This window comes from Phacochoerus africanus, chromosome 2 (genome assembly GCF_016906955.1).
Source record: "Phacochoerus africanus isolate WHEZ1 chromosome 2, ROS_Pafr_v1, whole genome shotgun sequence".
Lineage (NCBI taxonomy): Eukaryota > Metazoa > Chordata > Mammalia > Artiodactyla > Suidae > Phacochoerus > Phacochoerus africanus.
In genome coordinates this window covers 266,553,767-266,625,855 of record NC_062545.1, presented here as the reverse complement: position 1 = coordinate 266,625,855, position 72,089 = coordinate 266,553,767, and the positions used below count along the sequence as shown (strand labels likewise).

At 38.3% G+C, this 72,089-nt stretch overlaps 1 protein-coding gene and 5 pseudogenes across 1 annotated transcript in view; 5 read left to right on the top strand and 1 right to left on the bottom strand.

Annotated features, from left to right (window-relative positions):
• Positions 1–4,615, top strand: part of LOC125121395 (olfactory receptor 1J4-like) — a 10,125-nt gene extending 5,510 nt beyond the window's left edge. Inside the window, exon 2 of the mRNA XM_047769622.1 lies at positions 3,673–4,615. Coding sequence (XP_047625578.1) covers positions 3,673–4,615 — 943 coding nt within the window. The remainder of the gene's footprint in view (positions 1–3,672) is intronic.
• Positions 4,616–11,659: 7,044 nt separating this feature from the next.
• LOC125120937 (PWWP domain-containing protein 2A-like) lies at positions 11,660–14,972 on the bottom strand (annotated as a pseudogene).
• A 106-nt stretch (positions 14,973–15,078) lies between these two features.
• Positions 15,079–18,041, top strand: LOC125120936 (olfactory receptor 1J4-like; annotated as a pseudogene).
• Positions 18,042–18,145: 104 nt separating this feature from the next.
• Positions 18,146–18,723, top strand: LOC125120935 (olfactory receptor 1J4-like; annotated as a pseudogene).
• A 9,481-nt stretch (positions 18,724–28,204) lies between these two features.
• Positions 28,205–29,112, top strand: LOC125120934 (olfactory receptor 1J4-like; annotated as a pseudogene).
• A 6,738-nt stretch (positions 29,113–35,850) lies between these two features.
• On the top strand, positions 35,851–46,700 carry LOC125120933 (olfactory receptor 1J4-like; annotated as a pseudogene).
• Positions 46,701–72,089: the final 25,389 nt, after the last annotated feature.

Genomic DNA, 72,089 nt, shown 5'->3' with positions numbered 1-72,089 from the left:
TCCTCCAAAATCTAAATATAGAACTACCATATGACCCAGGAGTCCTATTTTGGGGCATCTATCCAGACAAAATTTTCCTTGAAAAAGACACACACACACATGTATGATCATTTCAGCACTATTCACAATAACCATGACATGGGAACAACATAAATGTCCATTGACTGATGAATGGATTAAGAAGATGGGTGTATATATGCAGTGAAATACTACTCAGCCATAAAGAAGAACAAAATAATGCCATTTGCAGCAACATGGATGGAACTAGAGAGTCAGACAGTGAGGTAAGTCAGAATGGGAATGACAGATACCATATGATATCACCTTTATCTAGAATATAGTATACAGCACAAATGAACCTTTCCTCAGGGGATAAAATCATGGACTTGGAGAACAGACTTTGGTTGCCAAGGGGGAGGTCTAAGGAGTGTGTTGGACTGGGAATCTGGGTTTAATATATGTAAACTATTGCTTTTGAATGATAAGCAATGAGATCCTGCTGTATAGTAACAGGGAACTATATCTAGTCATTTATGAGGGAGCATGATAATGTGAGAAAAAATAAGGCATATATGTATGTGTGTGTGAGACTAGCTCACTTTGCTGTACAGTAGAAAATTGACAAAACACTGTAAACAACTACAATGGAAAAAATAAATATCATTAAAAAAGAATCATAGAGCAAACAAAAATCTCAAAAAAATAAAATTTAATAATGAATGTGTTCATTCAACAAATGACCTCCTAAAATCAAAAAATAAAGTAGACTCATTTATGGATATTTTATGTGCTCAATGTATTCATATGCATACAAGTAGAAATTCAAATAGTAGAGTAAATTCTCATGGAAAAATAAAGCTATAAAATAGATACAAAAACAAATGGATTTAGGAGGGGGAGGGAGTGGGGTGGATTGGGAGCTTGTGGTTAATAGATGCACACTATTGCCTTTGGAATGGATTAGCAATGAGATACTTCTGTGTAGCCCTGAGAACTATGCCTGGTCACTTGAGATGGAGCATGATCATGTGAGAGAATAGAATGTGTATAGAATAGTATGTGTAACTGGGTCACCATACTGTACAGTAGAAAAGTAATTATATTGGGAAAAGAACAATTAAAAATAAATAAATCTGAAATTTTCTAAATAAAAACCATTGTGGAAAGATAAAAAATGAATACTAGAAGGCTGAAGTACTTTGACTTTACCCTTTGTTTTCCTGTTTGTTTTATTTGATTTCCATCATGAAGCAGAATTAATTTTAAAAGCAGCAAATAGAATAGGAATCTCCCCTGGGGGGAAAAATCCCTCTTCACATCCCTGGCTATGACCTGTCAGGGGAAACATGAACCTGGTAGGAAGGGCCAGGAAGGGGGTCTCCCCACATCACCTTCTGGGCTCCCATGCACAGGCACCTCCCTGAGGTTCCTCCTAAGGACAGTGTTGCCTCACAGTCTGCCCTGAGAACCATCTGCCTGAGAATCACCTGGCCCCAGATATCATGAATATGCATCACTGCATGTGGAGCTGGAATCTGCATCGTTAACAAGCTCCCTAGGCGATTCTACAGAACATCCAAGTTTAGGGACCACTGCCCTAGGGCATCTGTCCTGGAGGCAGGAGGAGGTAAACTGAGCAATTAACATAGGTTTAATGCATGTCTCTTTACCAAGAGCTTGGTGCCCTGTCCCCTTGGGTCCTTTCCCTGGTGACTAGAGCATAGTCTTCACCTCTCCATTTCTGAAGGGGGTGAATTAACTGAGGAGTAAGCTCCTGGATCATGACTTTTCTCTCTGATGCTGGTCAGAGGTTCAGGACTACAGAAGTTGTGGATGCATCTGGTCTCAGGGCATCCTACAGAAAAGGTGAGAAGCCAGTCCATACTCCTGTCATCTAGATCAACCAAGCATAAATTTCAGAGCAGATCAATACATCTTTCAGCAGGAGCAGGGGTGGTGATGGTGGTATGTGTGTGTGTACACAGGTGATTAGCACTTATCTGTGCCTTCCTTAAACCACCTCTGATTACTAGTTCTTAAAGATGTATAAAGAAGACATTCTTGGCTTCTCTCTGAACTTTCTTGATAACAGCTTTTTTCTTCTCATATTGTGCATGTTGATGAGGTCATGAGGGGTTGGTTTCTGTGTGTGTATGTGTGTTTGTATGTGTGTGTATGTGTGTATATATATAATTTTATTTATGTTTGAGTATAGTTTATTTACATTTTTTCATTTTAGGCTGTACAGAAAAATTACACAGTCATTTTTTATACACACACACACATATACATAGAAATATACATACATTATTTTTCTCATATTATATATATTTATTTATATTTATACAAACATCCTTTTTTCATATACATAATTTTTCTCATATTATATATATATATTTATATTTATACAAACATCCTTTTTTCATATACATACATTATTTTTCTCATATTATATATATATATTTATATTTATACAAACATCCTTTTTTCATATACATACATTATTTTTCTCATATTATATATATATATTTATATTTATACAAACATCCTTTTTTATACTATTTTTTTTAAACATGTTTTTTGTTTGTTTGGTTTTTTTTTTGTCTTTTTTTTTTTTTGCTATTTCTTGGGCCGCTCCCGCGGCATATGGAGATTTCCAGGCTAGGGGTTGAATCGGAGCCATAGCCACCGGCCTACGCCAGAGCCACAGCAATGCTGGATCCGAGCCGCATCTGCAACCTACACCACAGCTCATGGCAACGCCAGATCGTTAACCCACTGAGCAAGGGCAGGGACCAAACCCGCGACCTCATGGTTCCTAGTCGGATTCGTTAACCACTGTGCCACGATGGGAACTCCTATTTTTTCATATTTTATATATATATATATATATATATATATATATATATATATATATATATATTTATACAAACATCCTTTTTTTCATACTATCTTACATCATGTTTTATCCTATGAGATTGGTTATAGATGTTGTTGAATCAGAGAGGTAACAGAATGATGAACATGAGTACTAGTAAAAATGTATATAACTGGCAGTAATATTGTTAGTTTTCCAAACAGTGATATTGCAAGACTGAGCTCCAGGACACTTGGATTCCAAGCAATAGGTATGCTTCTCTTTCTTTGACATTTATATATAATGGATAATTTCACTATTTATTTTTGATCCACTTTGCTTTGACAATGTGTTGTTGAAACTTCCTCTAAATAAAACTTATTAATTGGTTTTATATTTCAGAAGTTCAATATTTTATAACTTGAAGGTCAAGATTATGTATGTTTGTAAATGTAGAGACAAAAACCGTAAATTATACAGATTTAATTTTACATCCATCTCCTAGGTCGTTTTTGTGCAAACAATTATACATAGCTGCAAATGATGATTAAGAGGTTGACTCTCTCCTAAATGAAGAAAATATTCCACTGAGCCAGGTTCTCTTCTGTATACAACTGTCTTGTCTGATAGTAAGATCTCTCAATTCACAAGATGATTCCATCCACTTTAAAGGATTTTTGTAGGGTTTTGGCAATGCAGACAGACCTTAGCATATTCAGCAGTAGAAAAGCATCCTGTTATCTGCTGCTGGAAATCATAATGTGATGGTTTCTGCTTCTCTTACTCTCCATTCATGCCAGCAGACAGGAGAGGAGCATGAGGAGAGAGAACCAGAGCAGCATGTCCGAGTTCCTCCTCCTGGGGCTCCCCATCCAGCCAGAGCAGCAGGGCATCTTCTTTGCCCTGTTCCTGGGCATGTATCTGACCACAGTGCTGGGAAACCTACTCATCATCCTGCTCATCAGACTGGACCCTCGCCTCCACACCCCCATGTACTTCTTCCTCAGCCACCTGGCCTTCTCTGACATTTCCTTTTCATCTGTCACTGTCCCTAAGATGCTGATGAACATGCAGACTCAGGATCAATCCATCTCCTATGCAGGGTGCATAGCACAGATGTATTTTTTCATATTTTTTACTGTTCTGGATGATTTCCTTCTGACCTCAATGGCCTATGACAGGTATGTGGCCATCTGTCACCCTCTGCATTATACCACCATCATGAGAGAGGGACTGTGTACCTTACTGGTAACTGTATCTTGGATTCTCTCCAGTGCCAATGCTCTGTGTCACACACTTCTTCTGACCCAGCTGTCTTTTTGTGCTGACAACACCATTCCTCATTTCTTCTGTGACTTTGGTGTCCTGCTCAAGCTCTCCTGCTCAGACACATCTCTCAATGAGCTGGTCATTTTCACAGTAGGACTGGCAGTCATCACCTTCCCACTAACATGCATCTTGGTCTCTTATGGCCACATTGGGGCCACCATCCTCAAGATTCCATCCACCAAGGGCATCTGCAAAGCCTTGTCCACGTGTGGCTCCCACCTGTCTGTGGTTTCTCTGTATTATGGGACAATTATTGGGCTGTATTTTGTACCCTCATCCAGCACCTCCAGTCCCAAGGACACAATTTCCTCTGTGATGTACACAGTGGTCACCCCATTGCTGAACCCCTTCATTTACAGTCTGAGGAACAGGGACATGAAGGGGGCCCTGGAGAAACTCTTCCACAAGGCCGCAGTCTTGTCTCAGTGATGTTTGCTCGTCTTTATAACAGACACACATAGTCACATAACTTCATATCCTTCAAGTCTAATCTTGAGTCCAGCCTGTAATGAATACTCAGTAAATATTTGGTAACTCGAATTGCAGTTACACTTATTCTGTATCTTCCTAGCAACTCATTAGTATAAATTGTGAATTTTCAATTTATATGGATTATTGCTTATTTACAATATTAAGCAATTACATAGCTAAGAGATCTTAAGTCAGTTCTTTTATTTACCAGGAATTTATTGTTCTCCACATATCTTTATTGAGGTTAAATTGATATATAAATTGTGTATATAGTTAAAGTGTTCAGATTGATATTTTGATGTGTATACATTGTGAAATAACCACCACAATCAAGTTATTTTCCATACTCATTATCTCCACACATTTAGCATTTTAATTTATTTGTGTGTGCAGTGAGAGGACTTATGATCCACTTCACTTGTAATTACTGTGTATACAATACAGTCTGGTTTGCTCTAGTCATTATGCTGTACATTCTAGCTCAGGAGAACTTATTCCTCTTGCACAAATGGAACTTTGTCCATTATGCTGGTGACAGAATCAAACTCTAAACAAGACAGATACTGCATGATATAATTTTATGTGGATACTAAAAAAGTCAAATTCATAGAGCAGAGGATAGGATGGTGGTAGCTAGGGCCTGGGGAGGAGGACATGAGGGTCCTTATGATTTGGTGGAAGCTCCAGGCTGACCAGGCTCCCATGGCATAGAAAGGTGACAGAGCTGGGACTTGGTAAAGTATGGCCTTTTGTTTCCTTACTTAACATTCAGCATTCTTTGCATGCTTTGGTTTGTCGGTGGTGGTGATGATGGTAAGTCAGGAGAAGAAACTGTAGAGCAACCTTCATTGCTCCAGGAAACAATCCATAGTTATGAGTTCAGTTCCTCCACTTAGGGACTCAAGGATTCTTCTGGATTTTAGAAATAATGATCACTCTAAGACACTACTTTTCCCTATGCTCAGGAGATCACTCTCAGATTAGTTTTTTCTGAAGTGTCTGATGGCATGTGTGTGTTTGAAAAATATTCTAACTCATTCCAGACTGGGAATGAGAGGACAAAGAAATCACATGTGTTCTGGAGTCTTCCACTTCCCCCAGTGAATCTGGTGTTTGTCTCATTCAGTGTCTTCATTATGAATCTTCATTATGAAAATCATTTCTACTCACCTTTCACACAAGTTTTATGTTATGAGACTAAGTTTTAATCTCTTTTCTTCTACGCCCAGTGATGGATGACATAGTTCTTCTTCAGACTGTACTTAGTTAAAGATGAATATGATAAAAACTGCTTCTGAGGCTCAACACCAAATAGCTGTCAGAGAATAATATTCAGGAAAACAGATCTCAATTGTAGGCTATACCTGCCAGAGTGTGTGGCCTGGGGCAATTCCCTCCATTCCTCTCAATATCCATTTCATCTTCTGTGGAAATTGAAAACATTGCAAAACATTTAAACTATGTTTGATTTGAAACAAATGCAATATGAAATTTGGCTTAACATGACCACGGGCCAAGCATAATGAACATTAGCTTTCCCTCAACAAAAGTGACGTATCAGTATCACCTTTGTCCCATGCATATGTACATATTTATATCTCTGCATCCAAGCCTTTATTGGAAGAAATTTTTTTTTTACTTCTTTTGCTTAATTACCTAGGAGTGGAATTGCTGGGTCAAGTGTATATTAAATTATATGAGAAACTGACCAACACATTCTCATCAAGGTTCAACATTATGCATTATGGCCAACCATATATGAGTGAGAGTTCCATTTGCTAATAGCATCCTCACTGCCTCTGGTATTGCCAGTCATCTGATATCAGCCATTCTAGTGGGTTTGCTGTGGCGTCTCACTGTTGTTTTCTTTTCCATTTATCTAATGACTAATGATGTTGAATGTCTCTATACAGACTGATCTGCTATCTTCTTTAGCGAAATATGTTTTCAAATCTTTTACCTCTAGTTTTAAAAAAGAATTGGCTTGCTTGTCTTTTATATGTGTTCTGGATCCACATCTTTATGAGAAATATGTTGTATAAATATTTCCTCCCAGTCTGAAGCTAGTTTTTTTTTATTCTATTAAGAGTTTCTTTTGAAGATTAGGTGCATCTTATTTTTATAAAGTCCAAATTATTATTTTTTTCTAGGTCGTGACTTTTGTGTCCTATTCAGTAAATTTTGATAGCCCATATTTTCCAATTTTGTGTCCAATGTTCTCTTCAATGTAGTTTTCTCATTACAGTTCTTATCCATCTGACGCATTTTTAGTTATATGTTTTTCATGTGGTGCAACACAGGACTGTTCATTTAAGACATATTGATATTGAATCATGCTGGCCCTGTTTATTGAAACAATATCCTTTCCATATTCAAATGCCTTGGTGCATTTGTAAAATATTATTTGACCTTATATATATTGTTCTATTTCAAACTTATTCACTCTATTCAAATTATTAATCAATCTATATTCCTATCCTCATGCAATTATTATTTCCATTGCTATGCATTAAGAAACACTTTTGAAATTAGGTCAAGTAACTCTGGTGGTTTGTTTCTCATTTCTAAGTTATTTTGTCTATTTTTATTCCCTTTCAGTTCAATATAAAATTAAGACTTAACTTCTAAAGTAGGCTCTGTTATTTTGATTTTGATTACATTGAGTCTATAGGCTAATTGCGGGGTGAACCCCCTCTATAATTTCATTGAGTTATCCAATTTATGTGCAAAATATATCTCTTTTATTTATGTCCTCTTTAATTTCACCCATGAATGTTTTGTAGTTTTTAACAATGTGTATTGCACACATTTTGATAAATTCATCCATGTGTATTTTTTGGTTTTTCTACTTCTATAATGGTATATAGAAATTCTCCATTTGCAATGCTACTGCTGGGACAGAGACATACAATGAATTTTTTGGTTTAATTCATTAATTGTTTCATGCTACATTGTTAAACACATGCAATTCAAATAGATCTAGAGGGAGATTTTTTGTTTGTTTTCTTTCACTATTTTTCTAACTTTGCTTAGATTGATTTGGTTTGTATCAGTCTTTTTTTTTATTTTATTGGCCTCACTAATGCCATATGGAGGTTTCTTAGCTATGGGTCAAATCAGAGCCATAGTTTCATGTCTATACCACAGACACAACAGCAAAGGATCTGAGTTGCATATGTGACCTATATCACAGCTTAGGGCAATGTGGGATTCTTACACATTGAGCGAGGCCAGGCATCAATCCCAAATCCTCATGGATTCCTTCCAGATAAGCCACAATGGGAACTATCAGTATTATTCATTTTCTCTATTATCTTCTTAGGTAAATATCTTTTTTTTTGAACCTAAGGTTTTCTCCTCAGTCTTCTCAAATTTTGATATTGTCTGAGTGAGTGTGTGTGTGTCTCCTATGCTAAACACAATAAGTTTACAAATTTTTACATAAATATAAGACTCAACAGCATCAAACTAGCATTTGGACTGACATTTAAGGATGTGCTGATGGTCCCCTTCTAGTCTGTTTGGAATGTGAAGATGGGAATCAATATTTTTTGTTGTTGCTGAAGTCTATTTATTTATTTGTTTTTAATTTGTATAATGATTTTCATTTTTTTCCACTATCACTGGTTTATAGTGTTCTGTCAATTTTCTACTGTACAGCATGGTGACCCAGTTACACATACATGTATACATATCTTTTTCTCACATTATCATGCTCCATCACAAATGACTAGACATGTTCATTGTAGCACTAGTCAAAATAGCCAAGACGTCAGTCGCATTTCTATATACCAGCAATGAAATATTAGAAAAGGAATACAAAAATACAATATGTTTTAAAATTGCACCTCACAAAATCAAATACCTCGGAATACACCTGACCAAAGAGGTAAAGGACCTATATGCCAAGAACTATAAAACTTGAATCAAAGAAGATGTAAAGAAATGGAAAAATATTCCATGTTCCTGGATTGGAAAAATCAATATTGTAAAAATAGCCATACTACCCAAAGCAATCTACAGATTCAATGCAATCCCTATCCAATTACCCATGACATTTTTCACAGGACTAGAACAAACAATCCAAAATTTTATATGGAACCACAAAAGACCCAGAATCACCAAAGAAATTCTGAGAAACAAAAACCAAGCAGGAGGCATAACTCTCCCAGACTTCAAGAAATACTACAAAGCCACACTCATCAAAACAGTGTGATACAGACAAACAGACCAATGGCACAGAATAGAGAACCCGGAAATGAACCCTGACACCTATGGTCAATTCATCTTTGACAAGGGAGGCAGGAACATAAAGTGGGACAAAGAAAGGCTATTCAGCAAGCATTGCTGGGAAACCTGGACAGCTGCATGCAAAGCAATGAAACTAGAACACATCCTCACACCATGCACAAAAATAAACTCAAAATGGCTAAAAGACTTAAATATATGACAGGACACCATCAAACTCCTAGAAGAAAACATAGGCAAAACACTCGGACATCAACATCATGAATATTTTCTCAGCTCACTCTCCCAAGGCAATCGAAATTAGAGCAAAAATAAACCCATGGGACCTAATCAAACTGAAAAGCTTTTGCACAGCAAAGGAAACCCAAAAGAAAACAAAAAGACAACTTACAGAATGGCAGAAAATAGTTTCAAATGATGCAACCGACAAGGACTTAATCTCTAGAATATATAAGTAACTTATACAACCCAACAGCAAAAAAGCCAATCAACCAATGGAAAAATGGGCAAAAGACCTGAATAGACGTTTCTCCAAAGAGGATATACAGATGGCCAACAAACACATGAAAAAATGCTCAACATCGCTGGTTATAAGAGAAATGCAAATCAAAACGACCATGAGATACCACCTCACACCAGTCAGAATGGCCATGATTCATAAGTCCACAAATAACAAGTGCTGGAGGGGCTGTGGAGAAAAGGGAACCCTCCTGCACTGCTGGTGGGAGTAAACTGGTACAGCCACTATGGAGAACCGTTTGGAGATACCTTAGAAATCTATACATAGAACTTCCATATGACCCCACAATCCCACTCTTGGGCATATATATTCAGACAAAACTCCCCTTAAAAGAGAGACATGCACCCTCATGTTCATTGCAGCACTATTCACAATAGCCAGGACATATAAACAACCCAAATGTCCATCAACAGAGGATTGGATTAGGAAGAAGTGGTATATATAAACAGTGGAATACTACTTAGCCATAAAAAAAGAATGGCATAATACCATTTGCAGCAACATGGATGGATCTAGAGAATCTCATCCTGAGTGAAATGAGCCATAAAGGCAAAGACAAATACCATAGGATATCACTTATAACTGGAATCTAATATCCAGCACAAATGAACATCTCCTCAGAAAAGAAAATCATGGACATGGAAAACAGACTTGTGGCTGCCTGATGGGAGGGGTAGGCAGTGGGAGGGATCGGGAGCTTGGGCTTATCAGACACAACTTAGAATAGATTTACAAGGAGATCCTGCTGAGTAGCATTGAGAACTTTGTCTAGATACTCATGTTGCAACAGAACAAAGGGTGGGGGAAAAATGTAAATGTAATGTATACATGTAAGGATAACTTGATCCCCTTGCTGTACAGTGGGAAAATAAAATAAAAAAAATAGCCAAGACATGAAAACAACCCAAATGTCCCTGGAGAGATGATTTAATTAGGAAGATAGTGGTATATATACACAATGGAATACTACTCAGCCATAAAAAAGACAAAATAATGCTATTGCAGCAACATGGGTGGAAATAGAGACTCTCATACTGAGTGAATCTGAAAGAGAAACAAATACCATATGATATCACTTATATCTGCAATCTAATATACAGCACAAATGAACCTTTCTGTAGAAACAAAAGTCATGGACTTGGTGAATAGACTTGTGGTTGCCAAGGCAGAGGTGGAGGGATTGGAATGGATTGGGAGCCTGGGGTTAATAGATGAAAACTATTGTATTGGAATGGATTAGCAATGAGATCCTGCTGTGTAGCAGTGGGAACTATGTTTTTTTTTTTACATTTCAGATCATTGCACAATTTACATTTTCTGACCTGCAAACAGATACCTCAAACAGAAGTTTTTTTTTTTTTTAATTATCAAACTAGGTACATCCAAAAATGCAATAGTTACACATGACAATTAATTCACAAAGTGTAATTTACCAGGACGTATCCTAAGAATTTAGAAACAGTCTGTCAGTCAGGAGAAATCTGACCAAATTTAGCAATCAACTATTTACACGTTCAAAGACAAACCTATCTAAACTCCCAAATCAGAAGTTTGAAAGTTTTTAAGTCTCCATTAAACAAGAGAGTGACAATTCAAACCTAGCCAGCCTTGACAGTCTTAATTACCCTATACCGGGCTACTTCCCCAGTCTGGAACTCTACAGCAAGCATCTCAGTTTGTCAAACTACTAAGTATCAAACTCTTGTGCCATTATGCACATAGAAGGGCAAAGTGTGCATTAATTAAAAAGCAAGTAGTCATTAAACATCCAAACTATTCCCCCAGCTCACCAGCCCTTAGTATGATCCCAAATATGCAACCTGTGTCACACAGTGACAGGCTATATTTTGTATGTGTATGTATCTATGTATATATATACACACACACACACATATATGTACATGTGCGTGTACATATACACACACACAGTACTAGGTACAAATGGCAATTAACAGTCCCTGAAGAAATTCATTTTCAGTTGAGGCTATGGCTCCTGTGCCTTGGGATGATTTTATACTTCAAAACTGAAAAACACTGCTATAATCTAACTTCCTTAACACAAAATTTGATTCCTTGTTCAGTTTCAGCTTCTCGGTCTAAAACTGGCTATAAGGTTAAGTACAAAAAAGCAGCCAAATGAGTGAAATTTCTCTCTCCAGTTTGGCCAAGGTATTTTGTAGACTAGAAAATCTATAGTGCCTTCCAAAGGTTCTTGCCTACCTTACTGTCCATGTTCACGTTTCAAACTGTGTCAACAGAGCCCGCACTTCAGGGATAAGCTGCTTGGCAGCCATAGTTGCCTCTGTGATAGCCTCATGATACAGGCCCTTTCTCTTCTTATTAAAGTGTGACTGGAAGATTTCTAAAAAGGGGGAGAGTTGTGAAAGAGCCAGGAAAGATGTTGTTGGAGACCCAAATCATGAAATACAGGCCTCCTGTCAGACTAAAATGCTGTCATCTTTCCAGCTCACAGTTATAGAAAGAATATGGGCTGGCTGCCAGGGGAAGCCATATATCTTGACCTAAACAATGTCCCCTACACATATGTTCCTGCCATCTGGTGTGATGCACTTAGAGACATTTTTGGAAAAGACTTTCATTTTCAAGGAATTACTGAGCTTTTTCTCTTCCTTTGAAGAGGAGGAAGTGGAGGATGTAGAAGGTGAATGCATACACCCTGGAGGAAAATCAAAGCATTCAGAAGAACTACACTCAGAGTTGGAGGATTTCAAATCATCTGTGGTATCAATGCTAAACACTGAAGCATTGGAAGCATCAGATTTCTTTTGATTTAGGGTCATGTAAACAGAGATATTGCTTTTGCTGCCCTTTTTGCCCAGTGTCTGTGGTTCATCCTGCTCACCAGGCACAGGCACTTCAGTTGTGTCCTGAACCTCACTGTTGGCCTCTTCAGGGCCTTTGGAAGGACTCTGATTTTCTGAAGTGACCTCACCTGCTGAGGAGGTAGAGGTGCAGCAGGACTGAAGCTAAGGTACCATCTTGCCACTCCACATTTCCTCCAGTCCTGTCTTCAGAGAAGAGTCATTTTCTTCATTCCTATACCTCTGTGGTTTTAAACGAACTGGGGTGGAAAGGAACCTGACCTAGGATTATGATATGGATGTGTGAAATGGACTTTTGAATGCACACTTCTGGAAAGAGAGGTGTCACTTTGCTTCTTCTGTGCCTTTTCTTTGGCAGTTTTCAAAACTTCCCGAGCTTTTGCATGATCCATGTTCTTACTCTGGAGCACTTTTTTAGTACTTAACTGAGTTTTGATGTATTTGCCTGAGCAGAAACTTTGACTACTCTGCCTCTACTGTGAGCAATATTTGAAACCTTAACATTTTTTCTTTTATGGCTTTCATTTTGGTTTTTCCCATTCACTTTATGGTCAGTTTTTGGTTTTTTTTTGTTCACAGTAGTTACACTTTCATTTCTCTGTTTTTTATCTTCATATTTAGAAGAGTCACTTGCACTACTACCTTTTCTAATTCCTTTTTTTCAGCAACAACACTGTTTTTACATTTGTCACATAAGACTTGCCTGGGTCGTAGTTTAATAGCATTCATTATTGAAGTAGGTTCTTCCCTGTACATTTTCCATTTGGGTCACTTAATTTTCTGAGGAGGTGGCTGAGGTATTGATTGGTTATATGTGTTCCTGATAAACAAAGGGAGAGGATAAGGTGCTCCCTCATGGAAAAGAGGCACTGGTTTGGAAGTCTACAAGGCTTTCCGCCAAGCTCAACTTGGGAGGTGGGACAGGAGAAGGGACATCAGGGACAGCACCATTCACTTTACGCTTCACTTCTGTCCCTGCTTGGAATGTATTAATTTGGAGCTGCATGGCCTCAGGTTTATCCTTATATCCCCTTTTGGGATATATTGTCACAGGGACCCAGTGGGACCCAAACTGTTCCACCAGAATGGCTGTATATCTTTCCCACCAAAAGTACAGCTATTGCACCATACAGTTCATGGTGTCTTTTAGACAGATCCATGAGGACCTGGGAGAAGAGCTTCTCCCAGAGGTGGAACGACAGGACGAGGGCGTCTTCAAGGATGTGGTCCAGCGTGGCACGCACCTCCAAGCCGGGGGTCAATTGCGACACTGGTGGAGTCCCCGCCTGCCGGCAGGAGGGCCAGGGCTGCTGGCTGGGGCAGCGGTAGTTCCTGGAACTCTTCAGGAGCCGGGTGGCTGCTCGAACGGTGGTGCAGGGGAAGGTGGAAGGTCAGACCCTTCCTGAGGGGCGGCTGCCATGAGCTCCACCACTCCGTCAGGCATTTCCTCTGCCTCCAGCTCCAGCCTCACCGCCTCTGGGCTACTGGCGAGCTCCGGCGGCGGCGGTGGCGGAGGTGGCGCTTCATCTGCCTAAGGAGAAGAGTGCTGCCCCGTTGGCCTTGGCGTCAGGCACAGGTGCTTCACTACTGTGACTGGGAGGGGGTCAGTGCTGGTCTCGCTGCCTGGGATGGGCTCCATCTCCCGCTTGACCTCGCTGGCGCCCCCCCTCCCCTGGGAACGCTGCAGTTGCTGCCGCTTGTGCAGCCATGGCAGCATTTTCTTCCAGGCTTCTCCCTCCTCCAACTCTGGCTCAGTCAATTCTTATTACTAGTTGCTAAAGATGGATAGAGGGGACATTCTTGGCTTCTCTCTTTGAACTTTCTTGATAATAGCTTTTTTCATTTCAGATTGTGCGTGTTGATGAGCTCATGAGAGGTTTTTTATATATGTATATAAGTAAATATATAATTTAATTTTTGTTAGAGTATCGTTGATTTATATTGTTGTGTCAATTTTGCTGGATAGTGAAGTGACCCAGTCATAAATGTATATATATATTAAGGTATTTTTATAATATATATATAATATATAAACATATAAATATATTTATAAGTATATATATATATACACACACACACATATTATCTTCCATCATGTTCTATCCTATGAGATTGGATAGAGAGGTTGTTGAATCAGGCAAGGTAGGAGAATGACAAACATGAGTACTAATAAAAACATATAACTGGCAGTAATATTTTCAGTTTTTCAAGACGTGATATTGCAAGACTTAGCTCTAGGACACTTTGACTCCAAGCAACAGGGATGCCTCTTTTTTCCTTAACCTTTATATATAATATATAATTTCACTATTTATTTTGGATCCACTTTGCTTTGACTATATGTCATTGACACTACATCCTAATACAACTTATTAATGTCTTTTACATTTCAAAAAATCAGTATTTAACAACTTGAAGGTCAAGACTTAATTTGTTTCTTAATGTACAGAAACAAAATGTAAATTATGTAGATTTAATTTTATATCCCTCTCCTAGGTCATTTTTTTCTTTACCAATTATACGTAGCTGCAAATGATGACTGAGAGGCTGACACTCTCCTAGATGATGGAAAAATGCCACTGATATATTTCTCTTCTGTATCCAACTTTCTTATCTGATAGTAAGTTCTCTCATTTCACATGATGATCCCATCCACTTTAAAGGATATTCATAGGGTTTTGGCAGTGCAGACAGACCTTGGCATATTCAGCAGTAGAAGAGCCTCCTTTGTATCTGGCTGCTGTAAAACATAATATGATGGTTTCTGCTTCTGTCAACCTCCGTTCATTCCCGGAGGACAGGAGAGGAACATGAAAAGGGAGAACCAGAGCCTCGTGTCCAAGTTCCTACACATAGGACTCCCCATCCAACCAGAGCAGCAGGGCATCTTCTTTGCTCTGTTCCTGGGCATGTACCTGACCACAGTGCTGGGGAACCTGCTCATCATCCTGCTCATCAGGCTGGACCCTCACCTCCACACCCCCATGTACTTCTTTCTCAGCCACCTGGCCCTCACAGATGTCTCCTTTTCATCTGTCACTGTCCCTAAGATGCTGATGAACATGCAGACTCAGGATCAATCCATTCCCTATGCAGGGTGGGTAACACAGACCTATTTTTTCTTATTTTTTGGTTGGATTGTTAACCTTCTTCTTGCAGGGATGGCCTATGACAGGAATGTGACCATTTATAACCCTCTACCAGAGCAGATATATTTCTCATGCCATCAGCATGAGAGAGGAGCTTTGTATATGTGTGTTGGCTGGATCCTGGCTCCTTTCCTGTGCCATTGCCCTGACCCACAGCCTTCTCCTGGCTCAACTGTCCTTATTTGCTGATAGCACCATCCCCCACTTCTTCTGTGACCTCGCCGCTCTGCTTAAGCTGTCCTGCTAAAACACCTCTCTCAATGAGCATGTCATATTCACTCTAGGGTCTGTTGGTCTCATTTTTCCACTGAGTGGCATCCTGGGCTCTTATGACCACATTGGGGTCTCTATCCTGAGGGTCCCCTCTGCTAAAGGGATCTGAAAAGCCTTGCCCACCTGTGGCTCCCACCTCTCTGTCATGTCTCTATTCTATGGAATGAGATAGCAGTGTACCTTTTCCTCCTCATCAGGCCAGTCCCATGACAAAGACATCATTGCTTCTGTGATGTACACAGTGGTCACTACCATGTTGAACCCTTTCATCTACAGCCTGAGAAACAGAGACATGACTTTGACTCTGGGGATTCTTTTCAGAAGAAAACTTTTTGCCAAGTCAGAATCACCTAACCATGTTCTTATTTCATTCACTGACCTTTTTAGAAAAGCCTTAAAAAGTTGTATTTTGTTCACCTATGTCTCTAGCATTTTTCTTCACTGTCCTTTAAATGATCATTATTTTTGGAAAGATCTATATCCCTTCAGACATATCTCTTGTCCATTTATTGTTCCATAACCCTAAACGTGGCATTACCCAAATAATACATTCAACTTTTGGTCTTCAATGCACCAAACTCCTGTGCATGTATTTGTAAGTGTGGTTAAATTTTCTTTCAATAAGTTATATTATTATTAAATTTGGCTTTTTTACATCTCTTTAAAGTGTGTATATATATTTTAATTCTTATTATGGTCATCTCTTGGGCATTGGTTTTTAAATTTTTAATTAATTAGTTAATTTGAAATAGTCGACTTATAATGTATTAATTTCAGGTGTAGAGCAACATGATTCAGTTTTAAATATATTATATACCTCATATATTTTTCAGATTGTTTTCTGTTATATTATATTACAAAATATTGAGTATAGTTCCAAGTTCTATACAATTGGTACTTGTTAGTTATCTGTTTTATATATAGCAGTGTTTATATGTTAACCCCAAACTCCAAATTTGCACTCCCTTTTTCTTTTTTTTGTAAGCATGTTTGTTTCTATGTCTGTGGGTCTCTTTCTTTTTTGCGTATACGTTCATTTGTGTCATTTCTTATTAGATACCCTATGTAAGGAATATCATATGATATATGTTTTCTATATCTGGTTTACTTCATTTAGTATGATAATCGCCACCTCCATCCTTGTTGCTACAAATGGCATTATTTCATCCTTTATATAGCTGAATAATATTCTATTAAATATAGGTACCACATCATCTTTATCATTCATCTGTTGATGGATGATTTCATTGCTTCCAGGTCTTGGCTTCTTGCCTTCCAAAGCTACAAACATTCAGTTAAGACTTCAATGTTTACTTATAGTAGAGTCCAAAATGCTTATCTTTGCAATGCAGTATCAGCTTAATAAGGTACTTTGAGGGTTTGCTGTGTTGTGATTCCATCTCTTGCATCTAATTGTGTGTATCTTTGCACACTTATATAATGTCCACTTATGTTTTCTTATGGTCAAAATGTGTATAATAATATTTGTTTGGGTTACTGGGAAGATTTATTTTGAAAGTGCGTGTAAAATACTCGGAACAGTGCCTGGAACTATTGACATTGGCTTGGAAGCCTGGATTGGTAACATTTTTGATAACAGGGGATTTTAAGAGACTCAAAACAAGTAGCATGCAGCAAACTATACAGAAAGCCCATGACATTGCTTCCGTACTTCTCTTCAAATGATTTTCATATCCTTTTTAAGAGGAAATGCATGATTGATACCTCTTACCTTGTGTCCTGTTCACATTTTCATCTTAGAAAATTATAGAGATTTGACATGGCTTGATGTAAAGATATAAACTTGAACATGGAGAGGTCTAAGGTCTTGTGCTCAATATGGCACAAAGCAGTTGTTCAATAACTATTGAATGAAGAATAAATATCTGTTGGTTTCTTTGGGAAAAGACTTGGTTAATGTGACTGTTTGATATATTATTGGAGCCAGAATTGGAAAGACTGATTCATTCACCAATAATTAAGATAAATAAAGGGAGAGTAGCAAAAATTAAGACTTTTCATAGGACAGACGACATGACTATAGCATTAGGGCATGTTCACTGACATTTCCCCCTTTCGCTAATTCCCGGCTGTGGCAAGAAGAGCATGAGGAGGGAGAACCAGAGTTGTGTGTCCGAGTTCCTCCTCCTGGGGCTCCCATCTGGCCAGAGAAGCAGGGCTTGTTCTTTGCCCTGTTCCTGGGCATGTACCTGACCACAGTGCTAGGGAACGTGCTCATCATCCTATTCATCAGGCTGGACCCTCACCTCCACTCCCCCATGTACACCTTCTGTATCACTTGGCCCTCACAGATGTCTCCTTTTCATCTATCACAGTTTCTAAGATGCTGAGGAACATGCAGATTCAGCAACAATCCATCCCCCATGTAGGGTGCATTTCCCATACGTATTTTTTCATAATTTTTGGTTGTTTTGACAGTTTCCTTCTCACAGTGATGGCTTATGACAGGTATGTGGCCATTTGTCAATTTCTCCACTACAGCACCATCATGAGGCAGGAACTCTGTGTCTCCTTAGTATCTGGGTCCTGTTTCCTCTGTTGAATCCACTGTCTGTTGAACACCCTCCCCTTTGTCCAACTATCTTTCTTTGTGGAAAATACTATCCCCCACTTCTTCTGTGACCACAGAAGTTGAGCTGTTCAGACACCTACCTCAATTTGCTGCTCATCTTTGTTGTGGGAGGACCCATTTTCAACCTGCCTTTGAGTAGTATCCTGTGCTCATATATTCATATAGGGACTGCAGTTCTGAGTGTCTCTTCCACCAATAGACTCTTTAGAGATTGTTCCACCTGTAGCTTCCATCTCTTTGTGGTGTCTTTATACTATGGAACACTTGCTAGTGTTTACTTTTTTCCCTCATGATGCAACTCCAATGACAAAGACATAATTGCTTCCATCGTATATGCAGTAGTTACTCCCATGCTGAAACCCTTCATCTATAGCTTCAAGAACAGAGACATAAAACGGGTGTTAGAGATATTTGTCAATAGGGCTAACTTCTTGAAGTGACAATCACTAAATCCTCTTATTGCAATCTTAAGCACAGTGAGATATACCTCCCAAAACCATCATATGTTTGGCAACTCTGTAACTTCAAATGAATATGCATTCAGCTGTCATATATCGCATTAATAAGTCAATATGGTCCAGTCTGTGATTTGCATTTTTAAACATTCTTGATCTTTAATTTTTCTGCTTCTTTATCATCTCTTATAAAATATGTTAAAAATCTTGTACAAAATATGTCATCTAATTATGATTGTGGCTTTTTGCCTTTTTCTCCTCTCAGATATGTCTATTTTTGCTTATATATTTTTATACTATGTTATTGAGAACACACTGATTTGGCATTATGTTCTGCTCCTTGTGGACTTATTTTTCTATGTAAGGTGTGTACTGAAATTGCCTTTTAGTAGCTTCATGCTGATTGTGAACATCTCTTTTCAATGCCACAGTGTATGACTGTGGGGAGCCAAGAAGATGCAAGGACTCAAAAAGAAAGGACCTTGCCTGATGGCAGAAAAACCTGAAGGCAAGTTCCTAATCAAGGAAGGGAGCTCACCTCAATGGTACAAGCCAAAGGTGGGCTCCTGGTCATGACAAAAAGCTCACCTGAATGGTTCAAGCCAAAGGTGGGCCTCTAGACAGGATAAAAATCTGCCTGAATCGTACAAGCTGAGGGCAGGCCTCAGGTTACACAGCTCTCATTTTGATGTTGATGGGGAAGAATTGGGACTTTCCTTGGAAAGCAATTTCCACATTTGCGCTGGAGAACATGGATTGTTTCTCAGGCGACCTAGTCTATCCTGTTGTTTTATTTGTTATTCAGTTTTCCTCAGTCTTTCCTGATTATTTACTTATTATTCTTATTTTCCATTCTTATTTTTCCTGTGGTGATTTGTGATTTAACAAAGTTACAACAATAATATAATAAAAATTTCATCCTGAAGGACTTTTCCCTATTCATATCCAAATTAATTAATATATAGTGTTTATATACTAATTAGCTATACAGTAAACTTTAGAGTTAGGACTTTAATGAGTTCATAGAAGTTAGATATATATTATTCTTGACCAAAAGACACCTAGCTATGAATTATAGAAGATTTTAAGTGATATCTAGTTAAGTTGGTTTATATTTTCTTACACTGTCTCTCTGCCATAATGCTTTAAAGATAAGCACCAGTCTAAAAACAAGATTTGTAAATTCCCAATTCTTGTATCCGTGACCTCTTCAACTTGTGGAGACTCGCTGACTATGGGGTGATTTGTACTGAGTCTCCTCCTTTCCACATGATGTATTGTACCTAATTGCCCTTAAATTGTACTCACTAAATGTAGTTAAAACAAAGATGTCAGAATGTGATGTGTAGCTGCTATACCATGTAAAAGTTAACCAATGTATGTTTGACACTATGATGTAATCTGTAGTGAAAAAACTGTCTATATAATTAACCACTTATGCCAATAAAATTTGAGCAGTCCAGCACCCTGAAAGAAGGGACAAAGAGGCTATCTTCTTTGCAAAAGCCGACATCTGTCTCTCTCCTTTGGGAAAAGTATACACCCCCTGGCCACCAGAGCTGGCCTCCAGCAACATATGACAACATTCTGGTGGATTGAAATCAGCCACAAGGGACATAATTACATTATGGAAATTGGCTAATGCTGCAAAGTAATGCTCTCCTACGATAGGGAACCTTTTCTCATTCACTGAACATCACACTATTGCAGTTAGAGTAAGGGGAGCTTTCTCTTTAGTCATGGCTCCTACCCTCACATCTCATTTACTTCCTCTGATATTAGTATAGATATACCAGGTATCTTTTAGTTGGTGTTTACATGGCACATCTTTTCCATCATTTAAACTTTTTGTGTCCTCATAGCTGTAAAGTATCAGTTGTCGATAGTGTAAGTTGGGTTTTGCTCATTTTATGTAAGTTGATGATCATTGTATTTCTGGAGAATTTGATCTATTAACATCTAATATAGTCATATTGTATCTGAATTTATGTTTTCTGTGTTTCTATATGTTTTCTGATGGAGACATCTGATTTCATACTTATTTTCATTTCTCTTTATATCTTTTGATTAATTAAATGCATATTTTGTTATTTGATAACCCCTAGATTATCTTATTAATCATGCTTTTTTATTATTTATAGATCTTTTCTGTGCTTCATGTAGAGATTCTTTTTTATTATTTATTTATATATATGTATTTCTACTGTACAGCATGGTGACCCAGTTACACATACCTGTATACATTTGTTTTTCTCACATTACATGATCCATCATAAGTGACTAGACAGAGTTCCCAGTGCTACACAGCAGGATCCCATTGCTAATCCATCCCAAAGGCAATATTTTGCATCTATTTACCCCAAGCTCCCAGTCCCTCCCCTTCCCCCTTGGCAACCACCTTTCCTTAAAAAATTTTTATTGTGGTATAATATTCTACACAACATGAAATCTACCATTTTAATCATTTGAGGTATTAAATTAGGTGGCATTGAATACATTCATCACTGCTGTTTTATTCTAGGGTCTCAAAAGGAAACTATGGAGCATCAATGCTGTTGCATACTTGGCAGCTATGAAAAATAATGGCAACGATACCTATGAATCAATATGGAGGGTTTTCCAAGTTACATTATTAAATGGAAAAAAGTAGTGTGTAAAAGAGCATCTATTGCATGCTACTTCTTCTGTGAAAAAGAGAATAATATATACATATATATTCCCATTTAGCAAGAAGAAATACGTGGGGAATGTTTGAAACTAATGAGACTGCTTAACTACAAGGGGTGGGGTGGGAATAGGATAAAAAGATGGAGAGATGAGTATATTTATTTGTATAATTCAGCCTATGTTAACTTTTACCTACCAAGAAATAGGAAGAAGGAAATGGAAAATAAAGCAAAATAGAATAAAAGAAAAAATTACTATAATTCAAGTTAATACCATAATCAGACTAAGGGGAAATTAAAGAAATTAGGTTATTATTGAATATCAAATTTTGTTTATAAACTACTCACAATAACTAAAAAACTGTAAGCATATTTTCTTTGGAAGCAAATTTTGGGGGCTGAATTTAACTTGCCATTAACAGTGGTTTGGTCTCAAGATTCTGAAATTACATGTATTCAAAGATTTAGTAAATAAGTAAACTTGTCCTGGAAAAGGGACTGACTTCTAACTGGGGAAAAGTATTACGTACATGGAAAAAGAGAGGCTAGAAAAAACTCTATGGTGTCAAACTAGAATTGAAGATATCAGTTTGAAATCATGGGTTATAATGTGTATAAACAGATTGAAATTATATACCAACATTTGTCTGGTCCCCGCTCCCATTCTTTCTGTCCCACTCCTGACCTTTCTCCTAGGAGTAACCATTCTTTTAGTTTCCTGCTTTCTAGTTTCTACATCCTGTTTCTATGTATGTATGTGTATATATATAAATATACACATACATATACATATATATATATATATATACATATATATATAATGTTTCCTGAGTGTACTCTCTGAGATCACTTAGAAGCCTTGTAAGCAACAAACACACATAATGCCAAATTTAACTTTTGAATATCAGTGTCTTCTAACAGGAACTAAAGTGACTTAAAAAAATGGCTGATTCTAGGGCTGGGGCCAGGACACGACAAGATCAGGGAAATTTTGCTGAGCTTGAAAATAAAAAGTGCTCAATGAATCATGGGGACATGGGAGCTAGCTGGAAGGGGCTCCCATTGATGAAATATGGAATAATTAGAGATTCAAACTGAATAACATCAGTATTGAGTTACAACTCAGAGAATAAATAAGAATTCATGAGTCTTGTATGATATATATTAATCAATGAAAAAACAAATGAATATGGAGTAAGGGGAGGTTACTTCCCATAGGAGAATTCAGCTAATCAACATAGAGGAAATGATCAAATTAGAAAATCACCATTTGGCCACCACATTTGCAATATTTTTTTTCCAAATAAGAATCATCAATGGACATTAGATATAGTGGGTACAATTGTACTAAGAGAAGTGTTGTGGTTATATAGTTTCAAAGTATCTACCAAATGATACTTAGTTAATTACAAATGTTAAAATAGTAAGTTATTATTGAGAAGCTGACAAACACCACCTTAAACAATTGATCAATGATAAAATAACTAGTAACTGGAAAAAATTTTTTTCTCTTTTAAGGGCTGCACCTGTGGCATATGGAAGTACCCAGGCTAGGGGTCGAATCACAGCTACAGGATCACATGATCTGAACAACATCTGCTGCCTATAATGCAGCCTGTGGAAACACAGGATCCTTAAAGCAATGAGTGAGGCCAGTGTTCAAACCTGCATCCTCATGGATACTAGTCAAGTTTGTAATCTGCTGAGCCACAAAGTGAACTCCAAAGAACACAAATTCTTAATGAAGTTGTCAATTTTTTAAAAAATCTGGGCATGTAAGGCTTATGTTTGGTATTAATTAAGAAACATGGGTAAAGTCCTTAACCTAGGATGCAAATGTTCAAAAATTTTTCAGCATGATGAACAATATTTTGTGGAATTTCTAGCACCAAGCCTTTTTACTAACTTCTTTATTAAAATATAATTTGCAGGACCTGTGTAGCTCAGTCAGGAGAGCATAAGACTTTTAATCTGAGGGTCCAGGGTTCAAGTTCCTGTTAGGATGCTGTGTGGAAATATAGTTTTCTAACAGTATTATGTTAATTTTAGGTGTATTACAAGGTGATTTGACATTTTAATACACTATGAAATGATTACCAATTATTAATCTAACAACCATCATATTCCTTATGCCGAATATTATATCATCATGGTTTCTTTATTTTATAACTAGAGGTTTGTGCCTCTTCATCCACATCACCTATTTCATTCCCCTCGCCATTCAAACACTGTCTCCTGTGACAACCACTGGTTTCTTTTCTGTGTTTATGAGTCTGTTTTCATTTTGTTTTGTTGATTTGTTGCTTTAAATTTTAGACGCCAGATATAAGTAAGATACCATGATATTTATCATTGTCTCTGTCTTATTTCACAGAGCATAATCCATCCATTTTGTTGGAACATGGCCATGAATGTTGTGGCCAATGAAGGTGGCAAACATTTTTAGTCCCAAGGATGGGATGGCACAGACAGTTGTTTTCACTGTTGGGGATGCACTTTCATGCTTTTGTGTGTGGATATCCAGTTTCCCAGCACCATTCATTGAAGAGACGCACCTTTCCCATTGTGTTTCTTTGGATCCCTTGTCAAAGATCAGTTGATAGTATATGTGTGGGATCATTTATGGGCTCCATATCTGATTCCATTTTTTTCATATATGTCTATTTTAATGTCAGTAAAATACTGTGTGGATTTCTAAATGTTTGAAGTTCAGTTTGCAATCAGGAAGTATGATGCCTAAAGTGTTGTCCATTTTGCTCAAGGTGGCTTTGGTTTTGTGGGTCATTTGTAGTTTCACATGGATGGAATAAATGACTGTGATGGGATGTGAGCTCCAACACACTTCAGGGTCCGTGGTGTGGGAAACTCAAGATCTGGTCCTACTCTGTTTGGTACTTTCTGTGGTGGGTGGAGTGGCAGATTCCACTGTAGGTTCTTCAGAGTTCAAGGGTGTTCATGGCCTCTACTTCTCATCCTGAACAGTTAGAGGGAACACCAATGTGTTACTGGCATTAGAGACATCTTCTGGGACTCCTGTAGTTCAGTCCCTTTGGTCCCTGTACTGGATCCATCTCCAGAGGAAGGCGAGGAATTGGGCAATTAACTCAGTTGTCTTCTTCTCTAACCAGAAGCTTGGGGGTGTGTTCCCTGGGGTCTCAGGCTTGTTGGTAAATGTGAATATTCCCTGCTCATTGTTCTCATTCTTATAAACAGGTGTGGAAGTGCTAAATATCCTCAGGCCATGGAGGTGTAAGAGATGAGTCCTCAGATAGTAGCCTGGACTAGCAGAGATTGGAGCAATGTGGGGAACCATCCCTTGGGCTAGGTGTGTGTGTTGATGTGAGGACTAGGAAGAAGAGGTCAAGAAAATATGTGTTTACATTGACCATATAACCATGAGTTTTTAGTGACTGATTCACACACTAACCTACATGGTGACACCAGCCTCACATGGCCATAACATTAAAATTAATTAAAATGACCTGAAAATAAAATTTGTGTTTCTCAGTTGCACTAGCTATATTTGAGGTTTCCAGTAGTCACAGGAGACTTGTTCTGCTGTACTGGACAACACAAGTATAAAGTATTTCAATCCTTTTGGAAAGACCTATTGTACAGTGCTAATAATAGACCATGGAGGCTGGAAATCTGCAACACATTTGTGTGTGTTTTGTTTGCTGTGTGCATGTTGCTTCTTTTTATGTTATGTGTGTGTTGGGTTTGATCATACATGATTCTTAGTGTTTGTAGTGGTTTCTGTGTGTGTGCATGTGTATGGTTTGTGAGTCCTGTGGGTGCCTGGATGTAGTCTTGCATGTGTTTTTTAAACAGCTTGTAAGGTGTAATTGACATACAAAAATGTGTACATTTTTTAATGTACAAAATTTTGAGGAGTTTGGACATGTGCACACACTTGTGAAGCTACCACCACAAAGTCATCAATACATATGTCTCCTCTCAAAATATCCTTGTGTCCTTATATGTGGTAAGAGAACTTAACATGAGATTTACCCTTTTAAGGAATCTTTAGCTGTACAATATGGTATTTTTGGCTGTAACCATTATCCTGTATAGCAGGTTTTGAGAACTAATTGATCTTGCATAACTGACACTTTATTTCAATTAAATAACAACACTACTTTTGCCCTCCCCCTAGCCCTTGGTGACTACCATTTATTTTCAGCTTCTATGAATTTCTCAAAGTGAAATTATGCAATATTTGTCCTTGTAGGACTGGCTCCTTAAACTTAGGATAATGTCCTTCTGATGCATACATATTGTCACAAAAGGCAGAATTTAATTTTTATGGCATAATGATATTCCATTGTGTGTATATGCCTCATTTATACTTTCACCTGTCATTGGACATTCAGCTTGTTTCCAGAACTGACCTATTGTGCACAGAGCTGCAGTGCATATGGGGGAATTGATACATCTCTGAGATCCTAAATCCAGTCCTTTCTGGAGTACACCCAGAAGTGGTATTTCTGGATCATGCGGCAGTTCTATTTTGAATGTCTTGGGGAATCTCCTTACTGTTTCCCATATTGGTGGCACCATTTTACATCCCCACCTTCAGCGTAGAAGTGTTCTTGTTTGTGTTTTTGAAGTTGTGAGTGACAAGAGGTTTCATTATAAAGTTGTAATTAAGTTGGTAGTAATCCATACAAACCTCACTTCTGACTAGGATGAGTATGGGTTGGAGAGGGCCAAAAAGCAGCACCTGGGGTTTTGTTTTTGTGTCATTATGTGTACTGCTGAGTGTCTATTTGTGCATATAACACACTCAGAATCTCCTTTTCCTCTCCTTGGATGGCTGTAGAGAAGAGAGGGCCATGTGAGGGCCTTGGAAATATATGTATGCATTTGACCTAGTCACATGCCCTCATAGCCTTAGTCTTTGCCTTAGCTCTAGACATAAACAGGTGGAAAACAAAGTCCTCTTTATGCTGAGTTGGTGGCACTTTGTCCAGATGGCTAGAAGGCCATTGAAGTTCTTGCAATTCTCATTGATGTTTGAATATTTCCACATTTCCAGTCTATGGAACAAGGTGGGGTCAATTTTGAAACCTTGTCTAACTAATCAGATGGCTGTGAATTCTGATATGGGTCCATGGTCCTACAGCATCTGTAATATCTTGGCTCTCTGGTCACCTAATCAGGCAAATTCACATGTCCCTCACTTTTCATGAAGGCTTAGAACCGAGATATTTTAAAGCCCTGGTGATGCAAGGGGTAAGAGAGACAATGGCAGATATGAAGGAAGCTATTTATTGATAATTTTTTTAAAAAGACAATGAGTCAAGTTCTGTATACTAATCTTCAAGGGCCATCCAGGATCTGGGCCTGTACTGTTTCCTGAAAGAGAGAGCAAGACCTCAGAAGTAAACACATATTTTCAGGAAGCTACTTGATCTTTCTTGATGGCCTCCTATATCTTTGTTGTCTTTTATTTCCTGATGTCTGCTTACATATCCAGCCTAAAAACTGAGCTGATTTATTTACTTTTTTATGTCACTCTCCTTTTGATTGCTATTTTTGTCAATATTTATTGACTCTTGTGATATATTTCCTAAAATAAAATTTTTATTGTGATAAAGTATATGTAGGAAAATTTGATATTTCAATAATTTTTGTGTACATTTCTGTGGCACTAAGTAATTCACGTTGTTAGACACCATTGCCACCATCCACCTCCAGAATTTTTATCTTCCCAAATGGAAACTCTGTACCCACTGAACAATAACTCCTCCTTTTCCTCCCCACACCAGCCCCTGGCAGTCACCATTCCATTTTCTGTCTCTATTAATTTGACTCTTCTGGGAATAGCATACGAACGGAACCTTATAGTATTTACACTTTTGTGACTGCATGATTTTACTTAGCATACTGTCTTCAAGGTTCATTCATGTTGTGGCTGTATCAGGATTTCTTTCCTTTTAGAGTTGAAGTGTATTCCACTGTATGTATAGACCAGGTTTTATTTATTCAATCATTTGTTAAAGGACTTGGGTTGTTTCCAACTTTTGGATACTGTAAATAATGTCACTTTAAATATGGATGTATAAATACCTCTTTGCCTCCTGCTTTCAGTTATTCGAGGTATATACCAGAAGTAAAATTCCTTAATTATATGGAAATTTTATTGAAATTTGTGAGCAACTTTCATAATGTTTATCTTTTCCTTCCTTCCACCTTCTCTGCCTCCCTTCCTTCCTAACTTTTTTCCTAACTTCCTTCCTTCATTTCTTCCTCTTTCTTCTCTTTCATTCTTTGTGTCTTTCATTCTTTGTTTCTTCTTTCTATCTTTTGTATTTCTAATAGTAATTATAATAATAAATAGTAATTTTTTGTGTTAAGCACTTCATTTTGTACATGGTACAATAATCTCCCAAATAATTCTTTATGTGGTGTGTGTGTGTAAGAGAGACACAAGCACATAAGCAGTCTGACAGTAGAGCCATGGGTGGGACTGTGTCTTATTAATTACTGAATCCCTACAATCTTGATGTCTCCACTTAAAATAAGAGAATGAGCTGTTCCCTATTTTCACTGAAAGGTTTGACTGAGGTCATATATTTTCTCCATGTGACTGTGTCAGTGTTTAGACAAGTCATGTTTTGTTGTTCTACTAGACTGGATTAGGCATCAATGTGTGAGTGCCGTGCAGTGAGATCTGTCTGAACACTGAAACAGTCACCCTGAGAAAACATGTGACCAGATGGTAACTCCTATGCTCAGTAAGTCTAACTTCCAAGATTTTCCAATGTGTCTTCATTACCAGAAGAGAGAAAAGCAGCATGAGGAGGGAGGACCAGAGCTGTGTGTCTGATTCCTCCTCCTGGGGCTTCCCATCCAGACAGAGCAGCAGGGCATGTTCTTTGCTCTGTTCCTGGGCATGTACCTGACCACAGTGCTGGGGAACCTGCTCATCATCCTGCTCATCAGGCTGCACCCTCACCTCCACACCCCCATGTACTTCTTCCTCAGCCACTTGGTCCTCATGGACATCTCCTTTTCCTCTGTCACTGTCCCTAAGATGCTGATGAACATGCAGACTCAGGATCAATCCATTCCCTATGCAGGGTATGTAACACAGATGTATTTTTTCATGTTTTTTGTAGTGATGGCCCATGACAGGTATGTGACCATTTGTCACCCTCTACATTATGCCATCATCATGAGGGAAGAGCTTTGTTTTTGTCTATTGTCTGGATCTTGGATCCTGTCCTGTGCCAATGCCCTGACCCACACCCTCCTCCTGCCACAACTGTCCTTCTGTGCTGACAACATCATCCCCCACTTCTTCTGACCTTGGCACCCTGCTTAGGCTGTCCTGCTCTGACACCTCTCTCAATGAGCTGGTCACATTCACTGCAGGGGCTGCAGTTGTCATTTTTCCTTTTATTGGCATCCTGGTCTCTTATGGCTGCATTGGGCTCTCCATCCTGAGGGTCCCCTCTACTAAAGGTTCTGCAAAGCCTTGTCCACCTGTGGGTCCCACCTCTCTGTGGTTTCTCTATTCTATGGGACAATGACGGCAGTGTGCTTTTCCTCTTCATCAGACCAGTCCCATGACAAAGACATCATTGCTTCTGTGATGTACACAGTGGTCACCCCCATGCTGAACCCGTTCGTCTACAGCCTGAGAAACAGAGACATGACATTGGTTCTGGGGATTCTTTTCCGAAACCTTTTTGCCAAGTGAGAATCACCTAACCACATTCTTATTTCTCTCATTGACCTTGTCAGAAATGCCTTAAAAAGTTGTGTGTTGATCACCCATGTCTCTAGCACTTTCCTAACTGTCCTTTAATAGTCATTGTTATTCAATCAATCTCTTTCCCTTTAGTTATATCTCTTGTCAATATATTTTTCCGTAACCCTAAATAAGACATTAGGCACAACACACATTCAACATTTTGTCTTCAAAACACCAAAATCCTTTGTGTATTTATGTAATTATGTTTAAATTTTATTTTTTTCATTATGTTGTATTATTATTAATTTTTTACAGCATTTTGAAGTACATATATTTTTTACATTTTATTATGGTTATCTATTCTTGGGCATTGGTTTTTAAATTATTTTATTTATTAATTAAGTAATTAATTTGAAGTATACTTGACTTACAATGTTGTGATAGTTTCAAGTGTCGTGCAAAGTGATTTGATCTTTTTTTTTTTCATCTTTTTTAGGGCTGCTCCCATGGCATATGCTGTTTCCCAGGCTAGGGGTCTAATGGGAGCTATTGCCACCAGCCTGTGCCAGAGCCATAGCAATGTGGGATTCCAGCTGTTTTTGTGACCTACACCACAGCTCACAGGAACACCAGATCCTTAACCCACTGAGCGAGGCCAGGGATCAAACCCACAACCTCATGGCTCCTAGTCAGATTTGTTAACCACTGAGCCACGATGGGAACTCCTTGGTCTTTAATGTATTTGGTAGTGTATATATATTTTCAGGGTGTTTTCCCTTATATTTTATCACAAAATATTGAGTACAGTTCTATGTGCTATACAATTGGTCCTTGTTAGTGATCTGTTTGATATATAGCAGTGTGTATATCTTAATCCCCAACTCATAATTTGTCCATCCCCCATTTCCCCTTTGGTAACCCTGTTTGTTTTCTATGTCTGTGTGTCTATTTCTGTTTTGTGTATAAGTTCCTTTGAATGCTTTTTTTTTTTTGCATTTTCAGGGTCACACCAGCAGCATATGGAAATTCCCAGGCTAGGGGTCTAAGCAGCACTGTAGGTGTTGGCCTACAGCACAGCCACAGCAACATGGGATCCAAGCTACACCTTGACTTATATCACAGCTCAGGGCAATGCTGGATCCACAACCCACTGAGCAAGGCCAAGGATTGAACCACATCATCATAGATACTATTTGGATTCATTTCCCTTCAGCCACAAGAGGAACTCCCTGTGTCATTTTGTTCATATACCACATATAAACAGTATCGTATGATGTAAGTTTGTCTCTTTCTGGTTTACTTCATGTAATATGATCATCTCTCCTTCCACCCATGTTGCTACAAATGGCATTATTTCTTTATTTTTACTACTGAGCAATATTCCTTTATATAGATGCATGACATCTACTTTATCATTCATCTGTTGATGGGCATTTGGTTGCTTCCAATTCTTGGGTTCTCGCCTTCCAAAGCTACAAACATTCAGTTAACTTTCTAATGTTTCATTTTAGTAAAGTCCAAAATGCTCATTTTGTAAATGCAGTATCAAGTTAATGAAGTACTCTTGATGGTTTGCTAAACCTAAATAAACTTTAATTTGATTGTGATTTTTACAGTAGGGGATCACAGAATCAATCCAATTACCAAATTTCCCCATTCTAGGAAGACTAAAATTTTCCCCCTAAATTGGATGTTTGTGTTGAGGACAGTGCACAGCTATTGAATCAACTTTAGTCTTGGAAATGAGTGTTGTCTTTTCCCCAGAGAGCTCACATCTAACATGAAGGAGGGCTAAATCCCTGAATTTATAATTTTCACACAAAAAAACAGCTGCTGCATGACTACTATGTGCCATGCAATTTTCTATATTCTTAGAATACTAGTTAAAAAATGTATTACCTACTAGAAGTTACATTCCAGCTCTCCTGATCCAGCTCAACATGTGCCTTTTCTTCCATAGCAAGAGTTAACCTTCTAACACACCATAAACTTATAATTTTTAATATTGTAATCATTTCTTTATTGGGATGAAAGTTCTATGGAAAATGGGTTTCTATAGCTTAAATAAATACATTCTAAGTTTTGGTAGGTAAAGACATCTATGACTAAAGGAGGCACAAAAGGGGGTGCAAAGGGTTCCTATCATGGCTAAGTGGTGACAAAGCTGACTAATATCCATGAGGACACATGTTTGATCCCTGACTTCAGTTAACAAGTTAAGGATCCACTGTTGCTGTGAGCTGAAGTGTAGGTCTCAGTTGGGCTCAGATCTGGATTTGCTGTGGCTGTGGCATAGGCAGGAAGCTACAGCTCTGAATTCACCCCTAGCCTGGGAATTTCCATATGCCCCATGCAAGAGTGCTGGGTTGGGGGTTCATAATTTAACACCATGTGGTCTAGGTAGAGCTTGTTGGGAAGGTAACGTCCAAAGATGTTAGTGAGGACAGAGAAGTGAGCCATGGGGCTGCCTGGGCAAAACATGGAGATCAGCACCTAGAAATACTCTCTGGTGAGATGGTACCTGGGCAATTCTTGGGACATTATTTGGGCCTCTCTACATGTACAGGACTAAGTGGGGTAGGGATGGTGGATGATTAGTTCAGAGATATTAGAAGACCAGATTGTTAGGGCACTTAAGGTCATAGGTGTATTAGTCAAGATTCACCAGAAAATCAATAGGTTGTGTGTGTGTGTGTATGTATGTATGTGTGTCTATGTCTGTGTGTGGGTGTGTAAGATTTATGGAGTCCCTACTGTGGCATTATGGGATTGGTGGCTTCTCTGCATTTGGTTAAATGATCCCACTGCTGCAGCTGTGGCATAGCTGGCTACAGCGGTTCTGATATGAGCCCCAACATGGGAACTTCTGTTTGCCATGGGACATCCAAAAAAGTTGAAAAAAAAGAGCGAGAGAGAGATTTATTTTAATGAATTGTCTAATATAATTGTGGATGCTAGGAAGTGTAAAGTCTTCAGGGTAGGGTGGCAGGCTGGAAACCCAGGGAAAAGTTGCAGTTTGAGTCTGAAGGCAGGCTGCTCACAGAAATGCCTCTTATTTGTGGGAGGTTGTTCTTTATATTAAAGGCCCTAAATTGATTGGGTAAGGCCCACCCTCACTATGGAGGACAGTCTGCTATATTCAGAATCTGCAGATTACAGTGTTACTCTCATCCACAAAGATCCCAGCATGGAAATACCTAGAAGTGTATTTGACCAAATATCTGGGTACTGTAGCCTAGCCAAGTTGACAGGTAAAATTAACCATTATAGTAGAGTTTTTGGTTCTCCATCTGATTTAGGAACCCACTGGAAGGGACTCAGTAGAGGAATTAAGTGGCCATACATGATTTTATTTTTGTTTCTTTAAAAACACCCAGATTTTTGGAGGTATAAATGACATATAATAAACTTCCTATACCTAAAGTATACCATTTGATTCAGAAAACTGCATATAGAACTACCATATGATCTAGCCATCCCACTCCTGGGCATATATCCAGATAAAACTTCAGTACAAAAAGTACATGCACTATTATCTTCATAGCAGCACTGTTCAAAAATAGCCAAGACTTGGGAATAACTTAGATGTCCATCAAGAGATGATTGGATGCAGAAGATGTGGTATGTATAGAGAATGGAATACTACTCAGACATAAAAAAGAATGCAGTAATGCCATTTGCAGCAACATGATGCAAGTAGATAGTGTTATACTAAGTGAAATAAATCAGAAATAGAAACATCATACGGTATAACTTACATGAAAAATCTAAAATATGGCACAAATGAACCTATGTACAAAATATAAGCAGACCTGTGCTTGCCAAGGGGAAGGAGCAGGGACTGGTATGGATGGGGAGTTTGGGGTAATTAGGTGCAAACTTTTACATTTAGAATGGAAAAGCAATGTGGTCCTTCTGTATAGCACTAGGAACTATATCTAGTCTCTTTGGATAGAACATGATATAAGAGATTATAAGAAAGGAAATGTATAGGTATAGGACTGGATCTTTTGCCATACTGCAGAAATGGGCCCAACATTGTAAATCATCTTTAATTTCAAAAAAGTTAAAAAATATAGCATAACATTTGAACAAATTTTTTATCTTTTTTTATTTCCCAAATAAAATTTATTATTCTTTTTAAAATTTTATTATTATTATTCTTTTAATAGTTATTTCCTCAATACAATATTTGTTTCTACTGTACAGCATGGGGACCCAGTTACACATACATGTATACATTCTATTTTCACACATTATCATGCTCCATCATAAGTAACTAGACATAGTTCCCAGTACTACACAGCAGGATCTCATTGTTAATCCATTCCAAAGGCAAGAGTTTGCATCTATTAACCCCAAATTCCCAATCCATCCCACTCCCTACCCCCCAGCCTTTTCAACCACAAGTCTATTTTCCAGGTTCATGATTTTATTTTCTGTGGGAAGGTTCATTAGTACTGTATATTGGGTTCCATATATGTGATGTCATATGGTATTTGTCTTTCTCTTTCTGACTTACTTCATTCAGGATGAGAGTCTCTAGTTCCATCCATGTTGCTGCAAGTGGCATTATTTTGTTCTTTTTTAAGGCTGGGTAGTAATCCATTGTGTATATGTAGCACATCTCCCTAATCCAATCATCTGTCAATGGACATTTTGGTTTTATCAATGTCTTGGATATTGTGAATAGTGCTGCAATGAACATGCGGGTGCATATGATATTTTTAAGGAAAGTTTTGTCCAGATATATGCCCAAGAGTGGGATTTATGTGTCATAAGGTAGTTCTATGCATAGTTTTCTAAGTTACCTACATACTGTTCTCCATAGTGGTTGTATAAACTTGCATTCCCAGCAAAAGTGCATGTGGGTTCCCTTTTCTCCACACCCCCTCCAGCATTTGTTCTTTGTGTACTTATTAATTATGGCCAATCTGACTGGTGTGAGGTGGTATCAAATGGTAGTTTTGATTTGCATTTCTCTAATAATCAGTGATGCTGATCATTTTTTCAAGTGCTTGTTGGCCATCTGTACATCTTCCTTGGGAAAGTATCTATTCAGTTCTTTTGCCCATTTTTCCATTGAGTTGTTGGCTTTTTTGCTGTGGAGTTGTATAAGTTGCTTATATATTCTGGAGATTAAGCCCTTGACCATTGCATCATTTGAAACTGTTTTCTCCCATTCTGTAAGTTGTCTTTTTGTTTTCTTTTGGGTTTCCTTTGCTGTGCAAAGATTTTCAGTTTTATTAGGTACCATTGGTTTATTTTTTCTTTTATTTATGTTTTTTTTGGCAGACTGACTGGAGAGAATATTTGTAAAGTTGATATCAGAGCATGTTTTGCCTATATTCACTTCCAGATGTTTAATGGTGTCTTGTCTTATATTTAAGTCTTTCAGCCATTTTGAGTTTATTTTTGTGCATGGTGTGAGGGTGTATTCTAGTTTCATTGATTTGCATGCAGCTGTCCAGGTTTCCCAGCAATATTTGCTGTTTTTTCCCCATTTTATGTTCTAAAAATTGAGAAATCTGTCACATTTCTGTATACTAACAACAAAATATTAGAGAAGTAATAAAAATATAATACCTTTTAAAATTGCACCCACAAAAATCAAATACCTAGGAATACACCTGATCAAGGAGGTAAGGTACTTATAGGCCAAGAAGTATAAAACTTTAATCAAGGAAGTTAAAGAAGATGTAAAGAAATGGAAAGACATTCCATGCTCCTGATTTGGAATAATGGATATTATAAAAATGGCTGAATTAATATTATAAAAACACCTTGGATTAATACCTAGTCACATGCTAAGTATATGTTTAATGTTTTAAAAAATGTTCAAAATTTTTTGTATTCCCATGAACAGTGTATGAGTGTTCCAGTTTCATCATTATCTTCAATGACACTGAGAGCAGCATTCTTTTCAATTTTAGCCAGGCTAATAGAGATATAATCATGTAAACCAGTTTACAGATCTGGAGCCACTTGATTGAAGGGGTGTCTGAGTTCCTTTGGAAAAGAATCCTGTACTGGGTTATTTTTTAAGTTCTTGAGTCTCTCTAGTTCCATGCATGATTCTCATAAAACCGTAGTACTTGTCACCATTTACCTGCCATTCATTTTGCCTGATTTTTTTTGCATCACCTCCCACTTTGCTGTGTGTTGTAAGATAGGGATTTCTAATTATATTATTATCTGTTATGTCTATAGAGAATATATCATTATTACATTTGTGGGAACCTTAATGAGTATTTAAGGGAATGAGTAAATGAATGAACAGATGAATTCATTCAACAGTTACCAAACACAAATGTCTGTTGGGAGCCATAGCTGATCTCTAGTGATAAAATGACTTTGACAAGAAAACTTAACATTTAGTAAGTTTTCATTAGCTGCTCTTGTAACCATTCTCCCAATTCACAAAAAAAACTGTGATTATTATTTCCACTTTATAGAAAGTTGTATTGGCCTTGGAAAAATTGTTCAAATATGATCTCTTAGCAGGGGAGGAATCCAAAGTATTTTATCCAGAGTTTTATATTCAGTCCCCCTTCTCCTGGATAAGGCAAAGACCATGATCTAAAAAATCTTCCAGGGCAGTGGGGAGATATGCACATTTTAGGGGGCTTTGTGTTCTAATGAAAGCCTGTGTTGGTGTTGGGGAACCTGCAGAAGCCCTTCCACTGCCTGTGCTATACACTGCCCTTGGGAGAAACTGTGCTCATGACATAGAGACCACGGGCAATGCAGGATCACCTGCATCTCATCCACAGCCTAGACCAGAAGCCCAAGATACCCCTGATATCAGGGCCACTTTCTCCTGTGAAACCAGGTACAGCTCAGGCCCTGTGGACCCTAATCATTCTCCTTCCCAAGGGACAGGAGGGAGTTGGGCAGTTGCCCCAGGAGACTGTTTCTCTAGTCATGGCCTGGGGTGGATTCCCTCCAGGGTCTCTATCAGATGGAAAAAAGATCTCCTTGTGAATCATTTTGAAGCTGGAGAAGGGACATTAGAACCTGTATGGTCCTCAGGCCACCAAAGTTTGCTCTTTTTCTTTGGGTATTGGGTCTTCTGGACAGAAAGTAAGGATTCAGGTAACAGAATGAAGCAGAAGGTATTTGAACTCAGAGCACAGGCATAACTCAGAAGGATCCCAGAAACATCCCTATTTGGGTATGTATGTTTGTGTGACCATCAGAGAAGTTATGTGTATTTGTGTTTGTGTGTGTGTTGTGTTGTATGAGTCTATGTGTGTATGTGTAACTGCCAAACACACTGAATGACACACACTGGGATATACAGAGATCAGAGAGACCTGGATATTTCCTCATTGTGGGCTTATTCTACATGCATCTGCTGCTTGTGTGTTGTGTGTAAGATCTTTGTGCACTGCTTGTGATTTGTCATGTGAAGACAATGCCTCTGTCCTAGGAAGCTTGACAGTTCTGTGTATGTAGCTGTGTTGGACATGTGTATTTTGCTTATGAGTTTTGCATCAATTTGTGTGTAGCTGGCTCACACTCTGAATGTATTTCTCTAGTGAGAGTATAAGCCAGAGGAATTAATAACTCTCCATTTGGCAAGTGTGTCTGTGATAGTGTCTGAGTTCTTTTGCGTACTGTTTCTGTGTGTGTGTGACATTCTCACCTCATTCTCCACCTGCCTGAGACCAAAAGCTACACAGGCACATCCATAGGAAACTTAATTTGCAGAGCTGTTGGCATCCATTTTTCTATGATTTTACTACTCCAGCAGGGCCCCTGGAAGCCCAATATTTTTGACACTCTGCTTGAATTTTGTTCCATCTATTTAAGAATGAAAGACTCATTTCTGGAGTCATGTACTTAGACACTCATATCTTTATCATTTCCCAACTTAATAGCTTCATTGCCTTGGGTTGGTTTGTGGTTATTCTCAGCATACAGTGCTCTTACATGGGATCATGCTACTTGCTGAGAGATACTGTCTGTAAGGTGCTTAGGAAGCTAGACACATCATAAGCACTTATCAAATTTAAGCTTTGTGAAGACACAAACCCCCGAACTCTCCATATCCTAATTGCACAGGGGACAATTTTTTTGTATCAAGACAGGAAAATCAAACCCATCCATAGGCATAGGATCTGTCTCAATCCCCACCCCTAGGTCTCACTGTCTCCTCTTCACTCTTGAGCAATTTATCAGCCACCTATTTTCACATGGTGCTGATGGAATCTAAATACCATATCTGTATTGTTCCCTTCTGCATACATTGCAGCTCCTGGGTGTCATCAGGAAGTCATTAGGTTATCCAGCAGGAGATCTATGAGATCCTGTGCTAAGTCTGACACATCAGGTTTCAGTGAGAAGCCTATGTTTGGCAAGAGGGTCAAGTGACTGGTCTCTCCTTGTGCCCCATGAACTGAGTCAGTTAATAACCCTGAGCAAGTCCCTGGTCTGGAGCAAGCATCTACTGACAGATTCTTACACAGTGTTAATATCAGTTTCCTCTTCCAGGCATATTTTAACATTTATCTTTTCTCTTTAACAGCTCACCTTAGCCTCACCACCCACCTGTAAAAAGAAATGAGTGGATTGTCTGTAGTGAAAAGATGATCAAAAAATAAATGTCTGAGACCAGGTTCCACTATGAAATAACTATGTGAGATTGTTTAAGCAATTTCACTACTCTTATTGGTAAATTAAAGGAATAAAACACTGTTCTCTGCTTCCCAGACAGAAACAAAAAAGGATGGATTGAATGTTATTGAAGGCATATGAAAACCACTGGCAAACTAAAGGGTGGCAGGAACATGAGTGTGGACAGTTATCTGAGCAGGAGGACTCTTTCAAATCCCTGAAACATTTATTCTTAAGGTCTTGCCTATTTGTCTAAATAAAGAGAAGGAGTAACAGTAGAGTCATTGAAGCAAAGATTCCAGTATATATTTCAAAGTTTGGGAGAGAAGTGTGACTAAAGCTGTCACTAACCCTATGATCATGTTCATTTCCTATTCCTTCTGAGTATGTTGATAGTGCAGTTTTTGTATTTTTTAATTTTTTTTAATTTTTTTAAGACTGCACCTACAGCATATGGAAATTCCCAGGCTAGGGATTGAATCAGATCTGCAGTTGTTGGCCTATACCACAATCATAGCAATGTCTGCTACCTACACCACAGCTCATGGCAATGCTGTGTCCTTAGCCCACTGAGTGAGGCCAGGGTTTGAACAGGTATCCTCATGGATAGTAATTGGGTTCTTAACACATTGAGTTACAATGAGCACTCCCAATAGTGAAATTTAATAACACCTCCCTCCTAGGACTCTTGAAATGTTCAGTGAGGTAATATTGGAAAAATATATTTGTCTGCCATAGTGTTCATTAACTGTCAGTTATTAACAGTGTGAACATAAGTACTTGTGGGGAGCTGAGAAGATACAAGGAGCCAAGGAAGGGAGCTTGCCTGAATGGTGCAAAACTGAGGGCAGGCTCTAATCAGAAAAAGGGGCCTGCCTGAATGGTGCAAGCTGAAGGTGGGCTTCTGGTCAGGATAGAAGCCTGTCTGTACAGTGAAAAATCGAGGGCAGCCTGAGGCCTGCCTGTAGGGTGCAATCTGAGGGCGGGCCTCAGGTTACACACCTCTCATGTTGATGTTGATGGGGAAGAATTGGGGCTTTCCTGGGAAAATAATTTCCATGTTTGCAACGGAGAACATGGATTGTTTCTCAGGTGACCTAGTCTTTCCTGTGGTTATGTTATTCAGTTTTCCTCAGTCTTTCCTGATTATTTACTTATTATTCTTATTTTCCATTCTTATTTTCCTGTGGTGATTTGTGATTTAACAAAATTACAGCAATAGTATAATAAGAATTTCATCCTGAAGGACTTTTCCCTATTAAAATCCAACTTAATTAAAACATAGTGTTTATCTACTAACTAGTTATGCAGTAAACTTTAGAGTTAGGATTTTAATGAGGTTCATAGAAGTTAGACATGTATTATTCTTGATCAAAAGAAACCAAGCTGTGAGTTTTGTCCTTGACTTCAGAAACTTCTAGTGGCAGCCAGCTATGTTGATCTGTATTTTCTCATACTGTCTCTCTGCCAAGGACACTTTGCAGACAGACACTAATCTAAATCAGGACTTTTTTGTGTTTGCAACTTCTTCAGCTTGTGGGAATTGGCTGGCCATGAGATGGTTTGTGCTGAGTCTCCTCTTTCCTACATGATATGTTTGTGTCTGTTTGTCCTTGAATTGTACTCACTAAATTTACTTAAGCTAAAGATTTTAAAACATGACATATTCTACTGTACCATGTGATCAAAAAACAAAGCCTAATAGTTAACCAATGTACTTTTAACACTGTGATGTAATCTGTAGTGAAGAACTCTCTATATAATCAACCACTTATGCTAATAAAATATGAGCAGTCCAGTGCCCTGAAAGAAGGGACAAAGAGGTTGTTTCCTTATGTACATTTGCCGATGCTCTCCATCTCCTATCGGGAAAGTGTACACTCCCTGGCAAAGATAAATTATGTATAGTTTTGTCTTCCTTTGGTTAAAATGTGCATAAGAATATTTGTTTGGGATACTGGGAAGATTTAATTTGAAAGTGTGTGTAAACCCTGGGGACAGTGCCTCAAACTGTCAGCATTGGCTTGGAAGCCTGGAATGGACATTTTTGATAACAAGGGATTTTAAGTGACTCAAAACAAGTAGGATGGTGCAAACTACACTGAAAGCCCATGCCATCACTTCAATGATTCTCTTCAAATGTAAGGAGTTTCATATCCTTTTTAAGAGGTGCCTCTTACTTGGTGCCCTTTTCCTATTTTCATCTTAGCAACTTACAGAGGTTTGAACCTGGCTTAATGTAAAGATATGAAACTGAACACAGAGACTTCTCAGTTCCTGTTGACTCCTTTGTACTCTATATGGGACAAAGCAATTGTTAAATAACTATTTATTGAATGAAGAATAAATGTCCTGGTGTTTCTTTGGGAAAAGACTTGCTTAATGTGAGTGATTGATGTATTATTTGAGCCTTGAAAATTTTCTTCTCACAGAAGTGGCTTATGACATGTATGTGGCCATTTGTCAGCATCTCCACTACAGCTGCATCATGAGGCAGGAACTGTGTGTCTCCTTAGTAGCTGGGTCCAGGTTTCTCTGTTGTATCTATGCCCTGTTTCACACCCTTCTCTTGGTCCAGCTGCTTTTCTGTGCTGACAATACCATCCCCAACTTCTTCTGTGACCTCACTGCCCTCTTAAAGTTGAGCTGTTCAGACACCTCCCTCAATGAGCTGGTCATCTTTACTCTGGTAGGAACACTTTTCATCCAGCCTTGGTTTAGTATCTTGGGCTTATATATTCATATGGAGCCCATAGTTCTGGAATGTCTCTTCCACAAAGAGACTCTTTATTTTTTTTTCTTTTTTTTAAATTTTTTATTACTCAAATCAATTTATCACATCTGTAGTTGTGTACTGATCATAACAATCTGATTTCACAGGATTTCAATCCCATAGGCCAGGTACATCCCCCGACCCCCCAAACTGTCTCCTCTGGAAACCATAAGTTTTTCAATGTCTGTGAGTCAGCATCTGTTCTGCAAAGAAGTTCAGTCTGTCCTTTTTTCAGGTTCCACATGTCAGTGAAAACATTTGATGTTGTTGTCTCATTGTATGGCTTACTTCACTTAGCATGATAATTTCTAGGTCCATCCATGTTGCAAAAAATGCTGTTATTTTATTCCTTTTAATAGCTTAGTAATCTTCCATTGTGTATATGTACCACATCTCCTTGATCCACTCCTCTGTCAATGGACATTTAGGTTGTTTCCACGTCTTGGCTGTTGCAAATAGTGCTACAATGAACAATGGAGTACATGTGTCTTTGCAAGTCATGGTTTTCTCTGGATAGATAACCCAGGAGTGGGATTGCTGGATCAAATGGTGATTCTATGTTTAGTTTTCTGAGGAATCTCCATAGTGCTTACCACAGTGGTTGCACCAATTTACAATCTCACCCACAGTGTAACAGGGTTCCTTTTTCTCCACCACCTATCCAGCATTTATTGTTTGTAGACTTTTGGATGATGATCATTCTGGCTGGTGTAAGGTGGTACCTCAGAGTGGTTTTCATTTGCATTTCTCTAATAATGAGTGATGTTGAACATCTTTTCATGTCTTTCGTGGCCATCTGTATGTCTTCTTTGGAGAACTGTCTGTTTAGATTTTCTTCCCATTTTTTGATAGGCTTGTGTGTTTTTTTGGTATGGAGCTGCAGAAGCTGTTTATAAATTTTGGAGATTAAGCCCTTGTCAGTTGATTCACTTGCAAAGATTTCCTCCCATTCGGTGGGTTGTCTTTTTGTGTTGTTTAGGGTTTCCTTTGCTGTGCAGAAACTTTGAAGTTTCATTAGGTCCCATTTGTTTATTTTTGTTTTTATTGTCAATACTCTGATAGGTGGATCTGAGAAGATGTTGCTGTCATTTATGTCAGAGAGTGTTTGGCCTATGTTTTTCTCTAAGAGTTTTATAGTTTCTGGTCTTATATGTAGGTCTTGAATCCATTTGGAGTTTATTTTTGTGTATGGTGTTAGGGAGTGTTCTAATTTCATTCTTTTCCACGTGGCTGTCGTTTTCCCAGCACCACTTATTGAACAAACTGTCCTTTCTCCATTGTATATTCTTGCCTCCTTTGTCATAGATTAGTTGGCTGTGGGTGCGTGGGTTGAATTCTGGGCTTTCTATCCTGATCTACTGAACTATTTCTGTCTTTGTGCAAGTACCATGCGGTTTTGATGACTGTTGCTTTGTAGTATAGTCTGATGTCCAGGAGCCTGATTTCCCAATCTCCATTTTTCTTTTTCAGGATATCTTTGGCTCTTCTGGGTCTTTTGTGCTTCCAAACAAACTTTAAAATATTTTGTTCGAGTTCTGTGAAAAGTGTCCATGGTTATTTGATAGTGATTGCATTGAATCTGTAGATTGCCTTAGGTAGTATAGTCATTTTGATAATATTAACTCTTCCAGTCCACGAGCATGGTGTATCTTTCCATCTATTTGTGTCATCTTTGATTTCTTTCATAAGTGGCTTATAGTTTTCAGGGAATAGGTTTTTTGTTTATTTAGGTAGGTTTACTCCTAGGTATTTTATTCTTTTGGATGTGATGGTAAACAGGATTGCTTCCCTGATTTCCTTTTCTGCTCTTTCATTGTTAGTATATAGAAATGCCATCAATTTCTGTGTATTGATTTTGTATCCTGTGACTTTGCCAAATTCATTGATGAGCTCTGACAGTTTTCTGGTAGAATCTTTAGGGTTCTCTAGGTATAGTATCATGTCATCTGCAAATAGTGATAGTTTTACTTCTTCCTTTCCAATTTGGATTCCTTTTATTTCTTTTACTTCTCTGATTGCTGTGGCTAGGACTTCCAGAACTATGTTGAAGCATAGTGGCAAGAGTGGACATCCTTGTCTTGTTCCTGATCTCAGCGGGAATTCATTCAACTTTTCACATCTTGATCATCATTGAGAATGATGGTCACTGTGGGTTTGTCCTATATGGCCTTTATCATGTTGAGGTAGGTTCCCGTGATGCCCACTTTCTGAAGGGTTTTTATCAGAAATGGGTGTTGGATTTTGTCAAAGGCTTTTTCTGTGTCTATTGAAAGGATCATATGGTTTTAATTCTTCAGTTTGTTAATGTGGTGTATCACACTGATGGATTTGCAGATATTGAAGAACCCTTGCATCCCTGGGATAAATCCCACTTGATCATGATGTACAATCCTTTTAATGTATTTTTGGATGCATTTTGCTAGTATTTTGTTGAGGATTTTTACATCGATGTTCATCAGTGAAATTGGCCTGTAGTTTTCTTTTTTTGTGGAATCGTTGTCTGGTTTTGGTATCAGGGTGATGGTGGCATCATAGAATGAGTTTGGGAGTATCCCTTCTTAAATAGTTTCAGAAGGAGAGGCGTGAGGTCTTCTCTAAATGGTTGCTAGAAATCTCCTGTGAAGCCAACTTGTCCTGGACTTTTGTTTGTTGGAAGTTTTTAAATCACAGTTTCAATTTCAGTTCTTGTGACTGGTCCATTCATCTTTTCTATTTCATCTTGGTTTAGTCTAGGAAGATTGTACTTTTCTAAGAATTTGTCCATTTCTTCTAGGTTTTCCATTTTATTGAATATAGTTGCATATAGTAGTCTCATATGATCCTTTGTATTTCTATGAAGTCCACTGTTACTTCTACTTTTTCATTTCTAATTTTATTGATTTGAGTCCTCTCTTTTTTTCTTGATAATTCTGGCTAGGGTTTTATCAATTTTGTTGATCTTTTCAAAGAACCAGCTTTTCATTTCATTGATCTATTCTATGGTTTTCCTCATTTCTATTTCATTGATTTCTTCTCTGATCTTTATGATTTCTTTCCTTCTACTCACTTTAAGCCTTGTCTGTTCTTCTCTCTCAAGCTGCTGTAGATGTAAAGTTAGCTTGTTTATTTGGGCTTTTTCTTGTTTCCTGAGGTGGGCTTGTATTGCTATAAACTTTCCTCTTAGAATGGCTTTTGCTGCATCCCATAGAATTTGGAGTGTCGTATCTTTGTTGTTATTTGCTTCTAGGTATTTTTAAATTTCCTCTTTGATTTCTTCAGTTATCCATTGGTTGTTTAATAGCATGTTGTTCAGTCTCCAAGTGTTTGTGTTTTTTGCAGTTTTTTTCTTGTTGTTGATTTCTAGTTGTATAGTGTTGTGGTCAGAAAAGATGCTTGATATGATTTCAATTTTCTTAAAGTTACTGAGGTTGGATTTGTAGCCCAGGATGTGATCAGTCTTAGAGAATGTTCCATGTGCACTTGAGAAGAATGTGTGTTCTGTTTATATTGGGTGGAGTGTCCTATAAATATCTATGAAGTCCATGTGGTTTAATGCTTCATTCAGGGCCTGTGTTTCCTTATTGATTTTCTGCCTGGTTGATCTGTCCATTGCTGTACGTGGGGTGTTAAAATCCCCCAATATGTTTGTGTTCCTGTCAATTTGTCCTTTTAAGGTTGTTAGCAGTTACCTTATATATTGTGGTGAACCTGTGTTGGGTGTGTAGATATTTAAAATTGTTATGTCATCTTCTTGGATTGATCCTTGGATCATATGTGATGTCTTTCTTTGTCCCTTAAAATATTCTTCATTTTAAAGTCTATTTTGTCTGATATGAGTATTGCTACTCCAGTTTACTTTTGATCCCCGTTTGCATGAAATATTTTCTTCCATCCTCTCACTTTCAATTTGTATGTGTCCCTAGAAGTGAAGTGTGTCTCTTGAAGACAGCATATATATGGGTCTTGTTTTTGTATCCATTCAGCCAGTCTATGTCTTTTGGTTGGGGCGTTTAGTCCAGTCACATTTAAGGTAATTATTGATATTGTGTTCTCATTGCCATTTTATTAATTGCTTTGGATTTGTTTTTATTGCTCTTTTTTCTTTCCTACTTCTCTTGTTCTTTTCTGCCTAGAGAAGTTCCTTTAGTATTTGTTGTAAGGCTGGTTTAGTGTTGCTGAATTCTCTCAGCTTTTGCTTATCTGTGAAGGTTTTGATTTCTCCTTCAAATCTGAATGAGAGCCTTGGTGGGAAGAGTAATCTTGATTGGAGTTTTTACCTTTCATCATGTTAAGTATATCATGCCACTCCCTTCTGGCCTGCAGAGTTTCTGTTGAAAAATCTGCCAATACCCTTATTGGGGTTCCCCTGTATGCTATTTTATTTCTTTTCCCTAGCTGCTTTCAAGATTTTCTCTTTGTCTTTAATTTTGGTCAGTTTGATTAGTATGTGTCTCAGGGTGTTCTTCCTTGGGTTTATTTTATATGGTACTCATTGTGCTTTCTGGATTTGAGGGAGTGATTCCTTCCCCATGTTAGGGAAGTTTTCGGCTATTGTCTCTTGGAATATTTTTTTCTGTCTCCTTCTATCTCTCTTCTCCTTCTGGCACCCCTATAATACAGATGTTGGTGCATTTCACGTCGTTCCAGAGTTCTCTGAGACTCTCTTCATTTGTTTTCAATCTTTTTTCTCTTTTCTGTTCTGCATCCATAATTTCCACTAATCTGTCCTCCACCTCGCTTATTCGTTCTTCTGCCTCCTGTATTCTGCTCTTAGCTGCTTCTAGTGAGTTTTTTATTTCAGTTATTGTATTTTGCATCTCTTCTTGTTTAAGTTTTATATATTGTATCTCTTTGCTCAGTGTTTCCTGTAAGTTATCCATCTTTGCCTCCATTTTACTTCCAATGTCTTTCATCATCCTCAGCATCAACAGTCTAAAATCTTTTTCCTGGAGGCTGAGCATCTCCTCATGGCTTATCTGTATTTCTGGGGTTTTTCTTTTCTCCTTCATCTCAGTTATAGTCCTCTGTCTTTTCATTTTTATAGGTTTTTTGTTGTGGGTACCTTTTTACAGATAATAGATTTGTAACCTCTCTTAATTCTGATGTCCTCCCCCCCTGTGGCTGAAGTCAGTATGGGGGGTTGGTGTAGACTTCCTGATGGGAGGGGCTGATGCCTGCCCCCTGGTAGGTGCAGCCGATTCTAATCTCTCTGGTGGGTGGGGCTTAGTCTCTGGATGGGATTAGAGGCAGCTGTGTGCCTGAGGGGTCTTTAGGTAGCCTGTTTACTGAGGGGCGGGACTGTGATCCCACCTGGGTTGTTGTTTGCCCTGGGGCTTCTCAGCACTAATGGATGTGTGGGGCCAGATTTTCCCAAAATGGCCACCTCCAGAGAAAGGCACTGTTGCTGAATATTCCGAGAACTTTTCTTTCAATGTCCTTCCCTCACAACAAGCCACATTCACCCCTGTTTCCCCAGGATGTCCTCCAAGAACTGTGGTCAGGTTTGACCCATATTCTCTTGGAGACTTTGCTTTGCCCTGGGACCCTGTGCACATGAAAGTCTATGTGCACCTTTTAAGAATAGGGTCTCCATTTCCACCAGTCCCTTAGAGCTCCTGCACACAAGCCCCACTGGCCTTCAACACCAGATGCTCTGGGGCTCTTTCTCCCCATGCTGGATCCCCACAGGTTATAGTTTGATGTGTGGCTCAGAACTCTCACTACTGTAGGTGAGTCTCTGTGAACCAGGTAGTTTCTAGTCTGTGGAGCTTCCCACCCAGGAGGTATGGTGTTGTTTACATCATGAAATCACCCCTCCTACCTCCTGACGTGACCTCCTCTTTTTCTTCTGGAGTAGGATATCTTTTTTAAGGTTTCTGGTCCATTTGGGTGAAGATTGCTCAGCCTTTAGTTGTGAATTTTGTTGTTTTTAGGAGAGAAGTTGAGCTCCAATCCTTATATTATGCCATTTTAATCCCCTAGAGCTGATCAAGACTCTTTAAAGTTTATTCCACCTGTGGTTCCCATCTCTTTGTGGTGTATTTATACTGTGGGACACTTGCTAGTGTTTACTTTTCCGCCTCATCATGGGACTCCAATGACAAAGATAACTGCTTCCATTGTATATGCAGAAGTTACTCCCATGATGAACCCCTTCATCTATAGCCTCAGGAAAAAAGATATAAAACAGGACTTAGATTTGTCAATATGCCTAACTTCTTGAAGTGACAATCACTAAATTCTCTTATTGCAGTCATAAGCACAGTGAGATTATAAAATTATCACAAGTTTGGCAACTCTGTAAATTTAAATGAAATGCATTCAGTTGTTATATATAGGGTTAATGTGCCAATAAGTTTCAGTTTGTTACTTACATTGTTAAATATTCTTGATCTTTAATTTTTTCTGCTTCTTCATCTCTTAATGATATGTGAAAAATCCTACACAAAATATGTCACATAATTATGATTGTGATTTTGTCTTTTTCTCATGTTATATATGTCAATTTCTGCTTATTTATATTTTTTATACATTGTTATTGAGAACATACCAATTTAGCATCATGTTCTGCTCCTTGTGAACTGATACTACTCTATAAAAATGTGATGAAATTGACTTGAATTTGCTTCAGGCTGATCAAGAACATCTCTTTGCAACTCCAAAGTCAATGACAAAATCATCCATGATGGCCTAATTACACTATGGAAATTGGCAAATGCTACAAAGTAATTCTCTCCTAAGACAGGGAGACTTTTCTTATTAATTGAACAGCAAACCATTGCATTTATAGTTGAGGGGAGATTTCTCTTTAGCCGTGGTCCCTACCCTCACATCTCATTTACTTCCTCTGATATTAGTTTAGATATACCAGCTTTATTTTATTAGTCTTTACATGCATTTATTTTCCAACACTTTAAACTTTCTTATGTCTTACATCTGGAAAATGTTAGTTCTTAGCAGTGTAAATATGGGTTTTGCTCTTTTTATGTAGGTTGACCATCATTGTGTTTCTGGAGAATTTGGTCTATTAACATCTAATAAAATCAGAATGTATCTGAATTTATGTTTTCCATGTTTCTATATGTTTTCTAATTGAGACAACATATTTTGCATTTATTCTTGCCTCCCTTTATAATTTGTTATTATAAATCCTCTCCGTTAGCTTATTACTCATACATTACTATTATTTTATTAGTCTTCTATGTGCTTTATGTAGATTAGGACTTGTTTTTTTGTAGAAATATTTATTGTGATATAATGCACTATGCAACATTAAATTTTCCATTTTAACCATTTGAGGTATTCAGTTAAGTGGCATTTAGTAGATTCATCACTGCTATTTTCTTCTAGGGCTTCACTACTCTGGAACATCAATGCATTTGAGTACTTCACAGCTCTGAAAAAATAATGGCAAATATACCTACTAATCAATATGAAGGGATTTCCAAGTTATATTATTAAATAGTAAAAAAGCAATGCATAAAAGAACATGTATAGCATGCTAATTTCTATGTGAAAAAGAAGGGAAAATAACATATACTTCTATCTTCCCATTGAAAAGAAGTAACACATGAGGAATCAATTTGAAAACAATGAGACTGCTACATACAGGGTGTGGTATGGGAATAGGATTGAAAAGATGGGGAGATGAGTACATTTATTTGTTTTTTTTTGTCTTTTTGCTATTTTTTGGGCTGCTCCTGCGGCATATGGAGGTTCCCAGGCTAGGGGTCCAATCGGAGCTGTAGCCACCGGACTACGCCAGAGCCACAGCAACACAGGATCCGAGCCGTGTCTGCAACCTACACCACAGCTCACGGCAACGCCGGATCCTTAACCCACTGAGCAAGGGCAGGGACCGAACCCACAACCTCATGGTTCCTAGTCAGATTTGTTAACCACTGTGCCACGATGGGAACTCCAGTACATTTATTTGTATAGTTTTGGCTGTATTATCTTTTAACTACTAAAAAATAAAAAGCAGGTGATGGAAATAAAACAAGAGATCCTGCTGTGTAGCACTGAGAACTATGTCTAAATACTTACAATGGGTCATGACAATGGGAGAAAAAAATTATGAGTAACTGGGTCCCCATGCTGTCCAGTGGAAAAGAAAAGTGTGTTGGAGAAATAACAATAAAAATAAATAAATCAATAAATACAGCCATTTATTTATACTAAATAAATGAGCCAACTCTACTTCAATTAATAACATAATCAGACTATAGGGAAACTAAATTAATTAGATTATTATTGAACACCAAATTTTCTCTATACACCACTCTCACAACAACTAAAAAACTGTAAGCACATTTTTGGTAAGCAAATATTTTTGCACTGAAGTTAATCATTAACAGTGGTTTGAGTTCAAGATTTTGAAAATACATGTATTCAAAGATTTAGTAAATAAGTAAACATGTCCTGGAAAAGGGACTGACTTCTCACTGGGGGAAAGGTGCTATGTACATGGAAAAAGGAGAGGCTAGAAAGAATTCTATGGTTCAAACTAGAATTGAAGCTACCAGCTTGAACTCATGTGTTGTAATGTGTATTAACACATTTAAAATAAATATGATATCTGTCTGGTCCCCATCTCCCATTCTTTCTTTCCCACTCCTGACCCATATCCTATGGGTAGGCATTTCTTTAGTTTGCTTGCTTCTAGTTTCTACATCCTGTGTTTTTTTTTATATATGTTTCCTGGCTGTATTCTCTGAGATCACTTAGAAGCCTTGTAATGAACACATAATGCCAAATTTCTAAGAATATCAATCTCCTCTAAGGGAAATCAAAGTTTCTCAGAAAAATGTCTGGTTCTGGGGCTGGAGCCAACATGACAAAATCAGGAAAATTTTGCTGAGTTTGAATATAAAAAGTGCTTAGTAAATCATGGGGACACAGGATCCAGCTTGAAGAAGCTCCCATTGGCCAAATCTGGAATAATTAGAACTTCAAAATGAATAACATCATTAATGGGTTACAACTCAGAGAATAAATAAGAATTCATGAGTCCACTATGTTATAAATAAGTCAATAAAAACAAAGAACAAATGTGGAGTAAGGGGTTCCTTCCTATAGAGAATATGGCTACTCAACCTAGAGGAAATGATCAAATTAGAAAATAATCATGTGGCCACCACATTTGCTATAGGGGTATCATCAATTGATGTTAGATATAGTTGGTGAAATCGTATTAAGAAAAGTGTACTGGTTATTTAGACTCAAAATATCTACTAAATGATACTTAGTAAATTACAAAGGTTAAACTAATGTTACTGTAGAGAACCTGGCAAACAGTACCTTAAGCAAATGATAAAGGATAAAATCACCAGTAATTGGAATTTTTTTTCTTTTTAGAGCTGCACCTGTGACATATGGAAGTTCCCAGGCTAGGGGTAGAATGGGAGGTGTAGCTACCAGCCTACACCAAAGCAACAGCAGCAAGGGATCCTAGCTTCATCGGTGGGCTACAATGTAGCCTGCACAATGCTGGAACCTTAAGCCAGTGAGGAAGGGCAGGGATGCTAGTTGGAGTTCATAACTGGCTGAGCCACAAATGGATCTCTGAAGAACACAAATTCCTAATGAAGCTTCTGCAATTTTTGCAAAACTTGTTACATTTTGCCTTAGAATTTATAAGGGAACTTGGGTAAAGCCCTTAGCCTAGGACCTGATAGTTCATAAAAATATTCAGCATTATGAATGATAGTCTGAGGACAATTCCAGCACTAACTTCTTTATTGAATTACAATTTGCAGGACCTGGGCAGCTCAAACTATAGAGCATTGCACTTTTAATGTGAGGGTCCAGGTTCAAGTCCCTGTCCAGGCACTATCAGAAATATTTTTTTGCAGACAATATTACATTAGGTTCAGGTGTATTATGTGGTGTATTGTCATTTTAATACATTGAAATTATCACAATTTTGAATCTAGTTATCTGTCCCTATACATTTGTAAGATATATTTTTAAATTTTTATTTTAATTGTTATTTCCCAAATAGAATTTTTTTCTACTTTACAGTATGGTGATTCAGTTACACATACATGTATACATTCTTTTTTTCTCACATTATCATAGTCCATCATAAGTCAGTAGACGTAGTTCCAAGTGCTACACAGCAGGATCTCATTGCTAATTCATTTCAAAAGCAATAGTTCACATCCATTAACCCCAGATTTCCAATACATCCCACTCCCTACCCCCTGCCCTTGTCAAACACAAGTCTATTTTACAGGTCCATGATTTTCTTTTCTGTGGAAAATTTCCTTTGTGCCATATATTAGATTCCAGGTATAAGTGATATCATATGGTATTTGTCTTTCTCTTTCTGACTTAGTGCACTCAGGACGAGAGTCTCTAGTTCCATCCATGTTGCTGCAAATAGCATTATTTTGTTCTTTTTTATGAATGAGTAGTATTCCATTGTGTATATATACCACCTCTTCCTAATCCAATCATCTGTTGATGGACATTTGGGTGGTTTCTATGTCTTGGCTATTGTGAATAGTGCTGCAATGATCATGCAGGTGCATGTGTCTTTTTTAAGAAAAGTTTTGTCTTGATATGTGCCCAAGAGTAGTATTGCTAGGTCAAATGGTAGTTCTGTCTATAGTTTTCTAAGGTATCTCCATACTGTTCTCCATAGTGCTTGTACCAGCTTCTATTCCCACCAACAGTGCAGGATGGTTCCCATTTCTCCACACCCTCTCTAGCATTTGTGGACTTCTTAGTGATGGCTAATCTGACTGGTGTGAGGTGGCATCTCATAGTAGTGTTGATTAGCATTTCTTTAATAATCAGTGATGTCGAGCCTTGTTTCATGTGCTTGTTGGCCATGTGTATATTTTCCTTGTATAAATGTCTATTCAGGTCTTTTGCCCATTTTTCAATTGGGTGGTTGGATTTTTTGCTGTTGAGTTGTATAAGTTTGTATATTTTAGAGATGAAGCCATTGTCAGTTGAATCATTTGAAATTTTTTTCTCCCATTCTATAAATTTTGTTTGTTTTCTTTGTGGTTTCCTTTGCTGTGCAAAATTTGTCAGTTTGATTAGGTCCCATTGGTTTATTTTTGCTCTTATTTCTTTTACTTTGGGAGACTGACCTGAGAGAAAATTTGTAAGATTGTCAGAGAATGTTTTGCCTAAGTTCTCTTCCAGGAGTTTGATTAGTTCTTGTCTTATATTTAAGTCTTTAAGCCATTTTGAGTTTCTTTTCATGCATGGTGCCAGGTTATGTTCTAGTTTCATTGCTTTGCATTCAGCTGTCTTTTCCCCATTTTCTATTCTTGCCTCCTTTGTCAAAGATTAATTGACCATAGGTGTCTGGGTTTATTTCTGCATTTTCTTTTCTGTTCCATTGGTTTGTATATCTGTTTGGTACCAGTACCACACGGTCTTGATGACTGTGGCTTTGTAATAATGCCTGAGTTCTGTGAGAGTTATGACTTCTGCTTCATTTTTGTCACTCAGAATTCCTTTAGCAATTATGTTTTGTTTTATTATTCCATATAAATTTTTGGATAGTTTGTTCTAGTTCTGTGAAAAATGTCATGGGTAATTTGATAGGGGTAGAATTAAATCTGTAGATCGCTTTGGGCAATAAGGTCATTTTTTAAATATTAATTTTTCCAACCCAGGAGCATGAACTCTCTTTCCATTTCTTTACATCTTCTCTAATTTCCTTGATTAATGTTTTATAGTTCTCCACTAAGCCTTTCACCTTCTTGGTCAGGTGTATACACAGGTATTTGATTTTCTGGGGTGCAATTTTAAAGGGTATTATATTTGTTTTCTAATATTTTGTTGTTTGTATACAGAAATGCAACTGATTTCTGAATGTTAATTTTATATCCTGCTTCTTTGCTGAATTTGTTGATCAGTTCAAGAAGTTTTTGGTTTGACTCCTTAGGGTTTTGTATAAATATTTTCATGTCATCTTCATAGAGTGACAGTTTTACCTATTCTCTTCCTATTTGGATGCATTTTATTTCTTTGGTTTGTCTGAATGCTATGCCTAGGACTTCCAATACTATGTTGAATAGCAGTGGTGAGAGTGTTCATCCTTGTCTTGTTCCAGCTTTTAGTGGGAAGGCTTTCAATTTTTCTCTGAGTATTATATTTGCTGTGGGTTTGTCATAAATGTTAAGGAATGTTCCCTCTATACTCAACTTTGGTAAAGTTTTTTTTTGTCATGAATGGATTTTGTACTTTGTCAAATGCTTTTTCTGCCTCTATTGATATGACCATGTGGATTTTGACTTTTCTTTTACTAATGTGGTATATGACATTGATTGATTTGCATATGTTGAACCATCCCTTTGAACCTGGTCATGGTCTACTATTTTTTTGATATGTTGTTAGATTCGGTTGGCTAAAATTTTGTTGAGAATTTTTGCATCTGTATTCATCAAATATATTGTCCAATAGCTTTCTTTTTTGGTGGTATCTTTGTCTGGTTTTGGAATTACTGTGATGGTGGTGTCATAGAATGTCTTTGGGAGTGTTCCTTCTTATTCAAACTTTTGAAAAAGTTTATGGGAGATGGATATAAGTTCCTCTTTGTATGTTTGGTAGAATTCTCCTGTGATCCTCTGGTCCTGGACTTTTATTTGAAGGGATTGTTTTTATGACATATTCAATTTCATTTCTAGTAATAGATCTGTTCAGTTGACCTATTTCTTCTTGATTTAGTTTTAACAGGCTGTATACTCTAGAAAGTTGTGCATTTCTTCTAGGTAGTCAAATTTGTCAGCATACTATTGTTTGTAGTAATCGCACATTTTTTTTTTTTGTATTTCTGTGGTATCCATTGTGGCTTCTCTCTTTTTTTTTCTTATTTTATTTGGGTTTTTTTCTCTCCTCTTCTTAGTGAGTTTAGCCAGAAATTTGCTAATTTTGTTTACCTGTTCAAATAACCAGCTCTTGGTTTTATTGATTTCTTTTATTGTTTTCTGAATATCTATTTTATTGATTTCCTCTTTGATCTTTATGATTTCTTTCCTTCTACTGACTTTAGGTTTTGTTTATTCTTTTTCTAATTCATTCAGCTGGGGGTTATGTTGTCAATTGAGATTTTTCTACTTTTGCGAGGAAGGCCTTATTGCTATGAACTTCCCTCTGAGCACTGCTTTTGTGGCATCCTATAGATTTTGAGTGGTTGTGTCTTCATTATCATTTGTCTCAAGGTATTGTTTTAATTTCCTTCTTGATTTCCTCATTTTTCCATTGATTTTTTAGGAGCATGTTTTTTAGTCTCCATGTAGTATGTTTTTTTCTTATTTCTTTTCCTATGGTTGATTTCCAATTTCATGCCATTTTGGTCAGAGAAGATACTTGAAAAAATTTCTATACTCCTAATTTTGTTGAGGTTTGCTTTGTGTCCCAGGGTGTGATCAATTCTTGAGAATGTTCCATGTGCACTTGAGAAGAATGCATATTCTGACTTCTTTGGATATAATGTCCTGAGAATGTTAAGTCTAACTTTTCTGTTTTTAAATCATTATATATATATATATATATAATATATGTATATATATTATATGTATATATATGTATGTATATATATATATAATATATGTATATAATTTTTTTTCCTACTTTACAGCATGACCACCCCATTACTTACATGTACACATTGTTTTTTCTCAAATTTCATGTTCCATCATACGTGACTAGACAGAGTTCCCAGTGCTACACAGCAGGATCCCATTGCTAATCCATCCCAAAGACAACATTCTGCATCTATTTACCCCAAGCTCCCAGTACCTCCCATTCCCTCCCCTTCCCCCTTTGCTACCACAAGTCTATTCTCCAAGTCGATGCTTTTCTTTTCTGTGGAAAGTTTCCTTTGTGCCCTATCTTAGATTCCAGATATGTGGTATAATATGGTATTTGTCTTTCTTTTTCTCACTTATTTTCTATTGTGTCCTTTAGGATCTCTGTTGGCTTATTGATTTTCTGTCTTGAGGATCTGCCTATTGATTTGGGTGGGGTGTTATAGTCTCCTGCTATGTTTGTATTCCCATCAATTTCTCCTTATATCTGTTAGTATTTGTTGTAGGTATCTGCGTGCTCCTATATTAGAGGCATATATATTGAAAATTATAATATCCTCTTCTTGAATGGATTCTTTAATCCTTAAATAGCACCTTTTTTCTTTCTTTATGGCCTTCATTTTAAAATCTATTTTGTCTGATATGAGTATTGAAACTCCTACTTTCCCGTCTTGTCCATTGGCATGAAATATCTTTTCCCATCCCCTCACTTTCAAACTATATATGTCCTTTGCTCTAAGATGAGTTTCTCGTAGACAACAGATTGAATTATTTTGCTTTTTTACCCAATCTGTCATTCTATGTCTTTTGATTGGAGCACTCAGTCCATCGATATTTAAGGTGATTATTGATAGATGTTTATTTATTGACATTTTAAACCTTGTTTCCTGTTGAGCCTATGTTTCTCTCTCTCTTTTTTTTTTTTTTGGTTGGATGGTTTCCATTTCTCTTTTATGCTGGAGTAGTTTTCAGGTTTTGTGAATGTCATATTCAGTTTTAATTTGTGGTTGCCCTGTTTTTTAAGTACATTAACCCTGTTCTATATGTGCTTATTTTTGCCTGATAGTTATATAGGCTCAAACATGTCACTAAACAATAAATACGTAAAAAGAATCTATACTTTCCTTCCCCACATTGTATGATTTTGATGTCCTTCTTTTAACATCTTCATATTTAGATCTGTATGCTTGCTTCTTTAAGTGACAGCTTTCCAAATGTGGTTTCCTCCATCCTAATTATTCTTTTTTTTTCTCTCTCTCTCCTTTTTTTTTTAATTTAGAGAAGCTCTTTGAGTATTTCTTATAGAATGGGTTCGTATTGCTGTACTCTTTTACCTATTGTTTGTTGAAGAAATTCTTTATTTCCCCTTCTATTTCAAATGATATTCTTGCTAGATAGAATGTTCTAGGTTGCAGATTTTTTTTCCTTTCAGCACTTTAAATATATTTTGCCCCTCCCTTCTGGCCTGTAGTGTTTCTGTAGAGAAATTAGCTGATAGATTTATGGGGGTTCCCTTGTCAATAACACTTTGCTTTTCTCTTGTTGCCTTTAAAATCCTGTCTTTATCTTTAACTTTTATGATTTTTATTACAATATGTCCTGGTGTGGCTCTGTTCAGATTCAATTGTTTGGGGCCCTCTGTGCTTCTTTTATCTTAACATCAGTATCCTTTAGGTGCGGAATGTTTTCATCCATAATTTCTTCAAATATATTTTCAATCCGCTTTTCTTTTTCTTTTCCGTCTGGCATTCCTCTTATGTGTAGATTGGCCTGATTTATATTATCCCATAGGTCTCTTATATTGTTTTCATATTTTTTCATTTGGTTTTCTGTCTGCTGTCATGATTGGGTGATTTTCATTATTCTATCTTCCATGTCACTAACTCATTCCTCTGCATTATTCATTCTGCTCTTTATTGACTTTAACTCAGTTTGTAGCTCTGAAAAAGAATTTTGTAATTTTTCTTGGCTCCTCCTTATATTTTCTATTTCCCTCCTAAAGAAACATGCATTACTATTTATATTCTCTCTTAATTCCTTCTGTATTTTCAGTAACTTCCTTTGAACTCAATGTTTGTCAGGTGCCAGAGGTCCATTTCGTTTTTGACTGCTTTAGGTGAATTCTTCTATTCCTTTACCTGGGAATGGTTTCTGAGCTTCTTTATCTTGCTGTGTTTTTCTTTATCTGTGAGTTTGGCAAAGCCAAACTGTAGTCTTGTAAGGCTATTTTTATGCAAGAATAACTCTTTGTATTTTTGAGGGGATACTATTTATTTTTGGTGTGGGAATTTGAATGTTTGCTGTTTGTTTCTTTGGTGTGAGCCAGCTATTATTTCCAGGATGCTCAGGTTGTTTTCAGTGAGAAGTTGGCAGTGAGTAGGACCAGCAGTAAGTGCTTGGTCATTGGACTCTCAACAGAAAGACCTGCAGGAAGGTGTCACAGGATACTCCTAGCTGCAGGGCCCTGGGAAGTGGTAATGAGCTCTAGGCAGATCTTAAAGGTGACCAGAGCATTTGGCAGTAGCAACAGCAGGGCCCATGTATTCCCAGGGAAGTTAGAACAGCAACAGCTTGTATTCAATTTCAATGCTCTCCTCTGAGTTGATTGGAACCACAGGTGGTTCCTTTTCAGGGACCCTATTGGTAGGAGGTCATGACCATCTCTAAAGTCAGTGATAACTGTGGTATTTAACCTCCACCACCTATAGACCATGCATGAAGCAACCCATCTGACTTAGCCCACATATGAGTTGCTATACATGGTGCTCCTAGTTACAGAATCCTGGGAGTGACAGAGATCAGGCATGTGGGTAGTGCCTGGAATGTTTAAAAGTGGCAACAGCAGGGTGGGTGTGTTCCCAGGGATGTGAGAGCACCAACAGGTGGTGTTTGGTCACAATCCCCTCCTCTGTGGTTCCCTTGATATGAATGGGGCTGCAAGAAATTTTTGTTTAGGTATCCCCTATGGCAGTGGGCCACACCCACCTCTGTAATCTGGGATAACTGCAGCAGTTTTCCCCCACCACATGCCAACCACACAAGAATCACCCTGTCCCACTTAGCCCATGTAGGATTTCTGCACCAGATGCTCCTAGGTATAGGGTCTTTGGAAGGGACAGTGGTCAAGTGTCTGTGTGCCACCCAGAGCATTTGGCAGTGGCAGCTGCAGGGTGGGTGTGTTCCCATGTGAGTGTGAGCAACAGCACATGGTGCTTGGTTGCAGTGCCCTCTTTTTTTCTTTTTTGCCAACCCCTGAGGTGACTGGGGTTCCAGGTGGAGCCCACTCACAGGCCTCCAGTGGTGGCAAGCCACACCTCCCTCTGACCTCTGAGATGACTTCTGCTGTCTGTCTCTGCCATCTGTATATCATGCTAGAGGAACAACTTCACACCTAGCCCCCTGATCCCCTTAGCCCACACAAGAGTTACCTGGTAACTAGTAGCCTGTAGAAGAAACTCTCAATCTCCCCTAAATGAGCAAGAGGCTTCTTGTGGCCTGTAGTCTGTGCAGAGCAGCCAAGACCTCTAAGCCCACAGGCATGCACATGCTCTAAAACAGTGTTTCCTATGGTGGTGCACCCCTCCTCCTCTCTCCTTACCAACAATGGTGCCCTGCCTCTCCTGCAGGTCCAGACTTTCTCCTGGGTTCCCTCTGCCATGTCAATCCCCTGCTCAGCCCATGGCATACTGCTCCCCACCCATGGTGAACTGCTACTTAGTCCCTCAGGCTGTCCTCATATAGCCAGCCCCAGTCCTCTCCCCAGGACTGACCTCTGGATCCTGAGTCTCAGTGTCCAGGCCCCACCTGAGCATCTCAGGCTGTGGTGTCCAGACTTGTGGTTCAGATGATTTGTGTGGATCTCACAATGCTTTGCTGTTCTCAGTCCAGCTGGTGCACTTTTCTCAGTAAACTTGAGGTCCCACCTACTCAGCTGATCTTTCCTCAGTTAGGTGGCTTCCCAGGAGGTGGGCTCCTTTTCTCCTTCACACCTCCCTCTTAGGAATGATAGTTCAGTCCAGATACCTTTTCTTTCTCTCTTTTATTCCTTTGTCCTACCCAGTTATGTCAAGAGTTTCTTGCCCTTTTTAGAGGTTTAAGTTCTTCTGCCAGCATTCAGTTGATGTTGTGTTGTGAGTTGTTTTACATGTAGGTGTGTTTTTTTAATGCGTTTGTGGGAGAAGTGCATGACCTCTTAATCCTCCACCATCCTGCTCTGCCTCTATGTTTTTTAAATTTTTAATTAATTATTTTGAAATATAGTGCATTACAATGTTGTATTAATTTCAGGTGTAGAGCAAAGTGATTCATTTTTAAATATATTACATACTATATATTTTTTCACATTGTTTTCCTTCACATGTCATTACAAGATATCTAGTATATTTCCATGTGTCATATACTTTGTCCTTGTTCATTATCTACTTTACATATTGTACTGTGTGTATGTTAACACCAAACTCCTAATTTGTCCCCCCCCCCTTTTGCTTTGGTAACCATTTTCTATATCTGTGGATCTATTTCCATTTTGTGTATAAATTTATTTGTAAAATTTTTTTTAGATACCACATATAAAAAGTATTTTATGATATGTGATTTTCTCTGCCTGGTTATCTTCATTTAGTATGATAACCTCTAAGCTCATCCATGTTGCTACAAATGGCATTATTTTATTATTTATATGGCTGAGTAATATTCTATTATATTATGTACTACATCTTCTTTATCATTCATCTGTTGATGGATATTAAGGTTGATTCCATGTTGTAGCGTCTCACCTTCCAAAGCTATAAATATTCAGTTAAATTTCTAAAGTTTAGTTTTAGTAAAGTCCAAATTCTTACCTTTTCAATGAAGTATCAAGTTAATAAAGTACTTCTCTTCATTTGCTGAACCTAAACAGACTTTTTAATTTTGTTGTGATTTGACAATAGGGGAGTGCACAGTAGTCAACCCAGTTACCAAATTTCTCCATTCCAGGAAGACTAATTTTTCCCCCTAAATTGGATATTTGTTTTGAGAATAATCTATAGCTCTTGGATTAATTTTAGTCTTGGAAATGAGTGTTGTCTTTTCTCCAGAGATCTCACTTCTAATATAAAAAAAAATTTTTTTGTCTTTTTTTTTGTCTTTTCTATGTCTGCACCCACAGCCTATGGAGGTTCCCAGGCTAGGGGTCCAATCAGAGCTGTAGCCACCAGCCTATGCAAGAGCCACAGCAATGCCAGATATGAGCCACATCTGTGACCTACACCACGGTTCATGCAATTCTGGATTCTTAACCCACTGGGTGAGGCCAGGGATCAAACCCACAACCTCATGGTTTCTAGTCAGATTCTTTAACTACTATGCCATGACTGGAACTTCCTAATGTGAAAGATTTAAATGCATGAGTTCATAATTTATGCACCCAAAAGTATCTCCTGGATGACCACTATGTGTCAGGCAATTTTATATTTCTGGGAATACACATTAAAAATGCAGTATCACCTCATAGAGTTGTCATTCCAACACTCCTGATCCAGCTCATCATGCTCCTTTTTTTTCCATAACAGGTTTTAATCTTCTAAAACACCATAAACTTTACTTATTTGTAAAATCATCAGTGTTTCTTTACTGAGATGAAAATTCTATGTAAGATGGATTTCTGTGTCTGAAATAAATAAATTCTAAATATTTGAAGGTAAAATAGTCTACATTCATAGGAGCCACAAAAAAAGGGGAGATGAAGGAGTGGTAATGAACCTGACTATTATTCATGAGGACACTGTTTCAGTCCTTGGCTTTGCTTAGTGGGTTAAGGATACAGCATTGCTGTGAACTCTGGTATAGGTTGCAGACCTAACATGGCTCAGAACCCATGTTACTGTGGCTGTGGTGTAGGCTGGCTGCAATTCCAATTCCAGCCCTAGGCTGGAACTTATGTATGCTGAAGGTGTGGCAAAAAACCCACAAACATAAATGGGGGTTTATAAGCAAGAGAGCTGGTGTGGGCTTCATAATTTAACACTGTGTGGTCTAGGCAGAGCTCGTTGGGAAGGTAATACCCAATGATGTTATTGAGGACAGGTAAGTGAGCTATGGTGATACATGGACAAAAGCATGGAGATCATCACCTAAAAAACCTTTGAGGTGAGATGGTGCCTGGTCAATTCCAGGGACATTACTGGGGCCACTGTAGCTGAATGGGATTAAGTTGGGAAGGGATGATGGATAATTAGTTCAGTGATAACAGAGGAGCAGATTTTTAGAGCACTTAAAGTCATGGTGGGTGTATTCACCAAGGTTCTCCAGAGAAGTAGAATAAATGTGTGTGTGTGTGTGTGTGTGTGTGTGTCTAAGAAAGAGTGATTTATGGAGTTATTGCTGTTGCACAAGGATTGGTGGCATCTCTGCAGTGGGTTAAAGGATGCAGTTGCCACAGCTGTGGAGTAGGCTGCAATGTCAGCTCTGATCTGATCCCTGGCCTAGGAATTTCTGTATACCATGGGGCAGACAAAAAAGAAGAAAAAAAGAGAGAGAGGTTTATTTTAAAGAAATGGCTAATATGATTTTGGAGTGTAAAAATTATAAAATCTGCAGTGTAGGTTGGCAGGCTGGAAACACAGGGAAAAGTTTCAGTTTGAGTCTGAAGGTAGGCTGCTGACAGAAGTGTCTCTTCTCTGTGAGAGGTCATTCTTTTTCTAAAGGTCCTTAACTGATTGGGTGAGGCCCACCCTCATTATGGAGGGCAGTCTTCTTTATTCAGAGTTTTCAGTTACACTGCTAAACTCATCCACGAAGATACCTTCATGGAAACATCTAGAATTGTGTTTGAATAAATATCTGGGTTCTATTGCCTCAGAAAGTTGACATATAAAATTAACCATTATAATTGAGTTTTGGTTCTCAGTCTGATTTGGGAACCTGCTGGAAGGGATTCCATATAGGAATAACATGGCCATACTTGATTTTGTTATTGTTTCTTTAAAAACACCCAGAGTTTTGGTAGTATAAATGACATACAATAAACTTCCTATACCTAAAGTATATGATTTGACACAGAAAACTTCATATAGCTGTACTATATGATCTGGCCATCCAACTCCTGAGCATATATGCATTTAAAACTACAATTAAAATAGATAGATGTGCCACTGTGCTCATAGCAGCACTTTTCACAATAGGCAAGACATGGAAATAACTTAAATGGCCATCAACAGATGAACGGATACAGAAGAAGAGGTGTGTGTGTGTGTATATATATATATAATTCTATTATACATATATAATAGAATAATAATCAGGCCTAAAGAAGTATAAAATATGCCATTTGTAGCAACATGATGCAAGTGCATATTCTTCTACTAAGTGCAGTAATTTAGAAAGACAAAGACAACATCATATGATACACTTATATGTGTAATCTACAACAAGGCACAAATGAGCCTTTCTACAAAAAACAGAAGCTGACTATTAAGACATGGAGAAGAGACTTGTGGTTGCCCTGGGAAGAAGGATGTTCATTTGTACTGTATATTATATTCCAGTTATAAGTTATACAATATGGGATTTGTCTTTCTCTTTCTGACTGATTTCACTCAGTAGGAGAGTCTCTAGTTCCATCCATGTTGCTACAAATGGCATTATGCCATTCTTTTTATGGCTGAGTAGTATTCCATTGTGTATATATACCACATCTTCCTAATCCAGTTGTCTGTCGATGGACATTTGTGTTGTTTCCATGTCCTGGCTATTGTGAATAGTGCTGCAATGATCATGTGGGTGTATGTGTTTTTTTTTAAGGAAAATTTTGTCCAGATATATGCCTAAGAGTGGGACCGCTGGGTCATATGGTAGTTCTATGTACAGATTTATAAGGGGTACTTCCATACTGTTCTCCATAGTGGCTGTAACAGTTTCCATACCCACCAACAGTGCAGGAGGGTTCTCATTTCTCCACAGCCCCTCCAGCATTAGTTATTTGTGGAATTATTAATGATGGCCATTCTTACTGGGGTGAGGTGGTATCTCATGGTAGATTTGATTTGCATTTTTCTAATAATCAGGGATATTGAGCATTTTTCCATGTGTTCATTGGCCATCTGTATATCTTCCTTGGAGAAATGTCTATTCAGGCCTTTTGCCCATTTTTCAATTGGGTTGTTGGCCTTTTTACTGTTGAGTTGTATGGGTTGCTTGTATAGTCTACAGATAAAGCCCTTGTCAGTTCATTATTTGAAACTATTTTCTCCCATTCTGAAAGTTGTATTTTTGGTTTCTTTTTAGTTTCCTTTGCTGTGCAAAACTTGTCAGAATGATGAGGTCCCATTTGTTTATTTTTTTTTATTTTTGGTGCTTTGGGAGACTGACCTGAGAAAATATTTGTAAGGTTGATGTCAGAGAATGTTTTGCTTATATTCTCTTCCAGGAGTTTGATGGTATCTTGTCTTATATTTAAGTCTTCCAGCCATTTTGAGTTTATTTTTCTCATGAGGTGAAGGTATGTTCTAGTTTCATTGATTAGGTCCCATTGGTTTATTTTTGCTCTTATTTCACTTGATTAGGTCCCAATGGTTTATTTTTGCTCTTATTTCTCTTGACTTGGGATCATCCCAGGCTCTCAAGGATGGTTAAACATACACAAATCAACTTTATACACCACAATAACAAAGAAAAGTCAAAATCCATATGATCATCTCAATAGATGCAGAAAAACATATGACAGAGCCCAACATGCATTCATGATCAAAACTCTTACCAAAGTGAGTATAGAAGGAAAACCCACAGAAAATATAATACACAGTGGAGAAAAATTGAAAGCCTTCTCACTCAAATCAGGAACAAGACAGGGATGCCCACTCTCACCACTGCTATTCAACATAGTTTTGGAAGTCCTAGCCATAGCAATTAGACAAACAAAAGAAATAGAATCATCCAAGTAGGAAGAGAAGAGATAAAACTGTCACTGTATGCAGATGACATGATACTATACATAGAAAACCCTAAGGATTCAACCCAAAAACTATTTGAACTGGTTATTAAGTTCAGCAAAGTAGCAGGATATAAGATTAAGATTCAGAAATCAGTTGCATTTCTGTATACTAACAATGAAATATTAGAAAATGAATGCAAAAATACAATACCTTTTAAACCTGCACCCCCCAAAATCATGGAGTTCCCATCATGACTCAGTGGTTAACAAATCTGACTAGGAACCATGAGGTTGCAGGATCAATCCCTGGCCTTGCTCAGTGGTTTAAGGATCTGGCATTGCCATGAGCTGTGGTGTAGGTTGCAAATGTGGCTTAGATCCCACATTGCTGTGGCTATGGTGTAGGCTGGTGGCTACAGCTCCGATTAGACCCTTAGCCTGGGAACTTCCATATGCCATGAGTGCAGCCATAGAAATGCCAAAAAGGCAAAAAAAAATTTTTAAGTGAAAAAAATTAAATTTTCACCCCCCAAAATCAAATACCTGGGAATACACCTGATCAAGGAGGAAATGGACTTATATGTTGAGAACTATAAAACTTTGAGCAAAGAAATTAAAGAATATGTAAAGAAATGGAAAGATATTCCATGTTCATGGATTGGAAAAACTAATATTTAAAAAATGGCCATACTACTCAAAGCAATCTACAGATTCAATGAAATCCCTATCAAAATACCCATGACATTTTTCACAGAACTAGAACAAACAATCCAAACATTTATATGGAACTACAAAAGACCTAGAATTGCCAACACAATACTGAGAAATAAAACCCAAGCAGGGGGCATAACTCTTCCAGGCTCCAAGGAGTATTACACAGCCACAGTTGTCAAGACAGTGTGGTACTGGTACCAAAACAGACATACAGACAAATGGAACAGAAAAGAGAATGCAGAAATAAACCCTGACACCTATGGTCAATTAATCTTTGACAAGGGAGGCTAGAACATAAAATGGGGAAAAGAAACTCTATTCATCAAGAATTGCTGGAAGACCTGGACAACTGCATGTAAATCAATGAAATTAGAACACACTCTCACACCATGCACAAAAATAAACTCAAAATGGCTGAAAGACTTAAATATAAGGCAAGACACCATCAAACTCCTGGAAGAGAACATAGGCAAAACATTCTCTGACTTCAAACTCATGAATATTTTCTCAGGTGTGTTTAACTTTTTAAAAAATATTCAAATTTTTGTATTCCCATGAGCAGTTTATAAGTGTTTCAGTTCCATCATATCTTCAGTAACACTGAGAGAAGCAGTCTTTTCAATTTTATCCAGTCCAATATGTGCATAATTGTGTAAACAAGCTTTTAGACATGGTGATTGAAGGTGTGTCTGTGTTCTTGAAAAAGAATCCTGTAACACTGGGTATTTTATAAAAAAGCTCCATGCATGATTTTCATCATTCTGCAGCACTTCTTACCATTTACATGCCATTCATTTTGCATAAATAATATTTAATACATCTCCCACCTTTTTGTGTTTTCTAAGACAGGGATTTCTGCTTATAGTATTAACTGTTATGTCTCTAGAGAATATATCAGTATTACATTTGTGGGAACCCTAATTGTTATTTAAGGGAATGAGTGAATGAATGAATTGATGAATTCATTCAAAAGTTACCAATCAGAATTACCTGTCGTGAGCCATAGATGATCTCTAGTGATACAAAGACATTGACAATAAACCTTAACATTTAGTAAGATTTCATTAAGTGCTCATTTAACCACCCTTCAAATTCAAATGAAGAGAACAATTAGTATTACCACTTTGAAGAAATTGAATCTCAGTTGTCTTTGATAAATTGCTCAAGTTATGCTCTCTTTGTAGGTGAAGAACATAGTCTTTTTTACAGAGTTTCATATTCAATCCCCCTTCTCCTGAACAAGGCATAGACCATGCCCTAAAAAGCCTTCCAATGGAATGGGGAGATGGGCCCATTTTAAGGGGCTTTTTGTTCTAATGAAAGCCTATGTCAGTTCTGGGGAACCTGCAGAAGCCCTTCCACTGCCTGTGACATACAGTGTCCTTGGAAAAATCTGTGCTCATGAAACAGAGGACACAGGGAATGGGGGAAGTCCTACTTCTCATCAGAGACTTGAATAGAAGCCTGAAGTACCACTGATATCTGGGAAACTTTCTCCTTTTAAACCAGGTACAGCTCAGCCCTTGTGGACCCTAATCATCCTCCTTCCCAAGGGGACAATAGGACTTTCAGCAGTTGCCCCAGTGGACTCCTTCTCTAGTTGTGGCTCATGCTGGACTCACTCCAGGGTCTCATTTGGATGGAGAAAAGGAGATCTTGCATATTGTTTTGAAGTTGTAGAACCAACAGGAGAGTCTGTAAGGTCCTCAGGACACCAAGTTGTTCTCTTTTTCTTTGGATCCTGGGTCTTCTGAATGGAAAGTGAGGATTCAGGTAACAGAATGAAATAGTACATATTTGAATGCAGAGCCCAGGTATAGATCAGAAGGAGCCCAGAAACCTCCATAGTCATGCAGGGCTGAGAGGATATTTAAGTTCCTCAGGGTCAACAGTTAATGAGGAGCATAGCCCAGACCCAGTTCTTCTGAATCTAAGCCCAAGGACTTGATCTATTTCATCTAACTTTTCCTGGAAAAGGTTTCTAGAAAAACCTTGTGATTATTTGTTAATGTGTGTTTGCATGTATCAATCTCTATTTATAGTCTGAGTTGATACATCTTATATGTGATTTTTGGTGGTATTGTTGGTTTTATATTTGTTGAGATTATACAAGAATTGTTTGTTCACACTTATGTGGATTATTTGTTAGTACTGTCTTGTGTATTATTTAGGAATTTATTTTTGTGAATCTTTGGATAACTGAGCCATGAGCCATGGTTTCTATCCTATAGATCACAGGTGGCAAGAAATTATAAATCAGGAATTTAATTGTGCACATTAGTGTGTGGTTCACATACAAGTTATAGGGGCTTCTGTTTTAATGCCTACAAGCCCAAATAATCCTTTACCCATCTTTCAACAGTGGCTGTATCTCTGCATTAGTCAGCAGGTTCAGGTGCATTTCCATCCCTGGGTATGTGCCATGTACTAATGGATATGATCTCATTGTCTGCACTGTGTCAGACTGGGTCCCAATCCTCAGTCTGGTCCTTAAATGTTCTTGTGATTTTAGGAAGTGACTTCAATTATTGGCAGGTCATGAATCCTCACACACGCAATAGAAGGAAGTCTTCCATCATCCCAGTGTTATTTTGAGGACTAAGTGAGGAAAGCATGCAAATTATTCATGATGAAGCCTGATACAGAGATGGTGCTCAGTATAAAGGAGGTATTTTTATTTTCTTCCTCCACACTCCATGCTTGTGTCAACATGTTGAGGTCTGTGAAAAGAGTCCATCCAAAGTTTCCTTCTCAAACTTCAGGGTCACAGTCTGACCTACCTTTCACAGCTCATGGCCCAGCTGCCTCCTTCACAATGTCCTACATGAAACAAGTTTCCTGGTTGCTTCTGCTCATCTTGTTCTCTTCTGGTTTCTCTGTGAGGACCAACAAAATGTATGTCAGTGAGTAGCCATGCCTCTATAAATGGTCATCATTTTCCTCCTTGGTGGTGATGAAGTGAAATAACCAGTGACCCAAGCAAGAACATGGTCCTGTTACTAAGTCCAAACTTGAATTTCTTATTTTACTTATTTATTTATTTATTATTTCCTCAGTGAATTTATTATATTTATAGTTGTACAATGATCATCACAATCCATTTTTATAGGATTGCCATCCTACAACCCCAGCTCATTCCCCCACACCCCAAACCGTCTCCTTTGTAAACCATAAGTTTTTCAAAGTCTGTGAGTCAGCATCTGTTCTGCAAATAAATTCCATCAGTCTTTTTTTCAGATTCCACATGTCAGTGAAAGCATTTGATTTTGGTGTCGCATTGTATGGCCAACTTCACTCAGCATGATAATTTCTAGGTCCATCCATGTTGCTAAAAATGCTGGTATTTCATTCCTTTTAATTGCTGAGTAATGTTCCATCATGTATATGTACCACATCTTCTTGATCCACTCCTCTCTCCATGAACATTTAGGCTGTTTCCATGTCTTGGCTATTGCAAAGAGTGCTGCAATGAACATTGGAGTACATGTGTCTTTGCGAGTCATGGTTTTCTCTGGATAGATACCCAAGAGTAGGATTGCTGGATCAAATGGTAGTTCTATGTTTAGTTTTCTGAGGAATCTCCACACTGTTTTCCACAGTGGTTGGACCAATTTACAATCCCACCAACAGTGTACTACGGTTCTTTTTCTCCACACCCTCTCCAACACTTATTGTTTGTAGACTTTTTGATGACGGCCATTCTGGGAGTGTAAGGTGGTACCTCAGAGTGGTTTTGATTTGCATTTCTCTACTAATGAGGGATGTGGAACATCTTTTCATGTGTTTCGTGGCCATCTGTATGTCTTCTTTGGAGAACTGTCTTTTTACATCTTCTGCCCATTTTTTGATGGGGTTGTTTGTTTTTTTGGTATGGAGCTGCAGAAGGTGTTCACAAATTTTGGTCCAGACACTATAAAACTCTTGGAGGAAAACATAGGCCAAACACTCTCTGACATAAATGACAGCAACATCTTCTCAGATCCACCTCTTAGAGTAATGACAGTAAAAGCAAAAATAAACAAATGGGACCTAATTAACCTTAAAAATTTTTGCACAGCAAAGGAAACCCTAAATGAAATGAAAATACAACCCACAGAATGGGAGAAAATCTTTGAAAATGAATTGATTGACAAGGGATTAATCTCCAACCTTGTATTTCTTGATACATGATAGGCCATTAAATTGGGAAACAATTTTGGGGGGAAACAAATAGTGAATTTATTTGGAAAGCCAACAAATGGAGAAAATGACATCCCAAAGAAACATCTTCCTGAGTTAGAATTCAGGCTTTTCTTATACTAAAGTGGGTAAATATATGGTTGGTTTCTGCAAACTTCTTGGTGTTGGACTTGCTTCTTCTTGCATCTATGTCTACATAGGTCAGGTCGCAGTGCTCCCATAAACCTCCAAATGCACAAAAGTATTCTCTGTTCTGCAGCTTTTTAATCTCCATATGAATGGGAAAGTGTTACACCTTTAAAGATCAGAGGTTTGTAAATGGGCTCTTTTGTATATTTCAGGCTAGAGGCAACATTCCTCACTGGTAGCAAAGCAATAGGATACAAAGGTTAAAGTAAAAGAAACAAGTTCAATATGGAGTCAGACTTGTTCTTTTTTTCAGTCTCTGAGGGGCCTTGCTGTCCTGCCCCTATAGTTGAGTGAGAATGTTTATTTTGAGTCCTTATTCAGGGCTCTGTGTTTGGTAGTCCTTACCTCTGACCTAACTTCTAAAACAGTATTGTTTGTCTTATATGCATAGAAATGAAACACCAAGAATTTTTTTTTTTTTAATGTGGAAGCAGCATTTATTTCTGCTGGCACTGGCTCAGCTGATTAGTATCCAGAGCCTGGGCCCTGAATGTGGTGGTGCACCACCTTATACACCCTGCTTGTTTTCTCACTACATCTAAGTTTCTTTGTCCCCCTTATCAGTAATACTATAAGTTTTGTGCAGACAAGTATAAATGTGCCTGTGCTCATGGATATAGGTTATGCTACTTTACTACAGAACTAGGCATCCACACAGATGCTGGCAGTGCAGCACCTCACCTTCCTTTTGATCTAGGAGTGCTGGGCCCCTTTCCCTATATTCCCACCTTTGATGCTCTGATTCCTTTCCAGGGTCAAAGAGCATCATCTCTTGCTAGGGATTTATGTTTCCACAGCATCATCACATGTGTGTCTGTTTTTCTCTTGACTATAGCTTCAATGAGTTCAGAGAGAGATCTTATAACTAGAGGAGCCAGGCAGGGTAAAATCAGACAGCCTCTAAAGATCATGAGCATGAAACCTATGAGGGTTTTGAATCCCCCAAATTTGAAAACTATCCCCCAAACAGCTCTCTGTGGTTCAAGCCCTTTTGAGTTTGTATGGGGACATGTGCCAATTTTCTGATGTTTGCAGCTATGTTAATTACACCCTGGCCATTGTCATCTCTCTGGAGGCAGCAGTCAGAATGATTAAATTTTCCACATGCTTCTCTTTCCTCTGCTAATAGATAGTCTGCGACTAAGCAGTTTTGTTAAATAGCTACATGCATTTGTGACTGTTGTTTTGTCCTGAGTTCCAGGCATGTGGCTGTTTGGTTAGTAATCATTTCCAGTCCCATCTCCAACCTGATAATTCCATTGAGCATGTATATGGAATTTGTGCCTACTAAAGGGGCAAAAAAAAACCCAGATTAGAAAGCAACCAATAGTAACAAAGCATCCTACCCATAAGATGAAGCAGCATGTGAGCAGAGAACTCTCACCACATTTCCAGTTTTTAAGAGCAGTTGCTGCCAACCCTATGGCAAATATTAGAATAGTAACTGCAATAACAGACAGGTACAAGGGGTGGCAGTGCATCACAATTAGGGGACAAAAATGAGCAGGCACAGTCTATTTATTCTGCCTGGCAGCCAATTCCTTGAGCTTTTGCTGTGTATAGACTAGTCAGCCTCCAGAATGACTAGAGCAAGGCTGTCATCCTTGCAGGTCCCTGGAGCTGCAGCTTTTTTCTTTCAAATGGCCAGCTTGCACAGTGTTGACCCGTCAGGGATGCACTCCCAGTTCTTGTGATGCTGGTCTTATTCTGCTGTGGTGAATCCAAGGAGCCACTGCTGACACCTTTACTGCAGTATGGGTGGATAAAATGACAGTAAATGGGCCACTCCAAAGAGGCTTTAATGGCTGGACATCCCTTTTTTTTTTTTTTACGCATACAGCATCCCCTGGTTTGAAAGGGTGGGGCTGTGTGGTTAGACTCATAGGCAACCTTTACCTAACTCGCCAATGGAGGGTGACCAGGGTGCAACCTAGTGCCTGAACCTGCTGTCTCAGGATGAGGATCCCTAATTCCTTTAAGTCCCCCCTTCATACTCTTAATAAGATGAGGTGGGTGCCCTTAAAGGATTTTGTAAGGAGAAAACCCAGTCTGTTAGTAGCACTGGACTTAATTCTGTACAAGGCTGCTGGCAAGAGCTAGTCCCACTGCAGGTGTGTCTCCTGACACAGTTTACTTAATTGCAGTTTCAGAGTCCAATTCACCTGTTCCACCGTCCTGGAGCTCTGGGGCTGATAAGCTGTGTGCAACTTCCAGGTGATTTTTAATCCCTTTGCCACCAGTTGCACTACTTCCACCACAAATGCCAGTCCATTGCCTGACCCAGTGGTGATTGGAATCCAAAATTGGGGAATGATTTCCTATAGAAGGAATCAAGTCACATCCTGTGCCTTCTCTGTGTGAGTTGGGAAGGCTCTACACAAACAGAGAATGTATACATAAACACTAACAATTATTTATAGCCTCAGACATGGGGGCTCTCAATAAAGTCAACAATTACATTTTCAAATGGGGCCCCTCTGAAACTTTGCACCCCAGGGGCAGCCCTATGCCCCTGGCATGGGTTATTTTATGCACATATTTCACACTGTTCACATATTACAAAGGCTATGCTGGCAAGCCTAGGGATGTAAATGTGTCCACCCTGTACATTCTCAAGAGCCTTCTGACCAACGTGAGTCTTCTGATGAATTTGCTTAAGAAAGCCTGGGCTGTGGCCTCGAGAATTGCAATTTGGACATCTTCAAATTCCTACCATCCACCTGGGAGGTAATTTCCTTTTTCAGTTTGGAACCAAGTGCTCTCATGCTGTGAGTAGTTAGGGTCCCATTCTGATAGCAGGGTAGGGAACAGTGCAATAGTCAGGGCCACTGATTCTATTGTCCCCTTGGAGCCTGCAAGTTTTGCTTCCTGGTATGCTCTATGGTTTGTTTCCCCCAAGTGAAAGTGATGTCCCCCTTTTGATATCCACCACAGTGCATGACTTTTAGGGGCCCATACAGCATCTAAAATTTCAAGAATCTCCTTGTCATGGTTTATATCCTTCCCTCCTGAGTCGATTAGCCCCTTTTTCTTATATAAAGCACCATATATATGGAGGGTGATGAAGGCATATTTGGAGTCAGTGTATATATTGACATGTATCCCTGCTGCCAGTTGGAGAGTTTGGGTTAGTGCAACGAGCTCTGACCTTTGTGTGGAAGTTCCTTCTGGCAGAGTTTTGCTTCAACCATGGAATGTAAGGTCACCACAGAATACCCAGCAAGGCATTCTCCCTCTTTTACAAAGCTGCTACCATTGGTGAAATATTCAGCATCTGGATCTTAAGGGGTTTGTCTGTTAAATACTGCCAGCTATAAAATGCCTCAACCATAACCTCAACACAGTCATGATCTGGCTGGCCTGGCCCAACAGGCAGTAGGGTTGTAGGGTTTAGGGTCCTCCCTACCTCCAGGCAAATGCATGGATTTTCACATAGCATTCCCTGATTCTTGACCATTCGGGCATTAGTCAACCAGTATTGTCCCTTATATTCCATTAATGTCAGCACCAAATGTGGCACATGGACTGTTAGTTCCTGTCCAATAGTCAATTTATTTAGCTTCTGTCACTAGAAGCACTGTGGCTTCAAGTGCCCACAGACAGGGTGGCCATACATGGGCAACAGAGGTCAAGTTCTTTGGAAAGATATGCCACTGGATGATGCCCCTTCCCAAACATTTGTGTTAAAACCCCTACTGTGACCCTGTAGAACTTGTGTACATACAGGAAGAAGGGCTTAGAGATATCTGGGAGTTGCAAGCCAGGTACCTTGGTGAGGGCTCACTTGATTTCTTCAAAGGCTTTTTTCTATACTCTTTCCCACAACAAAGTCTTCTGTTCTCCCCCCATTTTGTCCTCATAAAGTGGTTTTGTCAAAATGGAGAAGTTAGGTATCCAAATCATGCAGGAACCTGTGGCCCAGAGAAATTTCTGAACCTGGTGTCAGATGGAGGGAACTGGGGTTGAGTGTACATCCTGCCTTTCCTCAGGGCTGAGTTGATATTATCTCTGGGGATATGAAAGCCAAGGTATTTAACCTTTTGATTCTTGTTGTTTAAAAAAG